Here is a 72,089-nt window from a genome sequence, read left to right on the forward strand (position 1 = left end):
AAACAAAAGAATGGACTCATAGGAATAACATAAAAGTCCCTGCCACGATCAGGCACCAACAGGTTGTTTAGGGACTCTATAAATGGTTACTGCCCGACAGAGTGTCATATAATCTGTCTATGTAATCGACTAGTCATCTCCATGACCTCATAGCCGTCAAACTTGCCATTAATCAACTTACAATCTATTCACTACGAGACATCACCTCATTAAGTAACGAGGGGCATAATACTATGTTCATCCTATTCACTTGAATAGGATTCAACGTTGTCTCAACAACCTATTCAGATAAACAAGGTATGAAAATAAAAATTTAGTTAAAACTAAATAACTGAGTTCTTTAATAAAACTCAAACAATGAATGCAATTATCATATATTTGTAAACATTAATAAAATATCTAATTATTACACATCATATAATCTAAAGGAACTCAGGTACTCGTCTCAATCCCATACAGACGACATGATCATCATGCTTAGCCTTCGATAAAGGCTTGGTTAAAGTTTCAGCAATATTATCATCTATCTCAACCCTACAAACATCTATTTCCTTTCTATCCACGTAATCTCTAGTTACATGGTATTTCCTAAGTACATGTCTGATTTATTACTAGACTTTGGCTCTTTAACTTGAAAAATAGCCCAGTGTTATCACAATATATAGTGATAGGATCTTTGGCGGTAGGAATTACTCATAGTCCTTCAAATAGTTGTCGAATCCATACAGCTTCCTTTGCAGGTTCTGACGCTGCAAGGTACTCTGCTTCTGTCGTAGAATCCACTGTGACACTCTGCTTGAAACTCTTCTGGCAGATAGCTTCTCCATTTAACATAAAGGTATAACCGGACTAAGAATTTAAATCTGTTGGGGTTGGTGTCCTTAACAGTTAGTGCAAGGACTTATAAATCTCTAAAAGGATCAAAGGGCATACTTTTTGTATCATAATCAGTTGATCCACGTTTATCAATAACGGTTGGCTTGCTAGATAAGTTTGACGTTATTGTCATACAGATGGCGGTGATCAACTGGTCCCTAAAAGTCACACCTATAGGATACGTTTGAGAGATGTGACGGTATGAATATACAGTCATGTAGATGCCAAATTTGACTAACCAGTTAGTCCGAGTTATTTGACTAGTAATTAGTCTAATATGTGATGTTGAGATATTTTATTTAATACGGATTAAATAAAATTGGCTAAGGCAAATTAAGCAATTAATTTGTAAAATTGAATATAAGCGTTTTATGTTTAATTAAATGTATATTGAATATAATTATACAATCTTTTGTTTTGTCGGACATGTATTAATAATTCAACTAACCCGTATTATTAGTTGATGCCTTAATTTCCGATAACCGATGTGATTTATAATGAAACCGCGTCATATACACTTAGCGAATTATGGACCGGACCACGAGTTTAAGTGAAGAGGAAATGAAAAGCCCATTTCTCTCCTCTCACTCGGTTTGGCCGAGGCTTACATAGACAAAAGGGGAGTTTTCTCCTCTGGTCTAACCTAACAATTCATTTGCTAAAATTTTAGGGTTTTGGGAATTGTGCCTTCCGAATTCCGGATCTCTCATCCAACACAAACTCACAAAACAATCCCCTCAATATTGCAAGGCAATTAGGGGATTCTCTCTAGCACAAGGGCATATCTCGGACAATCTTGGGTGCATCATTTAGGAGGAGGTCTATCTTGATCTCTCATTGCCTTTTGCACTAGGACCGGAGGTTATTTCTATTGCTTAATCGTTTCATTGTGTTTTTCGTTTCATGACTATAATCACATGTAAATTTTGCGTTATAATCCTATATTTTAAGGGTATTATACGGATATTACCCCACAAGTGGTATCAGAGCAAGGCCACGTAAATTTTTATATGTGTTTTTCATCAAACGATTTTTGAATCGATGATTTTTGTTTAAAAATTGGTGCGGCTGAAATTTTTTCCCTTCGGCACAATTTTTTTTTGTCTCGGCATTTTTCATATGCTGCGTTTTTTTGTGTGTTGGAAACCGTGTCAAGTTTACACGGTGTTGATCGTCTTGTGTTCATTTTCGATCTTTGCATATTGTATTGTAATCGATATTCATTGCAATTTGTTAAAGATCGATCAAAATGATTGCATAAATTTTCGTGTGGCAAGTTTTTTTTGAAAACCGTGTGGCCTCCATTTTACTCGGCCTGTTTTCTGTTTTTTTTTGCATCGTTATGCGTGCCACACAATTTTTAGGTCATTCGATCTCTTGTTTTCATTCGTTCTTCACATGTTACAATTTTAACCGATAATTATTGCAATATGTTGAAGATTAACAATTGTAGTTTGATTTCTATACGGATTAGATTAAGATTACAATTGTGTTTTATCAAACCGTTTTGTTTTGATCCTTTGTTGCTCACGTTTTTGAGCCGTGTAAATTTTTTTGGGATTTTTGATGCTCTCGTTTTTTTTTCTGCATTTAAAAAAAAAAAAAATTTTGGGCATGCAATCTTACATTCACGTCACAGAAGATCGAGAAGAAAAAAAAAAAAAAATTTTTTTTTTTTTGGCCCTTTTAATGCATAAAACGGTTTTTATGCTCTCGCTTGTTAGTGAAACGGTTCACCCATGTAAAATAAAGTTACTTTAACATGATTTATTGTAACGGATTATCTCGGATTAAAATTAACTTGACTAAAGCGGTTTTGTCATGTAATTTTAATTATCTTTGGTGGTTTGGATAAAAATTTAACATAATTACGGAATTATGTCACGAATAAATTTAATTTTAGTTGATGCATTTTAATTTATCGTTCTTGTTTATATTTTGAATGTTTTGAATGCCTTTTAATTACGTATTTAATTATTTTGCAAACGGTTGTAACTTAGTGTGGCCTTAGTAGAACGTGTTACCGTAATGATGGAACACGGTCTTGGTTGTATTTTGAGATCTCGTATCTCCATTTTATTTCTTTTAATTACAGTTTTTATTTAGAATGTAAATAGGTTTATATTTGTAAATTTTAATTGTAATTTTTGAGAAGACTAAAGATGGAGACCGGATGCTCACTCCCGCTACATGGACAAAGATGGAACACCAAGACAAGCTTTCGGGTCCAACGTTGGATTCCAAAGTTGTATTTTGTTCTTTTTACTAGGATAGGCCACACTAGGAATTTTTATTTACGTATCGCATTCATTTATTTTTTTTATTGTAACGATAGTATGCATCATATTCCGCCTAAAAACCAAACCACCTAATAATTACATGAAAACTGACACATATAGAGGTCTCGAGTTAGTTTTCATTGACATTCTCATGTCACACGATCATGCTAAGCCATCACCTAAATTAATTCATTCACGCAGACGCTAGTTATTCGTTCACTTAAAATGAATTATAATTAAGTTGATGGGATCTTCCTCGTATAAACCAAAATTGAGAACGGTCTTTATAGGTCAAACTCCAATGAGTCCCTTCTTCGTCGGTAGGCATAATATGACCCCTTCTACGTCGGGTAAGTTGGAACCGATTGACCTATTTTATCTCAACACTATGGTCACTCGTACGATCCTGTGACTATGGTGGACTATAGATAGGATTTATGGAAATCTATCGACCAAGAGTTCTTACGAAGAATTAGCTAAACAGTTGGCTTATCAATTTACAGAAATTGAGTCTTGGGATCACTTGTATCATTCTTGAGGGAGATCAATTATGCAAGTGCATTGAGTCTACATGTTAAAATGAATTTTAAATAGACTTAAATCACCTTGATGAGTTGCTTATTTCGTTTTTGTTTTTCTTTCTTTTTCAGTGTAGATCACGTATATTTAAAGCGCAAATAACAAATGGTGGTTCTACGATAACCCAATGCCAAGTGCCACATTGGACCGTGAGTCCCGGCTTCGGATCTTCATGAATCGGATGAATCGGTCTACTCGATGAAGAATGATGGATCCAACCGGGACCGGGAGGCGGCATTACGGAATCTGCCGCTGGCGACGGAAGCTCAAATATCTATTATAGCCCCTCCCGGCAAACCCAGGTCCCACGGCTAGAGCTCTTTGAAATCACCAAGTTTAATGATTTACGTATGGAAGCGGGTGCGATTAAAAACGTACTCATTTTTGCAATGGAATCCAATTTGCGGAAACGCTTCATAGCCCATGGTGCAAACAAGATTTTCACCACGCTCACCAAGGAATTCTCGAAAGCACCGAGAATCGTGACCTATGATCATACCACTCGCTTCTTTGATGCGAGACTCGAAAAGGGCCAAACTGTTAGCCCACACATTCTCGCATGATTGAGAATGTCGAGAAGTGGAGACCTTTGATTGTAACATTAGCGAGAACATTGTTATCGACCGCATGCTTCATTCACTCCACGATGGTTTTTCGCAATTTAGAGCGAATTACTATATGAATGATTTGAAGAAAACCCCACATGAATTGCACTCCCTTCTCGCATGCACCGAGAAGGACATGAAGCTCAGTGGGAGCGTGAAACAGGATGTTCTCGTTGTGTCCAACAAAGGGAAAGGTAAGGGCAAAGCTCAGGCAAACCTAAAAGAGGTAAACCGAAGTTCAAGAAGTCGGGTTCGAGGTAAGAGTGGGCCTGGTGAGTCGAGCACCTCATCAGGCACGACAAAGAGCAAGAATGAAAACATGGAGTGCCATCATTGTCACAAGACTGGGCATTGGAGGCGTACATGTCCTGTTTATCATGAGGACTTAAAGGCGGTCGTGTTAAACTTTGTTGGTATGTCTTCTCTCTCTTCTACTTTTATTCATATGATTGAGATTAACCACGCAAGATACGGAACTTGGGTACTTGATACTGGTTGTGGTTCTCATCTGTGTAATCATGTGCGGGGGCTCCGAAACATCGAACCCCTCGTAAAGGGTGAGGTGGACTGCGTGTCGGGAATGGAGCACGAGTGGCTGCCATCTCAAAGGGGACATATGTGATCCAGCTTCCTAGCGGATTTGAGTTGTCATTATATGATTGCTATTATGTTCCTAGTCTTTCGAAAAACATTATTTCGGCCGCACTTGACAAACTTGGTTTTTCATTTGTAATAGAAAATAATGCTTGCATTTTCTCTTTACACGATATGATTTATGGCAAGGCGGTCTCCATGAACGGAATTTATGTTTTAGATCGACGACCAGAAATATTACACGTAATGAATAAAAAGTTAAAGGTTGGTGACAAAGATCAAACGTATCTATGGCACCTGCCGTATGGGACACATTAATGAGAAACGCGTAAAACGGCTCATTAAAAATGGAGCTATCTCGGCCTTTGATTTTCAATCATTTGGCACGTGTGAATCATGTCTCATCGGTAAGATGACTCGTATTTCCTTCAAAGGTGTTGGAATGCGCGCTGCTGACCTATTAGGACTCATACACACGGATGTATGTGGCCCTATGTCAATCACCGCACGAGAAGGCTATAGGTATTTCATCACTTTCACGGATGATTTAAGTAGATATGGCTATGTCTACTTAATGAAGCACAAAGTGAATCCTTTGAGAAATTCAAGGAATACCAAAATAGGTACAGAACCTATTGGGTAGAAAGATTAAAACACTGCGTTCAGATCGTGGTGGCGAGTATCTTTCTCACGAGTTTGATCAACACCTTAAAGACTGTGGGATTGCCCTACAGTTAACTCCACCTGGAACACCTCAATTGAATGGTGTGTCCGAACGGAGAAATCGAACACTACTTGATATGGTTCGATCCATGATGAGTCACACGGTTTTACATGATTCATTATGGGGTTATGCTCTTTGTCATTTGCTCTAATACTTAACCAAGTCCGTCTAAAGTCATGTTGACAAGACTCCATATGAACTATGGAAGGAACGGTCCCTAACTTGTCCTTTATACGGGTTTGGGGCTGCGAGGCTTATGTCAAGTGGAGACACGAGGATAAGCTCGGCCCGCGATCGGTCAAGACATACTTTATAGGTTATCCTAAAGGAACACTTGGTCATTACTTCTATTCGCCAACCGAACAACGTGTTTTTGTTGCGGCTAGTGCGACATTCTTAAAGAAGGAATTTCTCGAGAATGCAAAGAGTGATAGAACCTTCGACCTGTCGGAGATTCCAGAACCAAATACCGAGCAACTATTGGAGGAACCTATTCCTTCAATCCCAGCTGCGGTTAACATTCCAGAGGAACCTAGGAGGTCGGGAAGAGTCTCTATTCCTTCAGACAGATACATTGGTCCGATCGAGGAACATGACATAGATGACATTCTACTCTTAACGAGTAGTGAACCCGCAACCTATAAAGGTGCCATGACCGATTCGACTCAAAGCTATGGCTTGAGGCCATGCAATCCGAGATGGACTCCATGTATGAGAACAACGTGTGGGATCTTGTTGACTTACCGGCTAAGGTTCGTCCCCTTCAATGCAAATGGCTTTACAAGATAAAGCATTCTGTGGAAGGTCAACAAGATATCTACAAAGCACGACTAGTTGCTAAAGGTTTCACCCAAGTGCCAGGTTTGCACTACGATGAGATTTTTGCACCCGTGGTCATGCTGCGTTCCATTCGGATTATCTTAGCGATTGCCGCTTTTCATGACTATGAAATTTGGCAAATGGATGTGAAAACCGCCTTCTTAAACGGTTTTTGGAGGAAGAGTTGTACATGGTACAACCCGAAGGTTTCATCGATCCAGCACATCCTAAGAAAGTGTGCAAGCTTAAGCGTTCCATTTATGGACTTAAGCAAGCATCAAGGAGTTGGAATCATCGCTTCGACCAAGTGATAAAAGAGAATGGATTTACTCGATCGGTCGAGGAACCATGTCTATATATCAAGTCGAGTGGGAGCAAGATTGTCTTTCTAATATTGTATGTTGACGACATACTCCTGATTGGGAATGACATACCTCTCTTAACTTCGGTGAAAGTATGGTTGAAAAACCATTTCCAGATGAAAGATCTGGGAGAGGCACAAAGAATTCGGGGCATCCGTATCTATCGAGATAGATCACGACGGTTGCTATCTCTCGTCAGAGTCTTACATAGACAAAGTCCTAGAGAGATTCAAAGCATGACTAACTCCAAGAAGGGATTCCTTCCTATGTCTCCAGGGGTGCATTTGAGCAAGTCTCAGGCACCAGAGACACCGGAAGAGAAAGAGCGCATGGCACGGATTCCTTATGCTTTGGCTATAGGATCAATCATGTATGCCATGATATGCACACGTCCGGACGTGGCATATGCATTGAGTATGACAAGTCGATTCCAACAAAGATCCAGGTGAATCACATTGGCTGGTGTCAAGAACATTCTTAAGTACCTACGGAGGACTAAAGATTGGGCATTGACTTATGGAGGCCCTCAAAAGCTATGCGCAAGAACGGATTCTGTGAGATGCTAGCTTCCAAACGGATCGAGATGACTCGAAATCTCGGTCTGGATTCGTTTTTACTCTTAATGGCGCTGCAGATCAGTGGAAGAGTTCGAAACAAAAAGCTACAGCAGATTCTACGATCGAGTCCGAGTCTATGCCGCGTCCGAAGCTACAAAGGAAGCGATATGGATGCGTCAATTCTTACATGGGCTATCCGTAGTGCCTAGTTCGAATGACCCGATCACCATCTATTGCGATAATAATGGTGCCATCTTCCAAGCTAAGGAGCCTAAGTCTAGCAACAAGTCTAGACATGTACAACGGAAAGCTCATCTAATCCGAGATTACGTGGAGCAAAAGGAAGTAGTGATAGACAAGATTGCTACCGATGATAACATAGCAGATCCTCTCACTAAAGCATTACGACAAGATAAGCATGAAGGGCATGTTAATTCCATGGGAATTAAACGTGTTCCTAAGTTGTAGTACTCTTTTATGGATTAGATTCATTCGCTTTTGTACTCTATACAACATCATCGTTTTGATATTTTATATATATTTTGTTTTTTATGTGGATTTGTACGACAAATTTTGAACACCACAAAGTGAATTGAACGAACATTATATTTTTCAGTCCTTAATTGCCCACTGAGTGATAACTCGGCAATTATTTTGTGACGTTGGTTGATGGTGGGTTCAACGAGCCATAAGTCAACCGGTTGTGACCAATCACGAGGCGATTTATACGGATATTTCGTAGGACACCATTGTGACATCAACGTGGAGTCCTAAATGTTTTATAACATTCGCTGCCCGGTCGTGGATAGGACCCATGGTGATCCTAAGAGTCGATTCTTTTGACTATCGACTGTCTCTTGAGACTAAGGCAGAATTTGGGTGACTTTGGTTTCTTTCTCACGGTCATCCGTAATAGGGGGCCAAGTAGATTTTTTTCTGGGTCATTTCATCTTTGTGCTTAGATCGGAAGGAGTCGAGTTGAAGGAAATATTCAGCCTTTATCGGTACTAGATATTTCTCGGGGCCACTCGAGGAGTCAGAATCGAAATGCATGGCCATGCTCGGATACGGATTCGTTTTATCGGTTAAGTTACTCTCTAGTCGAGGAAACCACTCTAGATACAGATCGATTGTAAAATACGACCTTTGTGGATCCAGATCTGCAAATTGTTTTACATTGAGTGGGAGAAATTTTAAATGAATATGAGAATCGGTTATCGCACATACACTTGTACGGACAAGTGGGAGTTTGTTGGAGCTTGTGTCCTCCAGTTAGTGCGGATAACGTCATTGCACATACACTTGTACGGACAAGTGGGAGCTTGTTGGGGTTGGTGTCCTTAACAGTTAGTGCAAGGACTTATAAATCTCTAAAAGGATCAAAGGGCATACTTTTTGTATCATAATCAGTTGATCCACGTTTATCAATAACGGTTGGCTTGCTAGATAAGTTTGACGTTATTGTCATACAGATGGCGGTGATCAACTGGTCCCTAAAAGTCACACCTATAGGATACGTTTGAGAGATGTGACGGTATGAATATACAGTCATGTAGATGCCAAATTTGACTAACCAGTTAGTCCGAGTTATTTGACTAGTAATTAGTCTAATATGTGATGTTGAGATATTTTATTTAATACGGATTAAATAAAATTGGCTAAGGCAAATTAAGCAATTAATTTGTAAAATTGAATATAAGAGTTTTATGTTTAATTAAATGTATATTGAATATAATTATACAATACTGTTTTGTCGGACATGTATTAATAATTCAACTAACCCGTATTATTAGTTGATGCCTTAATTTCCGATAACCGATAATGATTTATAATGAAACGCGTCATATACACTTAGCGAATTATGGACCGGACCACGAGTTTAAGTGAAGAGGAAATGAAAAGCCCATTTCTCTCCTCTCACTCGGTTTGGCCGAGGCTTACATAGACAAAAGGGGAGTTTTCTCCTCTGGTCTAACCTAACAATTCATTTGCTAAAATTTTAGGGTTTTGGGAATTGTGCCTCCCGAATTCCGGATCTCTCATCCAACACAAACTCACAAAACAATCCCCTCAATATTGCAAGGCAATTAGGGGATTCTCTCTAGCACAAGGGCATATCTCGGACAATCTTGGGTGCATCATTTAGGAGGAGGTCTATCTTGATCTCTCATTGCCTTTTGCACTAGGACCGGAGGTTATTTCTATTGCTTAATCGTTTCATTGTGTTTTTCGTTTCATGACTATAATCACATGTAAATTTTGCGTTATAATCCTATATTTTAAGGGTATTATACGGATATTACCCCACAAAATCATCCCTATCGGTCTGGAAACTAGCGTCCGTGTAACCCTTTACACGCAACTCAGTATCACCTCTAAACACTAAGAACGAATGTTTAGTCCTTCTCAAGTACTTAAGGATGTTCTTCACGGCTATCCAGTGACTCTCACCTGGTTTCGCTTGGTAACGACTCGTCATGCTGAAAGCATACGCGACGTCGGGGCGAGTACATATCATAGCATACATAATTGATCTAACAGCGGAAGCGTAAGGGATAAACTTCATACATTCAATCTCCTCGGGCTTAGTGTGTCAAAGTGATCTCAAGACCAAAAAGAAGAAAGCCGCTCTTAGAGTCTTTCATATTGAACCGATCAAGAATCTTATCAATATAACATTCTTGAGTGAATGCTAATATCCTCTTGGATCTATCCCTATAGATCCGGATACCTAAGATGCGTTGTGCCTCTCCCAAGTCTTTCACCTGAAAATGATTCCCTAGACACTTCTTCACAAAAGTGAGCATCGGTATATCATTACCAATGAGCAATATGTCATCCACATATAAGACTAGGAAAGCAACCTTTCTCCCACTAAAATTCATGTATAAACATGGTTCCTCGACACTTCGAGTAAAACCGTTTGTTTAATAACATGATCGAAACGATGGTTTAAACTCCTAGATGCTTGCTTGATACCAAAGATGGATCTCTTAAGCTTGTACACCTTCTTAGGGCTAGATTGATCCATAAAACCGTCAGGTTGTGTCATATACACTTCCTCTTCCATAATCCCATTCAGGATGACGGTTTTAACATACATTTGCTAAATCTCATAATCATGAAATGCGGCAACCGCTAAGATAATCCTAATGGAACGAAGCATAGCAACTGGTGCAAAGATTTTGTCATAGTGGAGACCATGAACTTGAGTAAAAACCTTTGCCACCAATCTAGCTTTGTAAACATCTTTATGTCCATCCATTCCGACTTTGATCTTAAAGATCCATTTACACTGAAAAGGTCTATTCTCAGGTAAATCCACTAGGTCTCATACCTGGTTGTCGTACATAGAATCTATTTCGGATCGAATGGCCTCAAGCCAATGAATGTTGTCGGGACAATAAATGGCCGCTTAGTAGGTAGCAGGTTCATCACTTTCCAAAAGTAGCATATCATAGTCACCATCTTCCTTGATAATACCAAGGTATCTATCAGGTTGATTACTAATTCTACCTGACCTCCTAGGTACTGAAGGAAGAATCACCGTGTCAGACGAAGAGGGAACATTTTTCTCTACCTTATACTCGGTTTGTGTCTCTTTGAACTTCATAAAGTTCAAGTTTTCTCCCACTCTATCTTCTAGAAATAAACTACTTTTTTTCTAGAAAGATAGTACCACGAGCCAAAAACACTTTGTTCTCGTGACTATTGTAGAAGTAATAACCACGTGTTTCCTTCGGATATCCTACAAAGAGACATTTGTCAAATATGGGTGCTAGTTTATCGTCATACTTGTTCTTGACATAAGCTTCGCATAAATGATAAATGAGGGACCTTCCCTGTCTATATCTCATATGGAGTCTTGTCGGCCGCTTTAGGCGGGATTCGATTTAGTGAGAATATTGCAAACAATATAGTAAAACCCCAAAATGAACTAGGAAGCTCAGTTAGACTCATCATAGACCGAAACATATCTAATAAGGTTCGGTTTCTTCTTTCGGCCACACCATTTAATTGTAGTGTGATAAGAGGAGTCCATTGTGATACTATACCACAATCCTTCAGGTGTGAATCAAATTCATTGTTTAGGTATTCACCACCATGATCAGATCGGAGGTTTTGATCTTTTTATCTAATTTGTTCTCTACTTCATGTTGAAACTCTTTGAAATTTTCAAAGGCTTCACTCTTATGCTTTATTAAGAAGACATACCCAATTCTACTTAAATCGCCGGTGAAAGTAATGAAGTAGTTGTAATCACTTCTATCTGTGGGAGTCATTGGACCGCACACATCCATATATATAAGGCCCAATACTTCACTTGTTCGTGTCCCTTTCCCGTAAAAGGAGCACGAGTTATTTTGCCTAAAAGACAAGACTTGCATATTCCATAAGATTCGTAATCAAATGGTTCGAGAACTTTAGATGAAGTAAGTCTCTTTATGCGTCTTTTTTTTATGTGACCTAAACGACAATGCCAAAGGTAGGATAAATCGGAATCATGTGTTATGAGTTTCTTATTCTCTACATAATAGACTTCGTTAGCAACATCTAGAACATAAATACCTCCAGTAGAAATGGCTTCACCATAAACCAATTCATTTAAAGAAAAAGTACAATGATTGTTCTTAATCAAAAAGGAAAAACCTTCCATGTCTCACACGAAAATGGAGATAATATTCTTGGTAAGAGTCGTTACATAATAACAATTATTTAAATACAACTCTTAACCATTTGCCAAAACAAGTACGTATTTTCCCACGGAAACGGCCGCTACTCTAGCTCCGTTTCTCATTCGTAGGTCCACGTCACCTTTAGCTAATGCTCGCGCGTCCCTCAGCCCATATAAATGATTAAAAAGGTGAGAGCTATATCCAGTATCAAATAACCAAGTAGATGTACTACCAAAGTTAATGTCTATCATATAGAAATTTGAGGAGATAATACCTGTAGGCGTCACATGCTCGGCTTTCTTGTCCGCAAGTTATTTGGGATAATTTCTCTTTCAATGACCTTTGCCATTACAATAAAAGCATTGTGCATCGGAATGTTTGCCAACTTTTGGCTTTGCTTTGCTATTCGGAATAGCCTTGCCCTTGCCCTTGCCCATGTCTTGCAAATTGCCCTTCTTCTTTCCCTTCCCCTTCCCTTTATTCACCCCCAAATTGTCCTTCAATATCATTGAAAGGACATCTTTCTTGTCTGTAATACCCCTTATTTTATTACCTCGGTCAAAGGCTAGTCAACGGTAAATGACAAAATATATTTTATAAAACTATATTTTATTCAACGAGTTATGTTATAAGAGGGAATAATAAAAATAATAATGATAATAATAATAATAATAATAATAATAACAATAATAATAATAATAATAATAATAATAATAATAATAATAATAATAATAATAATAATAATAATAATAATAATAATAATAATAATAATAATAATAATACATGGCATTGTATTCTACACATGTATATATATACTCCCACCTGCCATCCTATCTATATATACATCCCACTAACCTCTTTTCCACCCACCTTATCTCATCATATCACAACTCCACCACACATTTAAAAGAGAGAAAAAGAGAGAGATTAGAAGCGTGAAGGGAGCTTTATAAATCTGTCGCAAGATCTTGAGATAAGACCGTCTTATACTAGCTTATATCCTTTTTTAATTTATACCGTTGACAAGCCTCGACCTTGACCCACATTGGGACCGTCGTTGACCACTCTTTGACCATCAAAAAATTGAGTTTGACTGTGACATATATTGGGTATTATTGTTGTAATTTAGACCGTCTTTGAGTTGAGTTTTAACCCTTAAACTGTGATTGGCCTAGGGTGGTTTTGGGTGGCTCATGTCGTGGCTGGAGAGGAGAGTTGAGTGGTGGTCATGGGTTGTGAAATGGGTGGCGGTAAGGCTGCATTAAATGGATTCAAAGGAGAAAAGTTCAGGCGGTTTTGGTGTTGTTGTTAGCTGTGTTGTTGAGTCGTGTATTGGTGTTGTTGGGTCATATGGTGGTCCACGGTGCCTCACGGTTGTGGTGTTTTTGGTTGTGTTTGGTGTGCATGTCGTACAAGTGTTTGTTGTTGGGCTGCCGTATGGTTGTTGTTGCTACTGTTTTGGGGATGTCCCGAGGGTGGCGTAAGGTGGCTCTAGAGGGTGGCGGTTGGCTATGGTTAGGTGGTGCACGGTGGTGTATGGTGGTGTGTTGGCCGTGGTCTTGGGTGGTCTATGGGGTTATTTTGGGGCGCGTGAAGAGGGTCGTCCACACGGGTTCACCCATGTGTGTTTGTGTGGGTGTTTGCGGGTTTTGGGTAGAGTTTTAAGATGGGTTTTAATTAGTGTATAATGGGTTATGAGTCAGGATTTGAACCAAGTAGTTGGCGGGTAGTTGAGTCAGGATTTGAGTTTAATTATATTAAATTATATATTGTATTAGTAATTAAATTAGTAGTAATTATGTGTAACTGTATTTAATTAGGTGACGATTTTTTGGAGGAGCACATTTGTATCCATTTGCTTTATTATTTGAGAGTGCGATATGTGATGCATGTGGGCCCAATTGTGTGGTTAGAGTATTTTGATTACTTGTGTTATATCGTATGACTGTTTAGTTTAAGTAGGTGTATATAAGTGTGAAAATGGTTATGTGGGACTTTGACCCCTTGAATGGTAACATGGATGTTGTCGTAGAATTGTCTCATAGTTCTCTGTGAAACATCCGTGTTAGACATTGTGACTTTGTGGTAGTATTTCTTTTAGTTGTGATGTTGTTATTGTCATAGATGATATTGTACCGTGTCTATGAGATTGTATAAATGTGATGGATGTTAATGTGGCTATGGTGTTTCGCACTACGGTGCGGTTGTTTGTGATAGTATCGCGATACCATCGCCGGGTGTAGGGAAAATGAAATGGTCGTAAGACGATCCTTGAAATATCATGTTGTATCATGTTTTGTTTTAGTTGTGTTGTAATAATGGCCATAAATCCGTGAGTTTGTTTTAATATGGTTATTTGATGGTGCACTAGTCACCTTTGGGGTTTATTTGCATTCGTGTGCTAGAATAAGTGACCTTGGAAGCGATTTTAGACCGAACCCAATTCTGCCCGTGTGACACACGACGAGTTCCCCATTCACTCGACCGAGTGACTCCTACTCGACCGAGTGGACAATTTCACACGACCGAGTGAATTGCCTTGACCCTTGTTTTGCCAATACTCGACCGAATATTTAAGGTATCCCTTAACTTGTATCTAGATGAACATGTTGGCCCTACATGGGTGATATTTTGTGAATTGTTTACGTTTGATTATATGATGTGATATTTTGCAATTAAATGGAAACCGTTAATTTGACAATGAGTGAATTGATGACAAGTACGATGTGATAATCTTCTTTGATGCGTGTTAATTGACGTGATTTTATTTTGGTTATATAAAAGCATTATGAAAACATGCAAATTATGTGTCACATAGTGGTCATTTGCATGATTGTGTATTGCTATCTTCCTTATAAGCGAATGTGTTGATGATAGATGGGAACGGATATGAAAAACACATGTGTGATCATGTGGTGGATTTGGCATGGTAAATGCATGGCATGGTGTGAATGGACATGGAAGTGTTGTTCATGGTTGAGTCACATTACAAGTAATTTTGGCAATGTTTGATTGTTTTATGGAATCCTCGTATTTTGTGATTTGACGTTATATATGTATATATATATACATATATGTATATATATACATATATAGAGAGAGAGGGGGGGGTTCTCATGAGTCCCTCATATCATATGAGTCCCTAAATCCATATAAGAGCCTTTGGATGAAGGGAATGGATGGATGAGATTGCGTCTCAATGGATGGCCATAAATCTCCCTCCCTAATCTTGTACAACTTCTTCTAATCCTGTATAACTCCTTCACCATTCTAATCTCCCTTCTCACTTCCTCATAATTCACTCTCTCACTTCTCTCTCAGTCACTCATTCTCTCTTATTTTCCTCCCATCCTCTCTAAAAAAAAACCAATTCAAAACAAACTAAAAAAAAAAAAAAAAAAAAACCCAAAACAAAACAGATCCACACACCACCACCCCACCGACAGCCACCATTTCCCAAACCCGACAACCACCACCCCACCGACAGCCACCATTTCCGACCTCCAAACCGCCGCCTTCATCACCACAGATACCCACACCAGATTTGCCCGTGCCACCCTCCCTCAACCTCCCCGCACACAAGCATTACCTCACCACCACACCGAACCCACCAGAACCCGCAACCGCCACTACCCTCGGTTGACCACCCTCCCTCAACCACCCCGCACACACACATCACCGCACCACCACACCGAACCCACCATAACCCGCGCCACCACTGACCGCATCACCACACCGCACCTCCACTGCCTCGCACCGCCACACCAGATTTCCGCCGCCGCCATTCACGCGTCACTTCCGTCTCAGATCTTGATATTTTGTTACCTCGGTTGTTGATGGTGAAGTCGTGGTTGTTATTTTCTTTTCATTTTTTTTTTTGCTTTATTTTTTTATATTTGTTGGTTGTTGATGGTGAAGTCGTCGTTGTTAATTTTTTTTTTTTTTTTTTTTTTTTTTTTAGTGTTTTTGTCATATTTATTTTATTTTGTTATTGTTATTTGGTTTTTTTATATTTTTATATTTACTTAATTTTTGTTATTGTTATTTGTTTTTTTTTTATATTTTCAGATTTACTTAATAATTATGGGTCTTTGTTTTGTGTTTGTTGTCCATTTTTTTTTCAGATTTACTTTGGTTATTTATTTAATTTTTTCAGATTTAATATTTGTTGATTAATTACGATTTTTCATATTTATTTGGTTTTTATAAAAGTATACTATTTACGACTAAACTTATACACTTAAAACATTAAAGTTATACTATTTACGACTAAAGTTATACCCTTAAAATATTAAAGTTACACTATTTACGACTAAAGTTATACCCTTCAAACATTAAAGTTATACTATTTACGACAAAAGTTATATTCTTCAAAAATTAAAGTTATACAATTTATACTATTTTATTGTGTCTTGTTATTTACTTATTATGTTGTTATTTACTTTTTTTTTATTTTTTTTTCAAATATGTCTTATATTACATTTTGATATTTAGATAATGACTTTTTTTTTTTCAGATCTAGTATTGTTGGTTTAAAGTTAGTATTGGTGATTTTTAGGATTTCGGTTATATATTGGACTAAGTTATACGAGTTTGGACTAAAGTTAAAGTTATACATATGAAGGACTAAAGTTATACAAACTTGGACTAAAGTTATACAAATATGGACTAAAGTTATACAAATAAGGACTAGAGTTATACAAAAATGGGCTAAAGTTATACAAAAATTACCTAAAGTTATACAAATATGGACTAAAGTTATATAAATAAGGACTAAAGTTATACAAAAATTGACTAAAGTTACACAAATATGGACTAAAGTTATACAAATAAGGACTAAAGTTATACAAAAATTGACTAAAGTTATACAAATAAGGACTAAAGTTATACAAATATGGACTAAAAGTTATACAAATATGGACTAAATTTATACAAACAGTACTTATATAAATTAAAATTTATAGTGTTGGTTTTTATTTGTTATTTTTTGTTGTTATACTTATTTTTTTTTTTCATTTGTCAACAAAAAGAATTGAGAAAACAAAAGTTATACTTTCATTGAAATTACACACATTTCTACTGGAGTTATACATTCGTTGAGTAGAAGTTATTCATATCGTTACTAGAGTTATACATTCATTGAGTAGAAGTTCAACACATTCCTAATGTAGATATTTGTATAACTTTAGTCAATTTTTGTATAACTTTAGTCCATTTTTGTATAACTTTAGTCTTTCTTCGTATAATTTTAGTCCATATTTGTATAACTTTAGTCAATTTTTGTATAACTTTAGTCCTTATTTGTATAACTTTAGTCCATATTTGTATAACTTTAGTCCATTTTTGTATAACTTTAGTCCATTTTTGTATAACTTTAGTACATAACAGTATAACTTTTGCCCATAACTGTGTAACTTTAGTCATTTTATATCCTTTTTATATAAATATGTGAAATAACAAATTAAAATCAACAAATTATAAGAATTTTTATATAGCTAAGATTAAAACAACAAATTTTATGAAAAATATTTTAGTAGATCTTAGATGAAAAAAAAGTATCTCACCAAAATAAACGAGATTTAAAACCCGAAATCTTAAAAAAAATGTATAACAAGAAGAGATTTGAAAAGAACAAATAACAACAAAAATTAACAAATAAAATAAACCGACCCCAAACAACAAATTTAACACAAAATCTGAAAAAAAAAGTGACGTAAATAATGAGACACAAAATATGAAAAAAAAAACGAATTTATAAAAGTTACCGGCGGCAGCGGTGGTGGTGGCGGTGGCTGTGGGTGACGGTGGGGGTGTCGGGTGGGGTAGTGGTAGGTGGTGGTTGGTGGTGGTGAATGAAGAATAAATGAATGATTTATTTGGGTTTTTAAATTTTTTGGGTTTTGATTTTTTTGGGTTTTTAGAGAGAAAGAAGAAGTGAGATGTAGAAGGAGGAGAAGGAGTTGTGATAATGGGATGATGAATGACTAGTGAGGTAGGTTAATTGAATTGATGAGTTAATTAGAGAAAAAGTGGAGGGATTAATTTGTAGCCACATACTGACATCAAATCCTAGCCTTCCATTGCCTTCAACCAAGAGCCCTTAGAAGGACTTATGGGCTCAAATACATATGGTGGATTTAGTTGATCCCTTCTCTCTCTCTCTTTCTCTCTTTCTTTCTCTCTCTCTCTCTCTCTCTCTCTCTCTATATATATATATATATATATATATATATATATATATATATATATATATATATATATATATATATATATATATATATATATATATATATATATATATATATATAACCGCATCAAAGTGAGTCCATATATCTTAGGTGAGTCCGTCCCGCGATTCTCCACCATTAGATCTTAAACAAATGAATGGCTGAGATTAGTTCTAGCTCACCTATATAAACCCCAAATCATCATTTTCTACCGTCATAATTAAAGATTACTTTCTCTCTCTATAAGCACATCTCTCTAAATCTCATTATTCCTCTGTAAATTAATTCATCTCCTTCACAATTCCAGCAAAATTAATCTCAACCATTAACGCTGCAACTCTAAAGATTTTTACATTCACACGTGTTTCACAGTTCATCCACGATTTTTGCAATTTACGATTCAATAAATCAGAGTAGATTAGTTAAACTCTGATTTCGCATCCTTCGATCGCTCATATTCAATCGATTGATTTTCAGGTTAGTTATATTTGCTTTCGAAATTCTTATTCAATTACAACAAATCGATTTATTATTGAATTTCAATTTTTTAATTGATGTTCAACTTAGAATGTCTATTTTATGAATTCAAGCAATTCGTGATTCTATTAGTTTAATCAATTCAAGCAATTTATGATTCAAACAATCCATGATTGAATCGGTTCAATAATTTGAACAATTTAATCAATCTCCGATTTCATATCCTTTAATTAAAATCGCATATTTAGATCGCATACATTCACCTGATTTTTATGTTTTTTTTTTCTAGATCTACACCTTTGTAGTTGCTTTTAAATTTTTATTCAATTACAGCAACTCGATTTGGTTATTGAATTTTTAATTTTCGTAATTGATGTTCAACTTATAATTTTTACGATACGTTTTTTTTTCATCAGATTTTATGTTTATTAGTTGTATGGATCGTAAGAATATGTGTACAGATAATTTTGTTACTCCTTTGCATCTGAGTTTTTTTTTTGTTTGGCGATTTTCTTTTTATTTCATCAATGTCATACGATGTTGATATTTTATTATCACATTGTTACAGTAATACTAGGTCTCCATAACAGTAAAACATAATTTGTTTTTCAATATTTACAGTAACAATAACATTGTTACTGTAATACGAGTCTTTCATAATAATAGCAATATAGTTTTATATTAATCGTTGTCAATGTTTTTCATGCTCAGAGGTGAATCAATTTACCAAGGATTGACTGCTATATCATATTTTATCTTGAAGAAGGGACGTAATATTAGTGAATTCGATGAGGCTCATAATCATCGGTCATCCCTCGTTAATGATCAAGACCTCCGAACACTTTCGAGTGATCTTTCCTTCTTTTCATAAGCAGATTTTTGCAGACCATTCAAAAGTTTACATCGACGCTACAAAGAGGTTCAACATAATGGAGTTTACGAGCTTTTAATGTTTTGTTTGTAATACAATAACGACTTTCATTCATGTATTTATTTTTCATAAGCAAGCCTGATTATTATTATAGTAACATTTTTGTTGTTGCATAACTTATTTATCAAGGTAACATTGGACAATATTAAGAGAAATATTATTTAGTTCGGTACATTAACACTTATACAACTAATCCTCATCCTGCTACTTTAAAGTGATAATGTTTTGTAACATCTTTTAATTTACTTCATCAAAGGGAGATCAATGTTACAAGAAACACGATTCTTCGTAAGAAATCATTACAAAGAACACGAGAACAACGATAGAGTAATAATTATCTTGTTCATTTAGTATATAACAGAGTGTATAAATTAATTTAAAAATGTGAAGGTAGAGATTAGTCTTTAATTATTATTGTATTAGTATTCTTTGTAACATCATTACGGTGACGCTACTACAATATTTTCATTATTGTAACATAATTGATTCATGAAAGTATCTTTGTAACAATATTTAAGTTTCAACTTGAATTCATTTCAATGACAAAAGGCAAGGTTAACCTGTTACATAATACAACAAAACACCAATGTTAAAGTTTACATCATAATCCCACGCCAAAATCTCACAACAACGTTAAAAGTCTATACTAGCATTTCAACTTCAATAACGTTGTCATCTTCACGTATATCTTCATGTCGGTGTCTTACTCTTTGTTTGTATGTACCATCTTTTTGCGCAACTCGACTTTTTGTGTTGCTTAATCAAACTTTCTTCTTCGAATTTCCTGAAATTTAAAACATTTGACCATTATTAGTGTTCAACATCACTCTTTTGAGTTTATAACAATGCTATACCATTAAATTTAATTGGACAAAAGCACACAATATTATTTTATGATGTTACAACATCCAATATATAATGTTATAATAATATTGCAAGTTCGATTAAAAAAATATTGACCTTTGCTCAATAATAACTGCATTATCTTGTGTAGTAATAATGTTACACTATCAATGTTACAGTAACAATATTACAGTACCAATGTTACTATAACAATGTTACTGTAACAATGATACTGTAACATGCGTCAAATATCTTATGAAAATTTAATCCCCAAATTTACCCCAATTTTCTTGAAATCAAGTCCAGTTATATATTTCACAATGTCATAATAACCCTGGCCTTGTTACGAACACTATGAACACATAGAATCGACGTAAAATCGCACATTAATACAGAAATCGATCGCAATTTCAGAAAGCATAAAATAAGGCGAACATTATTACTAAATTTCACCAGGTCTAACCCTAACTTTTTCGCACAAATAGTAAGATCACATTAAATCGACATTAATAGTATGAACAATCAATAAAAACACAAAATGAACACATACAAATCGGACATAATTTTTTGACGAAAATTCAATTATTCAGTTTAATCAAAACATTAACCCTAATTTTTTATTGAGAACGAAAACCTAAATTAATTAGAAATCAATTAACAATTTCTTCATATGAGTCATGATAAAACAAGAACAACTACAATAAGAATAACAACAACAACAAGCGATAACATCTATCACAACAAAAAAATATTTTAAAAAAAAAAATAGCGAAAAAGGGAGATCGATTCATACCTCTTCATTATTCGAGAATCAGATGTAATAAAATCTTGATTACATTTTTTTGAAGATATTCGTTTGAATTTAGTGAAAATTTTTGTTGATTTTGAAAGTTGAGAAAAGTTTGAATATTCACTGCGACGGATTTGATGCTTCTGTTTTTCTTGTTGAATAATTAATGATTGGATTTATTATAGAGAGAGAGAAAGATAAAGTTTTTAGAGAGAGAAAATTTAACACAATAATGAAACATGCAAGGCAGCGTGTAGTTTTTATAACCTTGACAGACTTTTGGGATTGACGTGGATTAATGAGGACTGTTAGATCTTGTTAATCTAATGGTCCTTATTCACCCCCATTTATTCAGGAGCTTTTAACTAGACATTCCCAAACAAATAGGACTATTACCATCTCGGTTTACCGAGGTAGTGAATAACAAAGTACAAAAATACCAAAGTAGTTTAAATTAAAACTTTAATGAATACATGTTTATTATAAATTAACCAACTAAACTTAATATAAAATAAGATACAACTTGCAGCGGAAAAAAATAAAGTGATATAATTATTCTATGTGATTTAGACATCAACTAGGGTCCAAGTCAAGCTCTCATCCCAATGCTCCCAAGTCAGCTAACCTTTAGTACCTGTCAAATCTACTCCCCATAAAATGGTTCACCGCAGGTGTTCACGAATAAACAGTCAACCGCGAGGTTGAGTAGGAATAAATACTAACAACAGAAACATACGATAAACAATCCAATTTCCTTCTTTTCATTGCACAACCCCCTGACAACGTACTCCTTCCTTTTACTTAGCACACTAATCATCCCGCCAATCCCTGGCCGGGACAGCCTCAACCCGAAGGTGAGTAAACACACACTACATTACCATAAGGAAATGTCTGCCTCAACATATAGTTGATTAATATCCACCAGATGGCCTGCAGACCAATCTGGGGCCTGCCTCGAGTAAACACGATAAATATCGTCTACCAGAATAAATATGTTCAACCACTCCACATTACTATAAGTAATGTCTACCACAATAAATCTATTAATACTACAACAATACTCCACCACAACAATGTAATTCTCCCTTCCAACAGTTACGCTATATCAACCAACATATTTCACATACGATCAATTCACTTTACTACAAACCATCCAACAAACATTATTTAGTAAAAGTTGAGTAGGATTTATCCCTACCTTGCAAGCGATTCCAAATAAGCAGCTCAAGCAATCCAAATAAATAAAGCAATCCGATCCAATTATAATTCTTCACAACCGTCACCTAATCAAAATATTATAATTCAATTACTTATTTGTTTATTCCCTTTTACTATATAAATTATTCAAATTAATTATTTATAATTATTAAAGGTTTATGATATTAAAAATCCGAGTCACCCGACTTAACCAATTAAAATCCGTCACAAATTACCCAATTAATAAAGCTCGTCTTAACCTAAAACCCCAACACCAATTATATAAAAAAAACAAGTCTTAAACCCACACCCACACAAACCCGTGAAACACCACCAATCCTACACAAATCCCGTGTCCAACACCTTCCCCAAACACCCACGTAAACACACCCACGCACGGCCACCAAGACTGCCACCCTCGCCTACCTCGTGCCTCCACTGCCACGACCCCCGATGACCTGCAAACACCAGCCCAACCGTCCCCTATAACTCGCAAACTCCCGCCCTACCAACCACTAACAAAACCAATTACCGAAAACCCGACAAACACCAACTCCACGTTAAAACCTCTATCTATGACCACCACCACCACCACTACTGGTTACCACCATCCCCCACCGTACCCAGAACCGCCATCAACCTTATACCACCAGCCAAACCACCATCAGCTACCCACAACCCTTTACGCTATAACCATCTTTTCCAAACCCGACACCAACAACCAAAACGCCACCCCGACAGCCAGTGGCCACCACCGTGGTCTCCCTTGACCCACGGTGATCCCACCACTAACCATGACCTCTCACTACACCCCACGACCACCCAGAAACGACGCACACCCTATATACTACACAAACACCCAAAACCACCACCTACTCGAAAGCCACCGCACCAACCACCACTACTCACCACCCCAGAACCACCACTAGGACCTCCTAACGCCGACCTAACCAAACATTCCAAACCCAGGTCACGTCGTCAACTACACAAGCCACAAACCTCGTCTAACGGTTCACGGCACCACACCTTTAAGACTCCAAAACCGCCACCTACAGTGGTCAACGATGGTCACAAACAGTCTTAATAGCATCACAGTGGTCAATGGTAACTACTAAGGTCAAGGGCGTGTATCACGGTGGTCTATACGGTGTATAAACGTTAACATAAATTATTAAGACAATATAAACATTAGTTCAGACGATCTTACCTTTTATCGATTTATTCGCTCTTTCCGTCTCTTAAAACTCCTTCTTCTATTTTTATGAATTATGTTTCAGCTATCATGGTATTTATAGCCTAGAATTAGAGGGTATATGATGCCAATTAGAAAACTATTGCCTTATTCCGATTATTATTAGGAATTACCATATTATTATTATACTTATTATTTTATTATTAAATCCCGCTTTAAATCCCGACCATTACTCATAATAGGCCTAATATAATCAGCCCATAACTATTTCACATGGTCCAAGGCTCATCTGGCTTTAAGTTCAATTCCTGACTCACTTACTTGCTTTATTATTTAATTAATGTCTTATTTGTATTTATTATTAATAATGCCATTAATTAACTTTTAAATTACATAAATTATTCTCATAAATTATATCTAAATTATGGAGTATTACAGTTTCCCCCCCTTAAAATGAACTTCGTCCCGAAGTTCGCCCACAACTACCACAACAACTTTTATAAACATCAACATAACTGAACCTTATTCCAACTTATGATCATTGCAACAATATCAATTTACTTAATTTTTTCAAACCATATCGTACTTATCAAAATATGTCTCCATAAAAATTTCAAAACATTTGTAGTATCACATTCCTTCTCCCTAAAAATAAACTTCGTCCTCGAAGTTCGAAATAACAAATATTAGGAACCACCAAATCATTGTTGTAATGTCGCAAAATAAAGAACACACACTGTAAAACTATTATTTCAAACACAACTCCAAGTAATAATAACAAAATATTTAATTTTCTCCAACTAGCAAACCACATCATATAGGATATTCGAACTAATATTTACTTAAACTTAAACTTCTTACTTTAGCTGTCGACGAATACAGTGCCAGACTAAATAATAAGCTATAACAAAATACGCATAATTGTTTAGTATAATGGTCACTTAAGACAATGAGGTACTATCCACCCTTCCTTCATAATTGATTTAAATTTATTTTTCGTTCATTTTAATCTTTACCTAACGTCATCTAACTTAGGCATGGATGCAATATCATGAATATATATATGGCTTAGGGTAACACATTCCGCATATCACTAGACATGTTATTCTACTTCACATAATTGACAACATCAAATATAATGTTCAAGAGATAAAAAACAAAACTTCTAACAATCTTCAAGGCTAAGAAAACATGTTATAATTCCTAACAATCATTAATATATAATAACATAACTACTTATTGAGAACATATACTTTTTAGAAAAATACAGAAAGTTAGTAAGCCATGAGAAAAAAATCAAGTCAAAAACTCACAGGATCGATTTATAATGCATTTTACAAACTACTTGGTCGAAACAGAAACTTTACAGCAACTTGTCATAAACTTAGGTCAACTTGTAAAAATTACCATAAATTGTCAAAATATTTCCATACAATGTGGCATACCAATTTAGAAACATACATGAGTCTATTAAATATTGGAGTTAGAATTTTACTAAATTATTAAGTAGTTTTTAAATGGCAAATTTTACAAAAACATGGCACGGAAGCAACACTGTACAGGAACATTTCGACTATTGTCCGCTAAAATATTTATTTCTCCTAAACTGTATGTTATTTGAATACGAGACCAGTGGCATATGAAAGATAACTATCAAGGGTATCATATATAAAAATCTCGGACAAGAATTTTAGACCGACAGTAAATGGAAGCCAAAACAATCAAGGGTAAAAATTTTGTGAAATCAACCAAAATCACATTCTTCACAATTCCACACAACAATTAATACTTTACATGCTTAACCATATTTACTCCTTCCACATACATGCCCACATACATCCTCATATCAACATTCTTAAAACAATGCTTAAAAGAAATCATCCGCAATCATTAACGAAAACAGTCATTTAGACAAGACAAACAAATTCCTAAGGGAAATATACTATATTCATTTTAAATTACCCCACACTGAAATATCTCTCAAGGTACCCGGTTCAAAACTCGAAGGGCCAAGGTACGAATTAAGGCTAGCTTCTTAACCGCACTAAGAGGGGCTCCTAATAGTTTCTACCCGGGGTTCATTTTATTAGACACATCCTAAGTTCATTATTATTCATTGGTAGGCCTGAGGATCGTTTTGCTCTGATACCACTTTGTAACACCCCCATTTATTCAGGAGCCTTTGCTAGACATTCCCAAACAAATAGGACTGTTACCATCTTGGTTTCCCGAGGGAGTGAATAACAAAGTACAACAATACCAAAGTACTTTAAATTAAAACTTTAATGAATACATGTTTATTACAAATTAACCAACTAAACTTAATATAAAATAAGATACAACTTGCAGCGGAAATAAATAAAGTGATATAATTATTCTATGTGATCTAGACTTCAACTATGGTCCAAGTCAAGCTCTCATCCCAATGCTCCCAAGTCAGCTAACCTTTAGTACATGTCAAATCTGCTCCCCATAAAACGGTTCACCGCAGGTGTTCACGAATACACAGTCAACCGCGAGGTTGAGTAGGAATAAATACTAACAACAAAAACATACGATGAACAATCCAATTTCCTTTTTTTCATTGCACAACCCCCTGACAACGTGCTCCTTCCTTTTACTTAGCACACTAATCATCCCGCCAATCCCTGGCCGGGACAGCCTCAACCCGAAGGTGAGTAAACACACACTACATTACCATAAGGAAATGTCTGCCTCCACATATAATTGATTAATATCCACGGATGGCTGCGTGAGACCAACTGGGCCGCCTCGAGTAAACACGATAAATATAAATCGCGCGAATAAATCTGTTCAACCACTCCACATTACTATAAGTAATGTCTGCCAGAATAAATCTGTTAATACTACAACAAACTCCACCACAATAACCACCATATACAATGTAATTCTCCCTTCCAACAGTTACGCTATATCAACCAACACAATTCACATACGATCAATTCACTTTACTACAAACCATCCAACAAACATTATTGAGTAAAAGTTGAGTAGGATTTATCCCTACCTGGCAAGCGATTCCAAATAAGCAGCTCAAGCAATCCAAATAAATAAAGCAATCCGATCTGATTATAATTCTTCACAACTGTCACCTAATCAAAATATTATAATTCAATTACTTATTTGTTTATTACCTTTTACTATATTAATTATTCAAATTAATTATTTATAATTATTAAAGGTTTATGATATTAAAAATCCGAGTCACCCGATTTAACCAATTAAAATCCGTCACAAATTACCCAATTAATAAATCTCGTCTTAACCTAAAACCCCAACACCAATTATATATAAAAAAAAAACAAGTCATAAACCCACACCCACACAAACCCGTGAAACACCACCAAACCTACACAAATCCCGTGTCCAACACCTTCTCCAAACACCCACTTAAACACACCCACGCACGGTCACCAAGACTGCCACCCTCGCCTACCTCGTGCCTCCACTACCACGACCCCCAATGACCTACAAATACCTGCCCAACCGTCCCCTATAACTCGCAAACTCCCGCCCTACCTACCACTAACAACACTAATTAACGAAAACCTGACAAACACTAACTCCACGTTAAAACTCCTATCTACGACCACCACCACCACCACTACTGGTTACCACCATCCCCCACCGTACCCAGAACCGCCATCAACCTTATACCACCAGCCAAACCACCATCACCTACCCACAACCCTTTACGCCATAACCATCCCTTCCAAACCCGACACCAACAACCAAAACACCACCCCGACAGCCAATGGCCACCACTGTGGTCTCCCTTGACCCACGGTGGTCCCACCACTAACCACGACCTCTCACTACACCCCACGACCACCCAGAAACGACGCACACCCTATATACTACACAAACACCCAAAACAACCACCTACTCGACAGCCACTGCACCAACCACCACTACTCACCACCCCAGAACTACCAGTAGGACCTCCTAACGCCGACCTAACCAACCATCCCAACCCCAGGTCACATCGTCAACTACACAAGCCACAAACCCTGTCTAACGGTTCACAGCACCACCCCTTTAAGACTCCAAAACCGCCACCTACAATGGTCAACGATGGTCACAAACAGTCTTAATAGCATCACAGTGGTCAATGGTAACTACTAAGGTCAAGGGCATGTATCACGGTGGTCTATACGGTGTATAAACGTTAACATAAATTATTAAGACAATATAAACATTAGTTCAGACGATCTTACCTTTTATCGCTTTATTCGCTCTTTCCGTCTCTTAAAACTCCTTCTTCTATTTTTATGAATTATGTTTCAGCTATCATGGTATTTATAGCCTAGAATTAAAGGGTATATGATGCCAATTAGAAAACTATTGCCTTATTCTGATTATTATTAGGAATTACCATATTATTATACTTATTATTTTATTATTAAATCCCGACCATTACTCATAATAGGCCTAATATAATTAGCCCATAACTATTTCACACGGTCCAAGGCTCATCTGGCTTTAAGTTCAATTCCCGACTCACTTACTTGCTTTATTATTTAATTAATGTCTTGTTTGTATTTATTATTAATAATGAACTTAATTAACTTTTAAATTACATAAATTATTCTCATAAATTATTTCTAAATTACGGAGTTTTACAATATATATATATATATATATATATATATATATATATATATATATATATATATATATATATATATATATATATATATATATATATATATATATATATATATATATAAACATAAATTCCTAGTATGGCCACCTAGCTAATCAAATTAACTAGATTATTACAAATTCGGAATAAAACTCCTTGGTCCCTTGAATCTTCATTGGAACACCTTCCAAAAAGGAAACCTCCGGACTTCATCGGAATTCCTTCCGATTTGCACAGTCTTTAGGAATCCGTCGGTCTTCGAAATAATAAATTACAAATTTTACAAATGAATACCTAGCAATATCCTATTATACATTTGATCTAATAAAAATAAATCTATTATAATTACAAACCGACGATACGAAATCGCAATTCATTACAAACCAATCGATTTTCCCTTTTATTACGGGTAAAACCGATTAAATAAACCAGGCCATACTAGGTACAAAATACTTTCTATAAATAAATGAATCACATTCATAATTATATGAAAATTATCTAATAATTGAAATGCAATAAAAATCATGCCCAATCGCCCCACTAAACAATAATGCTTATCTAGCTCAGTTTTATGGAAATCATCGATTTTTAACCATTAAAAATCAATAATCAACACTTAAATCATATTTAAGCTCAAGATAATTATCTAAACTGATTTAGAACTCAAAGATTAGTCCCCACTAAATTGTTTAAAATTAATTAGCTTGATTTAAGTATATGTGCTATTTTTAAAACATTTACGAATTAAATCCAAATTAAATATAACCATTATAAAAATTTGAAGTAAAATTTTTGTACATTATGGAACATTTCCAAGAACACAAAAATGTTAAAAACCACCCAAAAATTACGATCAAAATTTTGGTCATAAAATCACTATTTATCGGTTTTTATCATATAAAAACCAATAAACAAATAAACATCCAAAATGTGTATATATATATGTATATATATGTGTGTGTGTGTGTATATATATATATATATATATATATATATATATATATATATATGTATATATGTATATATATGTACATATATATATATATGTATATATGTATATATATGTATATATATGTATATATGTATATATGTATATATGTATATATATGTATATATGTATATATGCGAATTTATATAAATTTCTCACGTCCCAAAAATTTCGGTTTTATATTTAACCAATGGAAACACCCTTTTATCGATTTTTATCATATAAAAATCAATAAACACGCAATACCACTAAAATTTTTTTTTTAGATTTTACATATACTAAGTAAAATTTTCATGTGGGAATATATCAAAATTTCATTACTAGATTTAACATGCAACTATTTTTAGTTAACATTTAACCAAAATACGGCATTTTGACTCGGTTTTTAATCGAAATATGATAAAAAATAGCAATTAAGTTCCAAATCTCACCAAATTTAACCACAAACATTTTGAGGTCAGTATTTATACATAAAATAAAAGTTACATGCAAAAAACATTTCTAACATAAATTTTCGATTTTTACAAGTTATCATATAACTCGATAAAAATGCCTAAAATCAATATGCATGCTACAAGTTATAGCTCTGATACCACATTAGAGTCATATAACCCTAATTAGACTTCTCTAATTACATTAATTTAGTGATTAAAGGATCTATGTGACATGCATGCAAATATAAAAACATAAATAAAAAACTAGAAATTTTCTTACTGTGCCTATTGGAAAAATTAGTACAATAACACTTGTTGTCTTATGGAATATCTATTAGCTTTGGATAATCCTCCAAGCACCCCAAGACACCAAAGTAGGAGTCCTTCTTAAAGATGCACCCAATAGATCACCCCAAAATTCCTAATAATATTAACTAGATATTACTAGGAACTCACCCTTGATTAATACTAATAATATTACTACTCTAGTAATATTTGATGTGTATTATTGTGTTTGAGTTATTTTGAGGTTTGCATGTGAGTATACAATTGTCCTCTTCATCTCAGCAAAAAAACGGTATATATTACTTTTATGGACAATCTTTGTGCTCAAAATCCATCATTATCTTTATGACAACAAGGAATATGTCATAATGTAGAGTGTAGTAATGGGTAAGAATCTTCATGAATAAGTGAACAAATGGCAAACAAAACATGACCCTTATTATCATGCTTCAACCATCCAACATGGCTCACGTGGGTCCATTTTTAACTTTTAATATTTGTCCCACAAATACTTATAAGTCACATGCTTATTTATCTTTTATATAATTAAGTGTTAATTTGATTATTTAGCATTTAAATAATACAAATAACAATATAATATAATATACACTTAACTTTTAAGTGATATTTAATCATTATATCAATATATAATGGGTTCCATAATACCCATGGGTATTAATTTACAACTCCTTATATATATAATTAACTAATTACCTCTATCTCAAAATATATGCAAAACCTCAACTAATTTAGTAAATTAATATTTAATTACTAAATTAGATCTTATCTAATCATATTAAAATAAGATATAAAATTTATTAGTCAATTATCTTATAATTGAATAATTAACTTAATTGACTTGAGTTCCAAACTCAATATCAAATAATAAACTCACATGACTAACTTTAGTCAATAATAATACAAGAGAGTAATTAAAAATATATCATATACGAATAATTAGTTTTTCAGTTGGGGTTCCTTCCTGTAGGTGTGACCTCAAGGGACTAATTAAATTGTATAAAATACCATTAATTAGTTTTCTATTGGGGTTTTATCCTTTAGGTGTGACCGAAAGGAATTAGCTGAACACCGCCGTCATACGACAGTAACGTCATACCCTAGTCGGCCAACCGTTACCGATATGCGTTGATCGGCTGACTAGTATTGCTAATAAATATCCCGGATATATTCCTTTAATGAGACTTATTATGTAGTCGCGCTATTGTGGAGGATACCTACTCCAACACAGACTGTAGCTAGAAGCTACAACAAAAATGTGAACATCAGAGTCTTCATGAAAGGGGACTTAGTCCTACGAAAGGTCTTTCCCAATACAAAAGACAAAGCAGCATGCAAATTAACCCAGTATGGGAAGGACCCTACTTGATTGACTCAATCGTTGGTCAAGGAGCTTACATGCTACAAACCCTAAAAGGAAATATGATACCACGATCATGGAATATCACCCAGCTAAAACTATTACGTGTATAAAGTCAACCATTTTTATGTTATGTCTTTTTATTCTGAACAATCCCAGGTACAACTATCAGCCTAGAAATATGTGAGTACTGCTATTTGCCTCACATTCTTCTGTTTGATTGTAATTTACATTCCATGAATAAAAACGTCACGTGCTTGATTCCATGTAATTGCCTGCTACTTGTTACCATTTATATTGTCTAGTCTTTTAAAAACCAACTCTTTTCTTTCCTGAACTACTTCATATCACTTGAATCCTGAAAACTTGTTTATGTTTTTTGTAATTATTTTTTCATACATTATTACCTTCCTAAACAAATATTCAGGATTGAAAGCCACTTCACTAGCCTGAACAACATTTCAGGCGATGCTACATATAATCTGACATAAAAAAGATCACTTGATCTCACTGTTTTGTCGCATCCAATGAACTACCAAAAAATTGAGCTCAGTACTAAAAATGAAGAAGATGGTGAAAGATCTGGTCTACTCATTACAAGCCCTCCAGACAGGCATACACTAAGCTCTCCAGTCAGGCTGAGGGCCATAAGCTCCAGTCGGGCAAGTACCCTCCCACAAAAGTTATCCACAAAATTAACTCATCCAAATAAAAATAAAAAGGACTTTTTACTTAAATTACCTGGGGCAGCACCACCACTTCAAGTGAAACATCCAACAAAATAAAACCAAATGTTATACCATGGACATCCTCCCTAGCAAGGCCAAAATGAAACCAATAAAAATCCAATGTCTGTCAAGGGACATCCCCCCTAGATAAGTCAAACAAAAAAACAAAATTATCCTCATCCTCTTCGGACTCTTTAGAAACACCCTTGCCTTTATCCAAAGAAGGGGGAGAATCCATTGCCTTTGTCCAATGAAGGGGGAGAATCAACTTCTTCATTTTCACGTTCATTAAGCCGATGCAGTTCAGGTATGTGGCAATTAAATACTGCAATTCCTTTTTAGGGTCCCAAATTGACCTGACCTCAACAGGCTCTTTCATAGCATCAATCCTACCTTTACCAAAAAAGTATAGGACGACATCGTTGAACCTACCATGAACCTCATCCCTCTTAGCAGCTAACTCCTCATTTTTACGCATGATTTCCTTAACAACCTATTTATCTGCCTACAACTCAGCTTTGGCAGTGACCAATTTAGCCTTACAATGGACAATTCTGCATGGCTAGCCTTGACAACATTTTGAACAGACCTCAACTTAGATTTGACAACCACTTGATCAGCTTTGCAGGTTTCAAACTCCTTCTTCATATTTTGCATCTCCAAGTCTAGGATGTTGATCTTGGCATTAGCGGATTTCACTTGACACGCACTTAAAAGCCCGACATTGATATTCTAAAAGCAACAACATAAAGTATCAGAAACCGAGGGCAAAAAGGATAAAACAACAGAAGACCCATGCAAGAACGCTTACCTGGCCTCCTGCATTAAGCTAAGTAAACCAGCAATAACATCCCTGGTATGAAGCAAGGACGCTACAGCCTAAGCAGACGTCTCATCAGAATTAGAATAGACTACCTGATCATCTACCTAGAATGAATATGCTTAGATCTGCTCCTTAGCAGCTTTGATATCCCAATTTATAGCCCTGACTTCCCTACCCTCTCTTACTTCCACAGTAGCAGCAACTATTATCACCTCAGGAACATCCTCTTGCCTTTTTCTCTTACTTAACAGGCCTGCTTCAGATCGGGATACGATGAGTTGAGGATTAAAGATGACGACATTCCTAAAAAAGCTTTTCGGTCGCGATATGGCACTACGCCAATTAACTACTTTAACAACGGGTAAATATGGTCAATATCGTTTTAAATAAAAAAACGGACCCGTAATGAAACCTACCGTTGTTAAATATTGACAACCGTTTTTAAAACACGAAACCGTTGTCAAATTTTGACGGTTGAAACAACCGTAGTAAATATGCAATACAACGGTTAAAATCCGTTGTCAATTATTACGCTAACAACGGATTTACAGTAAGAAAACCGTTGTTAAAATTTAACAACGGTTCCATAGCCGTTTCCTAACTTGATATTGGAAACGGTTCTAGTGTAGCAAAACCGTTGTTAATTTTCATAGTTAACAACGGTTTTTATTCGTTATCTTCCTACATATGAGAGAAAGTTTAACAACGGATCGCAACCGTTGTTAAATAACTAATTTGACAACGGTTCACTTTCATTATCGTACTTAAATAGAGGGAAAAATCAGACAACGATTTTTGTACTACAAAACCGTTGTAAAGTCAGTACATCTGACAACGGTTCTGTTTCGTTTTCTTTTTTTTTTTTTAGCGGCAAATAGCATTGGAGGGAAATATTGTCAACGATTTGGTATTTAGAAAAACCGTTGTCAGTGTACATTAATAATAACAACGATTTGATCTGAACCATTATCGTTTTGTTGTATATATTTTTTTAAAAAAAAAATTGATTTTAGCAGGTGCCAGCAGCTGCTAAATATGCTATTTTTCCAGTAGCATTTCAACAGCTATGCACTGTACTACAAAATTTAATCCAGCATCAAAATAATACACAGAATGATCAATTCAATCGAGCATCAAAATAATACACAAAATGATTAATTCAACCCACCATTAAAAAAATACGACATGGGTGATCAAAACTCAATAACTCTGGTTCTATATATATACACATACATACATAATGAGCGAGCTAAGGATCAGGCTGCGGAAGAAGTAAAAGAAAATACATTGCCCACTGATCTCTAACATAGTTGATGTCTTTGGTCGTGTAGTTCGGCACGAGTTGACCGACTTTTAGTGGAAACTACTATAAATCAAGATATATAGAATAAATGGAAATATACAGAATTAAACCCAAGTAAGTTATGTAATGTTGTAATATTTATTAAAACACACTAACCTTAGCATTAAAGGTGTAATAATTACCGCGGACAATCTCTAACATGGACCGACAAACGAAAAATGAGCATTGTTTATCGTCTGACTGTAAAGAAGAGTGTTATATATAAACAACACACAAATAATCTAAATTATATCACCCTGTCGCATATACATAAACTATTAAATGATACGAGTAATCATTAAAAAGATACGTAGTTTTACCACAACAATGTTTGGAGGGGTGTTGCTGTCAAATTGCTCAAGTGGAGACATGCTTCTTTTTTCATCAAAAACACTAATTCATACACGAAATTATAATTAATATATACTCCGTATATGGGTCAATAATATTGAGGTGACATTAAAATTATACTAGAATTCAAAGGTCATACAATAACAAATGACATTATTAAAGGTTGTAATTAAACTTGTGCAGTTATCATCGACACAAACTTATCAGACGGTTCACCACCGCAAGAGTCAATCCAGTAGACTGTTTTTGTTGTCATGTTGATTGCCACTAGCACCCAATGCTTCCTATGAAGTTTTGAAAATTGAGTTGTTAGTTCGTATACATAAAATCGCGTTAATAAATTAATGGAATCGTGGTTCATTATAATAACGTACTATACATACACATTCTCATTGTAAGGGCAAGCAAGAGTTTTTTGGTCGTTAACAACCGACGAGTGACATACTGGATCTGCTCTTGCTGTGTAGTAAAAGGCGCCATCAAAGAGAACATGTAAGGACACACGAATCTGTAGCTGGCAGGTCCATACATGTTGCTTTCGTTATTGATGTTGTTATTTAGGTACCTACATTACGTCACATGGAACAAATGTTAATTTCATTTATAGCTTAAATAAACTTCGTTATTCGTAAAACCAAATGACTAGATTTATTAATAATCATACTTCATCCAACCTAAAATGTGAGACGCATCTAACTGGTCAAGGTCGATAAATTCAAACAGAGCCTTCGCCTCATGTACAGCGATATCAGCACACAATTTAACCTGGATTATGTCCACGGTTTTTTCTTTGCTTACCGCCAGGTCATGCAGACTTTTCAGCCAAGACGACGTAATTTTGGCATTATAATCCAAAGAATCATATCTCATCATAAGCATGAGGATTATTAGGTGCAACATAAAAACCATCTAGCTTATAATTGAAGTCGGTTGATTTTATCTGGGGCTACAAGTTGAGAAAAAAAAAAAAGAATTACACGAGACGTCATATATAATTGAACAAAAAAAAATCGATTATTCCAAATTACTATTACCACTTTGGGTGTTGACATAGAAGTCCTAGCATTCATTCTTTTGTGCAAATCCTGCAAATGCAACAATTAAAGCGCTTACTATAGTTTAATATTCGTACCCTAATAAATATAAAGGCGTTCATTATAACAAATTTGTCAGCTTTAGCATATCTACCTCATCAATGACAACATGAATGTTTTCTTCAGGTCATTGCACAAGCGAGCGTACGGCTTGTCCCAGAGTAGTGACCTCGTCATTAGGAAATGGAACTCGTACTTTAGCAAACTTGTTGTTGTATAAGTTCAACACTTCCAGTTTCTTACATTTGTCACGGAGGGCTATGCCATGAACCTTAACCTGTTCAAACTGGTCGTAATGTAACACGTATCCCTTGGCAACTTTAACTTTAAGAACTTGCCCATCCTTTTTGAGATAGAGGGAACGTATACAAGACTGCTGCTTGCTAGTAACGCCCTTCTCCTACATACATTTTTTTAATTAATTAGAAGTAGAATATACAACGGGTAGTGTATAATTTGAATAAATATAAAGTAGTAGCTACCTCACCTCGCCAAAAGCGGGAATTATCATTACCGGCGATGAAAAGAATGTGGTGTCATCAACTAACTCCGTCTTCTTTGTCTTCTTTGACCTGGCCTCCTCCTCCAATGTCAGCTCCTTTGGCGTGACCTGAACTACTTCCTCCTTAACTACCTGATCTTCCTCCTCAAATACATGATCCTGATCCTTTACCATGTCCTTCTCGACTTCCTTCTCGACATATAAGACCTCATCATCATCACTTATCATGTCCTCGTTTACCTTCTCCTCTGCTTTCTTTATGACTTCACAAACCATAACCAACTCTTCTTCATATGGCTGCTCCTCCTTTTATACCATTCTTATTATCGACCTCGCCATTTTCTCAAGCTGCATGCCTACGTAGTACGTAGAAGTTACAGTGATTTACGTAATCTAAATTAATAACGATGTCAGTTTTAAATTATGTTGAATAAAATACAGTATATATATATGAATGGGATCATGTGAGTATGACTCATATATTTGAGGACTGAGGATTAATACCTTCATAGGTATTTAGGGTGGAACAAATAAGGGCAAATTAGTCATTTTATGAGCCACTATATAAACTCCTTTTTTACAGCCAAAACCGTTATTTGCTCAGAAATCTGCTTCTCCCTCTAACTTCTCTCTACTGTAACATGTGTTTTCCATTGTTGAGGCCGGGAACTCTAGAATTTAGGCGTGATCTCAGTTTTTCTTCTCATTCTTATCAATTATTATACTATTTCAATCATATTCGTATGTCAGGTACGTTATTGTTGTTAATTTCATCTTTTATGTTCTCTTTAATGTGTAATTTCAGCTTTAAATCACATATTTTTCCTTTATTTGTATCTATGTTTTGAATTAGTAGTCATCATACTGCGTTTCTTCTACTTTTGTTTCTATACTTTCAATTTCATCTTGCTTTATTTGTTATTTTCAGTTTAATTTTTTTTCCCCTAAATTCGCTACGTTTTTATTGGACTTATAGGTTTTCTGCTCTAATCTCCGCATATTCAATCATCATCCCGATGTCTGGTACGTTATTGTTCTTAATTTTAGCTTTATTTTCTCTTTATTTTGTACTTTCAGCTTCCAATCACATGTTCTTTTATTTTTTGCCAAATATTCCCAATTTTTAGTCATCTTTACTGCTGTTCTTATAATTATTGTACCTAAAAATATTTTATGTGCATTTTAATTCTTATTTCATGTTTTACGTTATGTTTGCCCTAAGATTAAGTTGTAATATTGATATTCTTACAAAATATGATTGTTGTGATATAAATTGTCTAATTTAGTAAAAGCTGATGGGTGTGATATGCATGTAGTCTCATTTCATGCCTTACAGCAAGTGTGTTTTTGTTTTCCAAAATATGTGATATTGTTTTCCAGAATACTTGATATTGTTTATGGGGATATGTAACATTGTTCAGTCACCAGTGTGATATTGTTTTCCTTACACCATGTGCGATATTGTTTTACAGAATATGTGATATTGTTTTCCTGAATTTGTGATATTGTTTAGTGGGATATGTAACATTGTTCACACACCTGTGTGATATTGATTTCCTTCATATCTCTTAAATTTTTCTTGTTTGTTTACATTGTACTTTTGTTGCTATTTCTTGCCAGATCCTACGAGTATTGTAACCTCTTCTTCCCCTAACGATATTTATGATTCTGCAATTATCTCTAACCATAGTAACGATATTCTTGAGTCTTCAATTACTTCTACTGTACATATTGAACCACCTGATGGACCTAGCTCTACTCCACATATTGAACAACATTCTGTTCCTTCTCGTGTGCATCAACTTCTTTTGGACTCCACACCTGGTGGTAGTGAATTGTGGATAAGGAAAGTTGCACTTGAGTTTAAACCTCATATTGGACAGTTTTTTGGGACCTTGGAAGAAGCTATTAGTTTTTATGGTGTGTATGCAGAAGCATGTGGTTTTGAACCTAGGAAGTCTTCCCAAAAAAGGTCTGTTTTTGGTGATGTGCAGTATAAATTTGTTGTTTGTAACCGTGAAGGTTTTAGAGATCATAAGAGGAAGGCTATTGTTTTACATAGTGGAGAGGAGCAGGACACTCCAAAGCCATTTGATATTAGAAACACTAAACTAACTAGGATTGGTTGTACTGCTATGATTGAGTTTCGTTATAATGGGAATGGGGATGTTGTTTTCCAATTTCGTGAGTGGCATAATCACCGTCTTTGTTCACTTAGAATTCAACAATTTAAAAAAAAACACAGGCACCTCCATCTTTACCATAAAAGACAATTATTGATCATTCAAGGGTTAATCAAGGCCCAACAACGACATTTAGAAATGTCAAGGAATATGTAGATGGCTATGAGAATGTTGGAGCTCAACTGGTTGATTTTAAGAATTTTGGAAGGAATATCAAATGTTTCATAGGATATCGGGATGCTCAACTATTGTTAACCATTTCGAGGATAAACGTGATACCAATGAAGGTTTTTACTTTGCTTATGAGGTGGATTCTGGGAAATGTTTGGTTCGTGCATTTTGGTGTGATGCAGAGTCTCGTAGAAACTACGCTTTGTTTGGAGATTACATCACTTATGATCCAACTTATAGTACGAATAGTTATTATATGGTTTTTACTCCTTTTACTGGTGTAGACCACCACAAAAGGCCAGTTACTTTTGCTGCTGCATTGTTATTTCATGAGGATGAAGACTCATTCAAGTGGGTCTTCGAAAAGTTCCTAGATGCTATGGGTTAGCGAGAGCCACACTGTATAATAACTGATCAATGTGCTGGAATAAAGAAGGGTTTGCGTGCTGTTTTCAAACATGCTAGGCGTAGATATTGCATGTGGCATATCATGCAAAAGCTCAGTGATAAGGTTGGGCCTGCAATATCGAAAGAGACTGATTTTGTCAGTCGTTTGAATGCTATTGTTTGGGATGCTGAGTTAAAACCTCTGGAATTTGAAGAAAAGTGGTCTCAGTTGGTTAATGACCATAATCTTGAAGGTAATTCCTGGTTGTCAACCATGTTTTGAAAAAGGAGAAAATGGATTCCAGCTTATTTTCATGATATTCCTATGGGTTTTCTATTAAGAACAACTCAACGATCTGAGAGCCAGAATAATTTTTTTAAGCGTTTTGAAAATGCACATGGTACACTTGTTGAATTCTGGATGCGGTTTCAAAGCGCCATTGATGTACAGCGCCATACTCAAAAGCAACTTGATAGAGATGATGATTGTACTCTTCCAAAATTATCAACTTCTCTTAAGTTGGAAGCTCATGCTTCCAAGCTTTATACACATTCTGCTTTCGCATATTTTCAACTAGAAGCTACTGCTTCTATTTTTTCCCTTAGTGTTGGTGGTTTCACACCACCTGCCAATGGTATAGAGGTAATTGGTATAGCTGATTCTAGAACGCAGAAGACCTATCGAGTCGTCTACAATTCTATAACCAATGATGCTGAATGTTCTTGCAATTTGTTCAACAGAAAGGTTATTATTTGGAGACACATTATCTGGGTTTACTCTGGGACACAAGTACACACTTTGCCTAATAAGTACATCCTTATGCGATGGATCAATAATGCACATAAGATCCCTCTTTATGGTTTACATGGCGAGTTAATGGAAGACTTTGATGCCACAAATTTAAGAAAGCTGGAGATGTGCAAGTTATGGTCAGAGTTCTATGCAACTATCAGCGTGCTGAAGAATGTGCCTACCAATGACATCACTAATCTTGTTGACACACTGAAGCAATTTAGGGTCAAACTCAATCCGCAATCAGAGTCAATGACCAAAGAGCAGGAGTTGGAGATGCTTCTTGGATGCAGTTCCCCAACTGAGGTGAGGATTTGACCACCTCGTCAGACTAAGAACATGGGTAGTGGGAAGAGAATGATCTCCAAAAAGCAACAATGCATAGCCAAAGTGGAGAAGCCTAAAAGGCTTTGCCGTAATTGCAAACAAATGGCTCACCATGATAAGCGTAACTATCCTAATGCTTTTGTACCTGATGCCGACAATATGGTATGATCACCATGACAAGTCTGTGTATGAAACTTTATATATAGTCACGAGTCAAAAACAATATTACACGTTATTATTTATAATATCACATCTTATACTAAACAGTATCACTATTTCAGGATAACAAAATGTGATATTGTTTGTAATGGTCACGAGACAGAAATAATATCACACGTTATCATAAATAATATCACTGCTTATATAAAACAATATCACTATTTTCACCTTATTTTTATATTTTCCTGGGGAGTTTTAGAAACAATACCACACATTATTAGAAATAATATCACACCTTATACTAAGCAGTATCACTATTTCAGTATAACAAAATGTGATATTGTTTATTATGGCAGCGAGCCACAAACAATATCATACGTTATTATGAATAATATCACTCCTTATATAAAACAATATCACTGTTTCACCTTATTTTTGTACTTTTCAGGGGAGTTCAGATGAGGATGATGCTGATGATGGTTGATCGGTCGAAGGATTTTTTGTTGATGGCGCTCATTAATTATAGCAGCGTCAAATAGACGACATACTTTATCATTAGTATATTATATACACCACAAACTTCATTATTAGAGTATAGATTATACGTTCTTTTATATAGAATATACTCGGGTATAATATTGGATCATTTTATTCGTCTCAGTTGTCTTATTTTTTGTATTTTTTGTGATACTGAGAAACAATATCACACGTTATATTTAAAAATTTCACATCTTACTCTAAACAGTATCATTACTTCAGAAGTACTTTACATGCTTCTAGTTTTAAAAACTTCACATCTTATTTTTTGTGTGTTGTCAAAATACATCACACCCAGTGTATAAAAATATCACAAACATCAAATTAAAATATCGCAGTTCATAATAAACAATATCACAATTTTTAAAACCATCATTATTGTTATTTGTGTTTATTATGCTTCTGCTGTTTTTGTAAAACAATATTAACCTCTGTACATAACAATATCACAACATTCTAAAAACAATATCAAAGTAAGATTTAAAAATCCATATCCCCTGTTTTTGAGATTCAATACCACATAGAAGTATGATATTTGTTAGTAAAATGTGTGATATTATTTAGTAAACTATGTGATATTGTTTAGCAAACTGTGTGATATTGTTTTGCTGCATCTGTTTGTATTATTGAGAAGCAATATCACAACAATTATAGGACAATATCACACGACACTTGAAAGAATATCACACTTTACCAAGAGTTACATCAAATCCAAAAGAGCCATCACTACTTCTTCACCATTATAAAAAGTTTACCATTAGATTCCTTGTCCTACTAACATTACATCCATTTAGTTTTAATTACAACTTTGTGCTAACAAATCTAGTAGTCTTAATTCCTTCCTCTATCTCTACTTCGGTTCTTAGGATTTGCAACGGTCTTTACCCTACCTCGTTTGTATGTTATTGTGGGCTCCTTTGTACCATCTTCACCATCTCTTCTGGAATAAGCTCCTCTGTAAAGCAAATACATAACAACGGTCAGTTATTATTTCTGGACACCTTTTTTTTGTACAACAATAATTATAGCCAGTCCTAATTTCTTTCTATCTTTTTGCATAAAAAACTGTAAATGCTTTGGTTTTTACCTTTTCCTAGGAGATTGCCGAAGAATTGGCAATTCTGTGTTAATAATCGGTATCATAGTACAATCCTTCTTTGCTGTTTCCGGAACATCTTATTCATTTGCCTCTTGGTCAACAACATCAGCCTTCTCTTTTGTCTGAACTTCTACCTTTGGTACTTCCTCCTTCTCAACAGTTTTCTCCTTTCCCTTCACATTTTCGTTGTTCTTCCTCTTTTGCTTTGATGTCTTCCAAAGTTCCTCCTTTCCAACTGAAAATTATTTTACCTTTCGATCAAAGGTGTCCTCTTCTCATTTATGTCAGCTAAAAGCAATGCTGCTGCCATTTCTTACCAGTAGTATCGCCTATACACTTTCTGGTTTAAGTCGGCTTCAAACATCTCTCCCTCATACCGAATCATGTGCATCATTAAGAAGTTTCGAGACTCAGTATTGTTCATCTCTGTCTTTTGCCAAGGGAAGTTGATGTTGACAGTATCAAACATTATTATATCATCCGCTCTTTCAACATTCTTCTTTGCTAGGTAGTCACTCATGTGCTCAGCCTACAATATTTAGCTTAACCATTACTGATAATTTCACAAACACTCAAATCCATTATTTCAATGTTAATATACACCAATAATTTAAAGAAATATCAATAAATCTTACCACAAAATCTGCAACTTTGTATATTTGTGTTTGCTCCCAGTTGACGTACTCTGTGTTGTCCAGCACTTCCACTATCTCGATTTTGAAATTTATACAAACACAGAAATAATGTTCTATCCATACCATTGGAATAAAAACCATATCTGCTTCCAGGTTACAGGGAACTGTGTTTCTTCTAATGAATTCGTCCCATTCTATGAACATATTTTCTTTAATCAATTCCATGTCTCCAGTTCCTTCGGTTTTTATTTCCTGTTGTGTATATATATATGTTAAAAGTCCTATTTTGTTTTAAAGAGTTATTACATTTAATCAAACTAAATCGACAGCTTACCATGTGTCAAATCCCAAACAACATTAAACTTGTTTCACATTTTTCTGTGTGCTCAATGTGGTTCAGAATTAGCGACCAACATTCAATCACATTTCTACTGACATGCACATTTGGAAGCAACGACAATATATCGTTTCTGACAAGATATTGATCATTACTGAAGCTGGCAACCACCTCACTGCTCCAAACATTTAACACAAAACAAGTTAAAATAGTGCAAACAATATCCCACTACTCTAAAAAAAATATCACACCATTAAAGAAACAGTATCACAAAAAATAGCAGTACTGATATATTCATAGATTTTAAAAACCATACTCTAATGGGAAAATGGGGTCGTCCAATAGGCAGTAGTCAAGCACTTCTTCCCTCATGGTCAACATCTTTGCACACAGTGATTTGTTAGCCTTTATAAACCTTGAGACGACCTCCAACTTAGCATCTGCCACACCACAGTTGTACGTGCTTCCAAGGCCATCTGATTTCCCCCTCCTACCGCATCCTAGTTCCCACGACACTGGCAGAACCATCTTCTACCGTAGCTAGTAAAATATATATTCTTGTTATTGAATACATAATGAGTATATATAATGAAAATAAGTCAGTGCTAAAGAAAATAACCTTTTATTTTTGATACAGGAGTCTGAACATTCTTTTTCCCACGTTTTCCTCTCTTGTTTTTGTTTGCTGTTTTCCTTTTCGTCAGCAATTTAGGTGACAGTGTTCCTTTGATGGCATTAAGGTTTGTAACCTTCCTCAGGACCTCACTCCTACTTTTATTTAAATCACTCAAGACGAGTGTCGCTGCAACCTCCCCTTATATAACTGTGTCTTCTTTTCATTGTTCAGTTCACTTTTAAAATCCAGGTTCAACTCTTTCGTTTGCCAATCAAAGGCCACATTTGTCAACACGTAGTCCTGTACTTTTAGCCTACTTTCATTGCCTTTAGTGTTGAGGTAGTGCCCATAAATAATCCATGTATATGTGTATAATAAATAACTATCAAATTTCAATCTTAGCTACCAAAAGCATTATGTCCTTAGTTCTTATTTTAAATATAGTACTTACAGTTAGATGAGCCAGGCGTACATGCTCCTCATCTTCGAAATTATCATAGTCTCGGTTGTCCAAGTAGAACATTTTCTCCCTCTTGAAGTCAATACAGACGCAAATATAGTGATCTTGATATAGCAAAGGCATGAACACCTACAGAAATATTATAAAGAAAATAACAAGTGTTATTCACAGAATATATAATACAATATCAGAAGTAACGAGTAATAATATCACAGAATATATAATACAATACCACAACTAAAATATTTATCTGATTTAAGGAACAATATCAATACTTACTTATGACAATATCACATAATATACTTAACAATATCACAACTAAAAGTATTTTAAAATTCATTCCATATCTGAATTCAAATTTAGTGGCTGTTTATACTGAGTTGACCACATATCCCATGTTCTACATACGTCTTCCTTAAGTCTTGTCAATTCATCAACATCTTCTTCATCTACAAGTAAGATTTTCTCCATAGCACCCTGTTGTTCATAAGAGAACTAATTAGTCTTATTGACACACATTTTTACACTACGTAATTTAAAACACGAGGAACACATGAAGTTTTTATGTTTTCCATACCGAGTGGGAAAGGCCGTAGAAAATCCTTGTCGGTCTGTTGCTGTCCTTTTGTGCCATTTGGAACTGATTGAGCAATATTGCCCATGCCTCAATAACCACTGCTTCTATTTTAGTGTTAGGCAACAAAGACTCAATATCGATTTTTGGTATGGCATGGTAAATACCAAAGTTGCAGACAACCTCTATGTACCATTTTCCAAAAAAATTAGCATATTAGTTTTAATTAATATTATGGAGTAGATTAATTCATGTCTTACATTAAAAAAATAAACTTACGACTTCTTAATTGTATGATTTGTAAGGAAGCAATAATCCATTTCATCCTTCCGATGCTTCAAGAAAATCTCAAATCAATGGTCTTGTCTGAAAATTGAATCTGAGACAAGTTGAGCATCCTTGTCTGGCAAACCATAGTCTAAAGTACACCCCAAATTATGAGGTACCATATCTGATGAGTCAGGTATTTTCTTCATGTTGTCTGTGTGCAATAAATAGTCATTGATACTCCTCGTTCCCGTTGTTTCCAACTGAATACTTGGAACAACCTCCTTCATATGAATCTCCACACTTTTATCATTATTCTTCTCCCCAGCCTCTTTCCCACTGCCTTCTGTGTGGTTTCTTAGTATCCAAGTCCTCATCATTTGGTACATTGTCAACATTTTTTCCAATTTGCTCCTCAACATTTGGTTCGTTGTCAACATTTGTTGTATCGTCAACATCTTTTCTAATTCGCTCCTCAACATTTGGTACTAGCTAGGTCAACATTTGTTGTATCCTCATCCCTGTTTCTAGCCTGCTCATTCATTTCCTAAACCTCTTTTTCAATGCCCTCATTTGGTGTATCAGTGTTAACCTTCTCAATAGTCTTGGTTCCTCCTAAACCAACATTGAATACACCTTCCTCAAGCTGGGTCAACACATCTGTCTCCTCATTTATTTTTTCATTCTCTTTTTCAATGCCTTTTTCATTAAGTGTATCACGATTCAGCTCTTCATTGAATTCCTCCGCAACAACACTTCTTATTCCTACACCAATATTGGATATTACATCGTTCAAATTTGAATTCATGTCATTATCCAACCCATCATCTTGGTCTTTATTATCACCACTGTCCATGTTACTAACATCATTAATATCATCATCTTGCTGTTTGTCATTGCATCCCAACTCATCATCACTGTTCTGAAGATCTTTATCCGTACATCCACCATATTTTTTATGCAATTCTTTGTATTGCACTTTCAACATTTCAGTCCAAACATTAACTGATGGTAGCCCTTGTTTTGTTTTCTCCATTTCATATGACCTCACTATTAACATGTCCATTAAGTTATGATATCCAAGGTCTTTCATGAAAGGCAGCGTTTGAGTCTCTATTGTACTGTTTTCAGGGGTCTCAACCTCTTCTTCTTCAGCAGCAGCATGTTCTTTAGGATCAACATCTTCACCACCATCTACCTTGACACCAGATTGTGTAGATGTAGTTGATTCATCCATTGAATTTTTCGCTTTCATAGTGATAAGCTTTCCCATGTTATATACGTACCTACCAATGAACAATTCATTGTCCCTCTTCATACGTAGATAAATTTTATGAGCACTCTGCAAAATTAAAAAATAAATATATTAAACACTAAGATAGACTCTTTGATATGTGAGAATAAGGACATGTAAAACAATAATTAGGTTATTCAATATCAATATCATAACAATATCACAGCATACTGAAAACAATATAACACAAGTGCAGAAACAATATCACAACAATCTTTTAATCAATATCACAACAACCTTTTATTCAATATCATTGCTTTTATAAACTATATCACAATTATCAAATAACAATATCACATAATATATTAAACAATATCATAGCTAAAATAATTATCAGATAGCAAATGATTTTATTAGTGCTTACATCCATTGCCCTTGCTCTAATCTGTTTATCAGTTTCGACACCACTAGGCAACTTCACCATCATATACCCCTCTTTTGTTTCCAATTCAGCGTTAGCGTCAACATTATGATCAAACGCCTGCAAAAGTATTATCTCTGGCCCTTCTGAAGAATATGGGGTTTTTTAGGGATTTGTTTTTGCTGGAAGATGGGGTACTGAATCTTTGATATTGGAGCATTCCCCAAAGATCCAGTTTTTTTCTCATCATCCCTCTTTTTGACAATTTTTTATCGTCCCAATGTTGGATGAGTGGTAAAGTGTGTGCCAAAATATCGCCCTTAAAATCAAACCTATGCATATATGCTAGCATAGGAACTATTATGCATCCGCTAACAGCCGACTTTGCCCCTTCTTTGAACACCTTAATACTCTTAACCATTTCGTCATACACGTATTAACACCAATCAAATTGCCTTATTCTTGTCACATGCTCAACAACCTTTACTAGTTTCAAGTCCAGCGATGTATTTGAAGACAGTGCTAGGAAATTAGCCATGCTGTAAATTACGAACATTCTTTGAAATTCATCTCCAGCATCATTACATTCCATCAATCTGTCATGCCCATCCTTGACCATAATTGGAGCGGAAGTACTCTTCAAATTAAACTTTGTCCTCCATGCATTTTTCAGCTTAGTGTCTGTCACAGCAATGGTGTTTCCCATGTGAGCAACGTCCACTTTACCACCTTCTCGAGGAAGTTAAAATATGTCATGCACATCGTCTTTTGTCAACAGAAAATCAAACTATTTTGTTTTGAACATGTTGCAAGTTTAGTTAAATGCCTTCAGAAGCAACTTTAGAATTCCACGTGGAATTTTTGTTAGTTTCAACTCTAACAATCCACCAAACCCAATATCAAAAACAACCTTTTTTTGTTCTTCATTTAAGTTGTTAATCAACTCAACCAACTTTAGTGGCCTACACTTAGTATGAAATAGTTGTCCCTTCTTTTTTTTTGACCTCAGGCTGCTCTACCACTGCATTTTGTATCACCATTTTGTCTTTTTTGCTTTTATTTTATTAGCAGACTTTAATTTCCTTGTTGATGATTGCCCCCCCCCCCCCCCTTTTTTGAGGACAGGCTGCTATACAACGTCATCTTGTGTCACCATTTCGTCGTCTTTACTTTTATTTTTATCAACACCCTTTGACCTCTTGTTTGGTGGTTGTTCAACCTCATCATTTGTTGATGGCCTCTTTCTGCCGAATGTTTTCTCAGGTTTTTCGGAAGCTGTCAATTTCATTCTGCTGAATCAATATCACACTTTATTAGAAATAATTTCACACCTTATTCAAAACAACATCATTATTGTATGTCACTGGTTATAAGTATTTTCAAAGGAGTATACAATTTTGTATTTCTGTTAAACACTATCAATATTACAACTACTGAAAATCCATGAAGATTGAGTACCACTAATATTTAGATTCACTATCAGAGCATACAAATAACAGTATTACAAGTTTTTCTTTATCATAGCCAAGACATATATCAACATTACTCATTGTACTGAACAGAAACCATCAGTTCATGGACCTGATTGTCAAACAAATTCAATTAAGTAATATGAAACTGTAATTGTGCACATTTAACAAAACGTTTAACCCTAATTTTCGCGATTCAAACAATTTGAAATCGTAATTTTCACAGGTACACAATTTTGAACTTTCAATTTCACAATCGAATAGTGTTGAAACGAACAATTAAACAGTTTACTAGATTAAACAGTTTTTAACCAGGTTTAACTCTAAATTTTCACAAATAAACAATGTTGAACTTTCAATATCACAATCGAACAGTGTTGATTCCTAAATTTCGCAATTGAATAGGTTAAAACCTATTCTAGTGGATTAAAACAATACGAAATCCTAATTTTCAAGTTCGAACAATGTCGAACCCTAAATTTCACAATCGAACAATTATGAACCCTAATTTAGGAGATTTAAACAGAAAAAATATGTAATTAACAACTGCAACAGAATAACATGCAATTAACAACTACGAATTTTTATAATTATATGAAAATTATTGGAAATTAACAAAGTTAAGCAATAATTATCATACTTAAACTAACAACTGCATAAATACTCGATTTTAACAATTATTTCACTAAAATTCAAGTATTCGAGAGAATTAAGACAGAAACTGTACCTGATTTCTACTCAAAACGAGATTGTATTGAACAATGATTAGTATTTCTTCGTAAATTGTTAGTGATTCGCCAAAATAATCGAGAGTTTCTGTGTTTTTTTCCAGTTTTTAGAGAGAGAACGTGAATAGTCAAAACAACTGTCGGGCATTTATGAATTTTGAACAAGCGTGCGTCTTGTTTTTTTTACCTTATTTTGGAAGTGATATTGTTTAGTATAGTACGCGATATTGTATTCGTTACTCAATCCTCAAATATTTAGTAGTTCTCACCGGATTCCGATTCTCTCTCTCTCTCTCTCTCTCTCTCTCTATATATATATATATATATATATATATATATATATATATATATATATATATATATGGGTAATTTGATAACTTATACCTTGAATAAGTCACTTTTTTAAATCTTATACCTAAGATAATTTTCTTTAAAATCTTATACCTAAACTAACATTTTCTTCCAAATTTGATACCAAATCTGAAAAAAAGCCTTGAATTGGCAATCTTACCCTTACTAATTAAACATTGTCATCTTTTGCCTCACCTATTAACACACACATCCACGATTGCCACCACTAAAATCCATCAAATTACTAAGGGTAAAATCGTTAATTTAGGGATTTTTTTAAGATTTGGTATCAAGTTTAGAAGAAAATGTTATTTTAGGTATAACATTTTAAAGAAAATTATCTTAGGTATAAGATTTGAAAAAGTGAGTTATTCAAGGTATAAGTTATCAAATTACCATATATATATATATATATATATATATATATATATATATATATATATATATATATATATATATATATATATATATATATATATATATATATATATATATATATATAATTACCTTCTCGAAATCATGACCATCCACCTTTTTCGTTTGAGTGTTCCCAAAATATTTGGTGATTCCAACGTATGTCGATACCCCTCTAACACGACCTGGATGCTCTGATCCCAAAATATTTACGCACTAGTATGAACATATATGTAACATTATAATAAAACAGCTAATATAATAATTAAGTACTTACAAGTTTTTGATTAGTCAATCTATAACCACCTCGAGAGCCATAAAAGACGGTTTTTTTCTTTGAAATGTTCTCCTTACTCATAGCCTTCAAATGAATTTTATCGAGCAATGTAAGCATGATCAAACACTAAATTAAGTTTATTTCTTTAAATATAAGTGGAATTACTAATTAATAAAGTGATCCCAATGTGCATGTCATTACCTTAAACTTGGCGTCTGCCTATACGCGATATCCCACTGTTTTTGTGTGACATACGCATACTTCTTTGGTGGTTCCTTGTTAGTCTCCCCCAGTCACCTTGTTGATCATGTGCTTTCGAGCAACCTTTGCCTTCCATGATCTGAAGGAGCCCCTTGCTTTTTTCGTGGCATACTTCTCATTCTCTTCGGGGGCAACATAAGCTAACTACATGAGTATATTTGGTTAGTTTCAGCTAATAGCACTTGTACTATATTTAGTTTATTTCATAGCCAGCATTTATTATTATATATACATACCCTTATTCTTCTCATTAAACCTTTACTCCTCGCTTCACTCAACCTATCGAAACACTTGAAATGTAGAGGCACCCACTGTCTTACAACGCAACCAATTCAACTGCAAAAAAGCCAGCATATTGACCACATGGCAGCCCCGTTTTGCAATCCCATTGAAGAGCATTAGGTTTTTTTCTATCTATTGTCTCTAGGGAAACCTTATGACGTTGTTGCCCCTTAATGGTATCCAAATTATCCAAATCCTCATATGATTCTTTGCTAGACTCGTGTCCTTCATTTATTTTCCAATTTTCACCCATATCTAAAGCCACATACCAAATATTAAATAAACAGAGGACAAACCAACATTATAGTATTATTACCAACAACGCCATCTCGAATTATCAGAATAACAACACTGCATCAAATTATCAACAACATCGTCTCAAATTATCAAAATAAAGTCAAATTATCACAAAAATAACAACAAGCTTTAAGCATGAAGTCGACATAGCAACAACACCGTCTTAAAAATAACAAAAAGTTTTAAGCTTTAAGCATTATCATAACTAATTAACAAAGTAGAATTTTAGGTGTCGTTTAGATCACAACTAACATAAAATAGGGTTTACAACTAAAAAAGGAAACAAAGACAATAATATGAGAAGACTAAGGAGTAGGGTTTACTTGCTTCTTTATTAAAGACGAGAAGTCGAGGAGTCGAGAATTTTAGAGGAAAACACGGCAGTGGTGGCGAAGGTTATTGCGACGTCGATGGATATGAGGATGTGAATGGCAACGACGATGGCGATGACGGAGGTTTGTGGGTGAGGGGAAGCTCAGTGTTTGAGGGTTTTATGTGGTTGAGTTTATGTGTCTCAAATAATGGACTTGCATGTGTTTGTTGGTTAGAAGATTATATAAAAAAATATTAAACACGGGTTCAAACAAACCATCGGTTTAATATTTTAAATTAAAAACGGATAACTAAAAACCATTTCCAAAAGTATTTAACAACGGATGGAACCGTTTTCATTTTACAACACGAACAACGGTTCCTCTATAACAGTTGTCTTTTCAAAATTCATTTTCTTGAATAAATATACAAATATCAGTGTTTCTTTCCCGTCAGCTGAAAAGTATACAACAACAAATCACATTTCTAGCAACACAAACCAAATTATTATAATCTATTGCATAAACCCAGGCCAATTTGGTAAGTGTATTTAAAAAGAAAAATAAAATAATTACAAGATAAAGTAAATTATATACCCCAATCCAAAATAGGCAATAAAAATTCAATGTCACTGCTGCCGGGAACATTTTTTGGATTTGCCAGTCTCTTCATTAATCCAAATACCTTCATCAAGATCATTTCGTGTATACCTGGTTGGCATGTTAACATTTTCAACCTCCCTATCAATTTGGGATATAACACTGTGATCAAATCCTTTAAATTCGACATCTTCATCATTTGGAATTCGGCGACGGCAAGATAGAACAACTGACCATTTCTTATCCATCGGATCCGTAACATAAACACTTGTTTTGCTCGTGAAGCTAATATGAAAGGATCCTCCTTGTTGCCAACCTTATCAAAATTTACTAATGTGAAGCCTAAATCATCCTTTTTAACACCACTATTGTTGTCAATCCACTTGCACCGAAATAAAGGTATCTCAAAATCCATGTAATCTAAAACAAATATTTTAAGAATAACTCCATAATATTGAATTGTACCCAAAATAGGATTTTTATCCTTTGAACTAGCAAAGTACATTGCCTCAGATTCTAAGAAAACTTCGCTGTTTTGCGTTGTGCTAAACTCATCTTGATCGCGGGTGTAGAAAGTGTACCCATTGATCGCATACCCGCTATAAAAGGTTGCACGAGCATTAGGACCGAAAGCAAGATGTAGTAATCTGGGTGAGTAATCATAATATTGGTTCTAATCATCGTAATAATATCTTTTAACCACTCTTGAAAATGCTTGTTATGCTCATTTGTATACCGCATTTCACTCTTATGTGGCTGTTTTTCCTTAAGGTAACGCTGGTGTTCCATAATGAATGGCTGGACCTCATCGTCGTTTAAAAGAACGTATGTATGAGCTCTCTGCCGCATGTCAAGTAACATCTCTTTATAAACACGACCCCGAACACCTTTTCCTTTCATCTTGTCACAATGATGATTCTTAGGAGCTCCAATTAACTCGTCCAAGGAGAGGTGCGCGTAACAGTATGAAAGAGATCCATCGATAATAGCACGCTCAGCAATACATCCTTCTGGACGATACCTATTAGATGGGTAATCCTTGTAAATTTTCATCAATCTCTCAAATGGATACTGGTATCTCAAATACACTGGGCCGAGATACAAAATCTCTCGGACTAGGTGGACAGTCAAATGAACCATGATAGTAAAAAATGATGGAGGAAAACACATTTCAAACTGACAAAGACTGGTGACGACGAGGTCCTGCAAAGAATTCGCTTCATCATGATCAATGAATTTACTACTTATTGATTGGAAGAAGATGCAAAATCTAGTTATTGGATATCGAACCTTTTTAGTAAGAATAGAACGAATGGCCACGTCTAATATTTGTCGCATAAGTGTATGGCAGTCAAGTGACTTAAATCCAGTAAGTTTTAGGTCTTGCAATGATACAAGGCTTCTAATATTAGACGAATAGCCCTCTGGCACTTTAATTCCATGCAAGTATTCACAAAACTCTATTTTCTCCTTCCTTGAAAGAGTATGAGCTGCTGGTAGCAAAAAAGTCCGATTTCCTTTTTTTTGAGCTGCCAGCTCGGGCCTAATACCCATCTCTATCACATCATCCCTTGTTGCCTTGTTGTCTTTTGTCCTACTCGGAACATTCAAAAGATTATTGATTATATTATCACAAACGTTCTTCTCTATGTGGATAAAATCTAGACAATGTCTTACTGGGAGGTCAAGCAAGTACGGAAATTTGTTAAAAACTACGGATTTTTTCTTATAACCCCGAGAATACAACTTAGATCTTTTCTTCCCATACATTATCTCATTATCTTTTACTTTATCATACACTTCATGCCCATTCAAAATCTTAGGACTCGCACGATGCTCAGCGGACCCATTAAACGCCTTGTGAAGGTTACGATAAGGGTGATCACGGTGTAACCCCCTCCGATTTCCCATGTACACATGCTTGCGAGACTGCTTCAAGTATTCTGATACAATATCCTCTCCACACAATGGGCAAGCCTCTTTCCCATGTACAGTATGTCCAGAAAGATCGCCGTATGCCGGAAAGTCAGTTATTGTACACAACAACATTGCTCTCAGATTGAAAGTTTCCTTTTTATAACAATCAAAGACTTGTATCCCTCTATCCCACAAAATTCTCAAATCATCTAGAAGTGGTTCCAAATACACATCTATGTCATTCCTAGGTTGTCGAGGGCCAGAAATCAACAAGGACAACATCATATACTTCCGTTTCATGAAAACCCATGGGGGTAAATTATAAATGGCCAACACTACTGGCCAAGTACTATGTTGGGTACTCATGTTTCCATGAGGATTCATTCCATCTGTTGAAAGTGCTAGACGCAAGTTCCTTGCTTCATTAGGAAAATCAGGATACTTAGCGTCAAAGTCTTTCCATTGTTGACCATCCGCTGGGTGTCTTAACTTACCATCTCGAATTCTTCCACTAGTATACCGAGTCATCATTCTTGCATATTCTACATTCGAATAAATCCTTATGATTCTTGGTATTATCGGAAAATACAACAACACCTTAGCTGGGATCCCTTCCTTAGTCTTATAACGCCATACAAAGCAGAGCGGACAATTTGATAATTTCTCATAATCTTTGTACTACAATATGCAGTCATTGAGACAAGCATGTATTTTCTAATATTCCATGCCCAATTCTTTTATTATCTTTTTAACCTCATATGTACGACACAGAAGAACGTTACCATCAGGAAGCATGTCACATAACAAAGCTAGAAGATCGGTAAAACTCTTATCACTCCAACCATATCACCCCTTCAAATTATATAACTTCACCACATCGGACAATTTTGTATACTTCATACAACCATTAAATGAACGCATTTCAGATTGACTCAACTTCTCAAATAAGTCATCAGCATTTATATCCCCATCACTGGTAGCTTCAAAAACATCGGATCCATCATTTTCAAGAAACATAAAAACCAAGTAATCTCCATTATCTAAACCAATTTCAGATGAATAATGGTTGTTTACTTCTTTTGCATTAGATTCCCCATTGCCTATATCTAAACTAACTTCTACATCAGATTCATTCTCTGATTCTCCATGAAAAATCTAACGACAATAATCTCGATTGAAACTATTCTTTTCTAAGTGCAGTTTCACTCTGGGAGAGGAAAAAACCTAATATTACCACATTTATTACAAGGGCACGGGATTGGTGAGGAGCCTTTACAATTTTGACGAACAAAATTGTAAAATTCAACTATTCCATCATCATAAACTGGATCACCTTTTTTTACCATCAATCATCCAAGTTCGCGCCATATATAAACTAATTCAAATGAAAGCCAGACTATGAAAATGAGATCACCTTTTATAAGCTATGAGAAATAACGATGGCGACGGCGATGACGACGGCAGCGGCGGTGACAAGAATAATGAGAACTTGATGCTTTTGTTATGATACACTTTATGAGTAAATGTATATAAGTGATTCTAATGGAACGCCCTATTTAACTAAAGAAATCTAAAACAGTTGTAAAAAACCGTTGTTAATTGTACTTATTCAACAACAGTCCAGGATAAACCGTTTGACATTTATTTTTAATATTTATTTTTTGGCAAAACAATCAATTTTTTTAATATTGTTTATGATAATAATATCAGATTAGTTATTTTAAAATGTTTATAAATCTATCTATCTATCTATATATCTATATCTATATATCTATATTCTATATAAAAGTATAATAGAGGAACCACTATGCACGTGTCAATACCACGTTCACTAAATAATTTAGTTTTCCCGCCCAACTTCACAAATTGTAAATCCAATATTTTTTTTTCATTATTTCTGGAAATTATTTATATATATTATTTATATATACCCGTGCAACTTTGCACGGGTTCTAAAAAGCTAGTTCTCTAATAATTAGTTAAATGTTTACATTAAATTTATTTATTTTTAATGCAAATTATATCTTTATTATTGTTTCATACTTAATTGGCGTGTTAATTATTTAATTTAAATATTAAGCCTTTGCATATGTATAATAAGAACTACTCCTTATTTAAAAGTGTATATCGCACGCACTAATTTAAACAAGCAATAAGAGATCATGCATTTTTATTATTGAAACATTAAAAACATAACATAAAATAAGAAAAAAAATGCAATAAATATTACAAAACAAAAGAAAATAAAAAACCAATATAAAAAAAATGCCCAAGAAGAAACGACATGCATGCAAGTTACTTAAAATCCCTAACAGGAATTTCACTCGGGGGTGGGTAATCAGGGTAAACCTGATCATAAATCAACTTTACTATATCAACATCACAACGGTGATCAAAATGAGGCACCTCTTCGTTCTCCCAGGATTCCGGTACAGTAGTAAAATTGTGCGGGTAATCCTTTCTCAGCATATGACAGTCCTCAGCAACAACAATCCATAAGTATGGCCCACGATAAACATAACGATCAGGATCATCGTTATAGTACTCATGTTTCCCCGATTGATGATCTTGATACCTGTCTATGTGAGTATCAAAAATAATATTTATAAAACCAAACTACTACTAGCAAGCGGTAGTAAGGGTCGATCCGCAGGGAGGTAGGGAGATAATAGTTGCTTTCAATTTTAGTCTAATGGACACTGTGTGTGTGTGGGGGGGGTTGATATGAATTAATTCTAAAACTAATGACATAAACAAATAAAAGTAATAAGGGATGTAAACGATAATAAAAGAAATGCTAAGACGGTCGGTTTACTATAGCTGCGATGGCACATAATCCTAGGTAACTTCGAAATACGGTCGCGAATGATGGGTAAAACAAGTCCTCTCGGTCCAAGTTAACTAGTAGCTACCTCTCGGCCTATGCTACTAATCCCTAAGTCTCATTAATACTAACTCTCGTTCTTGATTAATGATTCCTAATGCAAACTAAATCACGTTATCTCTCGATCTTAGCAATTTAGTCGTTTTAATTCGTTAATTATTGTCCATTCCTATCTCTCGATCTATGGGATGGTTAAGTTTGAGCATCTATCAAGTCTCCTCTCGGTCTCCTTGAATGATAAAGCACTTAACGAAACAAACAAAGCAAAACCAGACGCGTAACCAGTCGATCGACCAGGGGTACTAGTCGATCGACCATACCGTGAATCGAAATCGCCTATAATTTATGCCATCTACGCTATAGCTCCCCTGCATCTTAGCAAAGGGTATTTAGCTAGACATAATGGAATTAATAACGAAAACTAATTTGATAATAAGCATAGAGAATTGCATAATTGAAATATTGAATGAATAAACTCGTAGAAAAACTATAACTAGGGCTTTGGGATTCTATCTAGCAAGAATTAATATTACGAAACGATTAAAACAATACTGAAATTAAAGATTAGAATTACCGATGCAATGGAACAAGATGAATCCGAAAGCAAATAAGGTACGAACGTTAATTGAGGATTCTAAACTACGAATAATGAATGTATGATAGGAACTGAATTAAACTACGCTAATCAATGATGAATAATGAATAGGAAAGGAGTTACGTTATATAGGAATGTCACGTAAAACCCTTATTCCTAAACCTAATTACAATGGGCTTTCTCGTCTTTTAATTTGCGCGTCAGCTCGTGGGATGGTCGATCGACCACTGAGGCCAGTCGATCGACTGAATCTTGCTGAACAGTAGCTTCTGTTAGTCGTGCTCTGGTCGATCGACCATGTAGGTCAGTCGATCGACCAAGGGTGCCGTACAGTAATGCATTCTGACGAATTCTGCAGCGCGCAATGATCTTAAAAGAGCTGTCATTTCTTCGTTACTTGGTCAAATCAGGCGTTCTACGCGGCTTCGGAAAGCTAAGGGGATAGGTTTTCTCCTCCAATTGGAATCACTCGATTATTGGCTCTAGAACCTGAGATATTGCCATCTGAAGCAGGCTTCAATATCGTGCAGTGCTTCTTTGCTTGTTAAACTCGTACGCACCCATGCTTTTGCTATCTTTAGGCCTTGAAACGCGCACCAAGCTCATTCCTCGAGTCACTACTTCATGTCAGGTCCTATGATAAATACTCGGGGACGGATTCGGCTCATTTCCCGCTGGATTCTTCACATTTCTGCAATTCTTTACAAAAACACGAAAGTAGACGGAAATAGGGAAAATAGTTGCATAAACTACATAATTGAGCTCTGAAATGCGTGTAAAATAGGGTGTAAAATATCATATAAATGACACGCATCAAACTTCCCCAAACCAAACCCTTGCTTGTCCCCAAGCAAGAACTAGACTCGATCCTAAAACCTAATGGAACGAGTTCAATCTCAGAGCGAAATGCAAACCGAATAGCCTAAACCAATTTAATGCAACAACTAGCAATCAATTAGCAATATGAATCATGCAAACGAGTTATGTAGTCATCAAAAACTGCTGAACCGTCAACTATATAGAATTATCATTTTGGACTCTCACGGGTCGCTCATATCACTCAATGAATACGGGTGAGTATATGTAAAAGATAGAAAGAAGTAAACGTAAAGACTCTCACCTAACTACGACCTATAAGAACATGCCTGCAATCTAATATGAAAATGATCTCTACAACCATACATATGCATTCCAACAAAACAAATGACCATGACACATGCCGAGGTAAATATGGATATGTGAGGCTATGGGTAAGAAGGGCAAAGATAAATTCGGATATGAGGAGTTAAAGCCAAGCTAGTAACAACTAAACCAAATTATAACAACATCCACTTCCTTACTCAAAATTAAATCGATGAAACGGTGCTATAACTAGCACAAATCTCACAACCTCCAATAATGACTCAACTTCCCAATAATTAGAAATAATACATGGGAGTACAAAATCACCAACTCATAACAATTGCAACATGTGATTTTTTCGAAATTTCTTTTTCTTTGCAGTACTCAGTCGATCGACCAATGTAGTCGGTCGATAGACTGAATTTTTTTCGCTTTTCGTATTCTGGCTTTTTCTTTTCTTTTCTTTTCAAACCTTTTTCTTTCCTTCCCTTTCACCATTTCACCAACATCTCAATAAAGAGTAAAATAACCAAACCGCAATAAACACATTCCCAAAAACTAAGTCTACTAGCTTGACAAAGGCAGGCTAAATATAGGATGTAGTTAAGGGACAAAAGGCTAAATTTGGCTATGAGGGGTTTATGGGTAAGAATGGAATAAAGGGGACCTCTACCACATGTGTCAACAAACCACAGACCGAATGCACACAGGTATTAAGCAGATTAAGTTCATATTTACACAAATTGATATAGCACGTCTCATAAGGAGTGACTACTCACATTCCTAGATAAACCGGTCATAGATGACACCAGTTATAAGCTCTAAACCTCAGAAATATAAGTAATTTGCCATAAATCCAAGTCAAGTCTAAAGTTCAGCGAATAATTTAACAAAAACTCGTAGATATGCATATATGATTCTACTAATAACAAGTCAATTAGCAAGGCTTAGGCATAACCAGATGCAAATGCAATGTCATCATTGAAATACTACTGTTCCGACTCGACCTATATGCTAAAATAAACATGCAATTTTTTTGAATTTTTCAATTTTTTTTTTGAATTTTGTATATATATAGAAAATTAAATAAACAATGCACACTGAAATAAACGTGAAACAGAAATGCAATAAAACATGTGAATGCAATGCAAAACTCTTCCCCAAACCAAATAACACAATGTCCCCATTGTGCAAAATCATGTAGTGAAATAAAAGGACGGGAATTTGCGTTATTATAACTAAATAAGACATGAAATTAAACTCGGAAACTCACAAGACTTTAAGCGCAGCAAAAGGAAACCTCCCCAAACCAGCGTGAGCTAGGAGGTTTTAGTAGCCAGCAGTGCTACCGTAAAGTACCTGAAAAGACAGAAAATACCGCGCATTATCCGAGAAAACAAAATTAAAACGGTAATTATGTGCAAAGAATTAATTACAAGAACGAGGTATAGCAGCTACAGTGGTCGATCGACCACTCTATCCAGTTGATCGACCAAGTTACCTGGAACAGTAGCCTCTGTGCTGCGAAGGTCAGTCGATCGACCACTCTACCCAGTCGATCGACCAAAATACCTGACGTGAACAGTTTCTGTTCACGAATTAACTCAATAAATTGAGTTAATAAGGTCTTAATACCTGCGAGTGCACATAATAACGCGCCCAAATTGCGCTGAACCCAAAGGTAATAGTCTATAGTCTATGAAATCCTAAGCAAACCGATTAAAATGCGAAGTCTCGCGCACACTAAAAATGATAAATAGTCTAAAAGCAATAAAATAGTCTTTAAAAGGTCTAAGAAACGCATAGATCAACGGAAACTGCGGAAAATCTCCGAGCAAGGTTTCTGTCTACATGATGTAGCTTCCGCAGTGCTCATCTCAGAAGCTGGACTCCACTCTACTCCGACTGGGATACTCAATTGATCATCTCTAGCATCTTCCCAAGCATGACCATCATCTTCTAGCTCGTCACTCTCAAGATCTGACTCCGAAATTTTGACTGGCTCCTTCTTCTTGGGCTCCTCATCTGGCTCCTCGTCAGTTGCATAGCTCAGACATCCCAAACCGCCTCTCTGAATAATGGGCTCCTTCACTGCTGGAGCGATCAGCGGTTCTTTCTTCCCCAAACCGGTTCCTGCAACATCTAAAACAAGATAATCGTCCTCCATATTGCTCCCAATCTGGGGCGGAGGTGTCATAACAGGAATAGGTACAGGTAAGGAAGTAGGAATCTCAACATAAGATTTCTTTTCAGAAATCACATTGCAAGTAACGGGGCACATAAGATCTCTCTTTTTATGAGACTGGACAAACAATATGGAGTGCTTTCCTACCTTAAATCTCAAAGTTCTTTCCCCTACATCAATTATTGCACCAGCAGTGTGCAGAAACGGTCTTCCCAAAATAATTAGGGTGTTGACATCTTCAGGAATATTCAAAACAACAAAGTCAACAGGAAAAAAGAACTTTTCAATTTGAACAGGCACATTCTCTAAGACCCCTACTGGCTGAACTGCAGAACGGTCAGCCATTTGTACAGTCATGTCAGTAATGGCAAATCTAGTCAAACCCAATTTCATAGCTAGACTCAAAGGCATAACACTCACACTTGCCCCTAAATCACATAATGCCTTCTCAATTGAGAAGGTACCAATACTACAGGGGACAGAGAAACTACCTGGGTCAGACAGTTTACGATCAGCAGTGTGAGTTAAATATGAACTAGACTCCTTAGTTAAATGGACAGACTTGACAACATTCAAGGACCTTTTCTTAGCTAGCAACTGTCTCACAAACTTCATATATGCAGGTATTTGATTAACTAGCTCTAAGAAAGGTACTTGCACATTAAGACTACGCACTAAATCTTTGAATTTATCGAATGTTACCTCATCTTTGGTTGGCACTAGTCTCTCTGGATAAGGGGCTGTCAGTAGTAGCTTTGCCCTCTCTTCTAGGTCTCTCATACCGGCATCAGTGGACTTAGGCTGAAAATCCACTACTTTGTCCTTGTTGTAGCTCGAACCTTCTTGGACCGTCTCTTAAATGAACCATTAACCGTCGTGGGGTCATACCTTGGAACCGGAATGGACCCATCAGCATCCGGATCTTGCCTCGATAATTTCAGAACCGTCGTACCCCGAAACAAGAAGTCTCTCAAGTTATCTGGCATTGGAGGACGGATTGGTTCGACATCAGGTGCTTCCTCAGTCGATCGACCAGTGTGGTCGGTCGATCGACTACTCTTTTTTTTCCAGAATGGTCAGAGGGATCAGAAAGTGTCGCTGAAAAATTAAGGGTGGTCGATCGACTGGGTGATGCGGTCGATCGACCGTGATTACTGCTGATCGTCTTTTTCTCACTTTTTTTCTTCTTCCCTTTTTCAGCAGCTTTCTCGGTTCCATCAAGAGTAGCCCCGCTCCTCAGCGTCATTGTTTGTACGGTCTCAATTCGCTGATTCAGAGAGTGAAATTGACTCGGTATCTCAGCTACACTCTTATCTAATGTAGCAAATTGAGATTTCAGCTCCGTGATTGAGACCTCATTTGTCGCATTACTTTTCTGTACCTCCACCATAAGCAGCTGCGCTAGACTTGTCAACTCTGCAACGTCATTATTCGACTCTTGCTGTGACGGAGTAAATGGTGGTGGGGCTACATAAGGAGGCACATATGGTTGATGCGGTGAAGTAGGAGCGTAATTAAACGTATTGTCGAGCTTAAATTGATGAAAAGCAAACATCTTCACCCTAGGGCTCCTGCATGTATCAGCTATGTGTCCCATTCCGCCGCATCTCGCACAAAAATCCACCTGATTCTTCTGAGAATGGAACATGGGTGGACTCTTCTGAAGTACTGTAGATAGGACTTGTAGGACCTAACAACACAACACTAGAGAAGATGGTAAGAACTGCCTCAAGGTACTCAGTCTTCCCTTGAGGCGAAACACAGACTAAAAAAAAAAACAACTAAAACTAGCGCTGCCTCCCCGGCAACGACGCCAAAATTTGATACCTTTCGATGTGAGTATGAAAAATAATATTTATAAAACCAAACTACTACTAGCAAGCGGTAGTAAGGGTCGATCCGCAGGAAGGTAGAGAGATAATAGTTGCTTTCAATTTTAGTCTAATGGTCACTGTGGGGGGGGGGGGGGGGGGGGGGGGGAGGGGTTTGATATGAATTAATTCTAAAACTAAAGACATAAACAAATAAAAGTAATAAGGGATGTAAACGATAATAAAAGAAATTCTAAGACGGTCGGTTTACTATAGCTGCAATGGCGCATAATCCTAGGTAACTTCGAAATACGGTCGCGAAGGATGGGTAAAACAAGTCCTCTCGGTCCAAGTTAACTAGTATCTACCTCTCGGCCTATGCTACTAATCCCTAAGTCTTATTAATACTAACTCTCGTTCTTGATTAATGATTCCTAATGCAAACTAAATCACGTTATCTCTCGATCTTAGCAATTTAGTCGTTTTAATTCGTTAATTATTGTCCATTCCTATCTCTCGATCTACGGGATGGTTAATTTTGAGCATCTATCAAGTCTCCTCTCGGTCTCATTGAAAGATAAAGCACTTAACGAAACAAACAAAGCAAAACCAGACGGGTAACTAGTCGATCGACCAGGGGTAATAGTCGATCGACCATACCGTGAATCGAAATCGCCTATAATTTATGCCATCTACGCTATAGCTCCCCTACATCTTAGCAAAGGGTATTTAGCTAGACATAATGGAAATAATAACGAAAACTAATTTGATAATAAGCATAGAGAATTGCATAATTGAAATATTGAATGAATAAACTCGCAGAAAAACTATAACTAGTGCTTTGGGATTCTATCTAGCAAGAATTAATATTACGAAACGATTAAAACAGTACTGAAATTAAAGATTAGAATTACCGATGCAATGGAACAAGATCAATCCGAAAGAAAATAAGGTACGAACGTTAATGAGGATTCTAAACTACGAATAATGAATGTATGATAGGAACTGAATTAAACTACGCTAATCAATGATGAATAATGAATAGGAAAGGAGTTACGTTATATAGGAATGTGACGTAAAACCCTTATTCCTAAACTTAATTACAATGGGCTTCCTCGTCTTTTAATTTACGCGTCAGCTCGTGGGATGGTCGATCGACCACTGAGGCTAGTCGATCGACTGACTCTTGATGAACAGTAGCTTCTGTTAGTCGTGCTCTGGTCGATCGACCAAGGGTGCTGTAGAGTAATGCATTCTGACGAATTCTGCAGCGCGCAACGATTTTAAAAGATCTGCCATTTCTTCGTTACTTGGTCAAATCAGGCGTTCTACGCGGCGTTGGAAATTTAAGAGGATAGGCTTTCACCTCCAGTTGGAATCACTCGATTATCGGCTATAGAACTCGAGATATTGCCATCTAAACCAGGCTGCAATATAGTGAAGTGCTTCTTTGCTTGTTAAACTCATACGCACCCATGCTTTTGCTATCTTTAGGCCTTGAAACGCGCATCAAGCTCATTCCTCGAGTCACTACTTCATGTCAGGTCCTATGATAAATACTCGGGGACGGATTCGGCTCATTTCCCGCTGGATTCTTCACATTTCGGCAATTCTATACAAAAACACGAAAGTAGACGGAAATAGGGAAAATAGTAGCATAAACTACATAATTGAGCTCTGAAATGCGTTTAAAATAGGGTGTAAAACATCATATAAATGACACGCATCAGATCTCGTGACGCATACCTTGCAGCAAGTTTTTTCGTTTGTCAAAATCGTCTTGACCACACCCTGGAAACTCGATAAGGGCATACCCATGAAAACCACCATCTTTTGTCCATGCTGGGTTGACTTTTTTGACATTTGTATAGCTATTATTACGGAGCGTGTCCCTTAACTAAGTAAGACTCTTATAAAACGGTTTACCCATGTCATCATATTTGACGGGAAGATTATGTATTATGCAAGTAATTGGATTGATATAACGGGTAACCGAGAATTGAGTAGTGGACGACGACATAATTATTTCTTATGTGAAGTATGTTGTATGCTATTTGTGGTAAATATAGAACAATGGATAGATGTTTTAATTAAATAGTCCATATATGTTAGGCTATTTATGGAGTAGTATATAAGGATATACTCCGTAATTAATTAAGTGCAATTTCTTCCATAAGTTACATTCAAACAACAAATAAATGCAACGTTGAATACACTGCATGGCGTGCAGTAATTATGCAGCGTTGAAAACGTAAAAACGTTCAAACGACCAATAAGTGAAATGTTGATTCAAACCAAAACATAATGAACGGTCCATAGGCATGTATAAAGTTGTCAAATCATACATAAGTGAAAAAATAAGACAACGGTTTCTCAAAAACTGTTCTCCTTTGCTAAAACTTTCGTAGCTGAAACCGTTATCAAATATTTTAAATATAATTTTAAATTCATATTAAGATAACAAACGGGTTATTTCAGAACATGCAATTGTCAAATCATGAATAATGAAAACTCAATACATAGGAAATAGTGAATAATAATGACAACGGTTGCTAAAAAAACCGTTGTTTTATGTGATAATTGACCATGGTTTTCCATGAACCGTTGTTATATATGTATTTTAAGGCAACGGTTTGATAACCCGTTGTTAATAATATAATGAAACGATTTCTAAAAAAACGTTCTTTTATGTGATAATTGACCACAGTTTTCAAAGAACTTTTGTTATATATGTATTTTAAGACAACGGTTTCATAACCCGTTGTCATTTTATCTTGATCACAACAATCCTTAATAAGCATGCATTGGTCAAATCATGAATTGAACGGTCCAATGTTCAAAATCTGTTGAGAGGAAGAGCAATCTTGATTACCTATGAAGTTCAATAAATTAATCAAATCAAGCAAGAAAAAGTTCTATAAACTTATCATTTATTTCATTAGAAATAACCAAAATACATTAATATTATATTCATCAGACATCAAAAGATTTAAAATAATCCGGAACAATCTCGGTTAAGAGTAAAAAGTTCTTCTCACACTGCCACCAACCATGCCACTCTGGTATATCGGCAATTTCCGGGTCATTAGCTTCGTATTTTGCAAAAACAGATTCGATGTATGCAAGAACATGTCTTTCATGTGGAGATAAGGTAGGAAGAGTAGAACTCAACATATCTCTCGCAACAGTCAAGTTGCGAGTATCAGGCCGACGAGGGTATGAAGACTGACACGGCTGTCGCAACTCTATTAAAAATAAAACCAACCGGCTCTAACTAATATAGAAGAGGCAAGTCGGGTATCGTATCCACAGGGAGGCAATCACTATCTACTCGTTATTCACTTTGTCTATGGTCACAAAATGGGGGGTTTGAGTTGTTTTGACTAAACTAAAGAGCAATAAAAGAAAAACAATTAAAAAGGCAAGAGTGAATAGGATTGAGAGAATATAAAAAGAGAGATGCCAGGATATCGGTTCACCATGATATTACACAAATCAGCTAAAGGTAGGTCAGTCGGTCTGATTTGAGAAGAGTAAAGGAAAGGTCTTTCCAGTCCGCTATCCGCCCTAAAATACTACTAACTTAGCTTCCGCCCTCATTAGAGTAGTCTATTATTCATAACAGGTCTGTAATACCCCCATACACAAAGGTGCCTTACCAAGACCACCTAATGCATGAAAGTGCTACCATCTCAGTCACCCGAGGCAATGTATATTAAAACGACCATAAAAGAACGTACTTTAATAGATAAGTTTAAAGTGATATATAACCAAAAGCCAAAACTGTCAAAAGAAATACAACCGTTCCAAAATCCAAAACCAACTAAACAAATGTAAAGTCTGGTAACACATCAGAAGACTTCTAAATGATTCGTGATGACTCAAGCCCAGCTATCCCTCGTGCATCCATATCATACCCGCTCAATAACTGCTCACCAACCCCGAATGGATCACCACAGTTTTTAAAACAATTAAACGGGGTCAGTTACTGATTTCACAATATAAGATAAGCAATATAACAATACATACAATCACCCAAGTCCGTCACATCTCCACATGCCTGACTACACAGTAAAGTGTGTAGCTCTGCCAGAATATCCATCGCAATAGATATTCCACACCGCCAGTGGGGGACCGCAGTCGTTCCCACCAAATCCCCGCTCATCAACTTCGAGCGAAAACCCAAGTTCCTTAATGTGCACATCCCCTCTTGTGGAGGGTTCCACAAGGGGTGAATCAAGGGCGTGAAGCCACTCCCGCAAGTGACTCCACTCAGCCGAGGACGCGCCTCGCGAACCACAGACAAACACATCCAACCAACTATACAACAACAATTGCCAATTACAAAACCAATATGATAAAGATCAACAACATCACAACCATCACCAATCAACTATCAAACATCATGTAATCAATAACCGAGTAGGGAAACCCTATTTGGAAAGGCAAATCACCAAGATCGTCACAAATCAGCTATTCAAAACTGCTCCTCTACGAAACCACCTCCTATAATCACATAATCATGACATTAGTATCTAAAAATCACCAAACTCCCAAAATCCCCCAAATTACCCAATTAGGGTTTCAACCAAAAACAATAAAACGATATAAAAATCATAATACAATCTTACCCACGATGCGACGCTCTCAATGGCGTAAAGAACACAACGATCCGACGACTCTAGCCTCTAGGATTCGATAAAAATGCGAAGAAGAAAGCAACGTATCTTGTTTAACTCTTGTGAAGTTTAAGAAAAAGGTAAAAGTGAAAAAGAAACTGACGAAAGGCGTTTATATATCTTTATCGCATTGCTAACAAAACCCGGCAGAACAACCCGTAAAACCGACTTACTCGATCGAGTACGTCACTTACTCGATCGAGTGCCCCTTACACGATCGAGTAACCCACTTACTCGATCGAGTGCCCATTAGCAGTACACTATTTCGAAAACACAACTCACTTACTCAACAGAGTAAGCCTTACTCGATAGAGTACCCAATAACACAGAAAACCGTAGTATTACAGTTTTCCCTCCTTAAAAACGAACTTCGTCCCCGAAGTTCAAATCCAACCTATAAAACATGAACTCCTAACACTAACTCCACCAACTATGCCTACCTCCCCAACATGGCTCCCGATATCGTATCAACTACATTATAGCCACCCGACAATAACTCCATACACTACCGAATACCATCCACAAACGCCACACAAGGCTCCGTTTCACTAACATATTACTTACTAGCAAATCAATTATCAAGACAATCCACCTAGCGATATCAACCACCAAACGGAATGTTACAAGGTCTATTAATTCCAAGCTTCCGATCTAGGTCTGAATTTAACCAGTTTAATTACTTCAGTTACATGCATTCAACCTAATAATTACATTAATTTTGCTATAAAACAATTCTCACATGTAGACCTCCTAACCTAATTATCGCATCATCGTTTACTACCATGGTTCCCCTAATCCTAGCATTAGAGAAATTACCTATGCAGAACGATAAATAAAGCGATTAATAAAGCAATACTAAACATGGTAAAGAGATTTGAAAAAGAGAAATAATACTTAAATAAAAGAGAGAAAGGAAATTACAAAAGTTGAGATCCGGAAAATAGACGTCGAATAAGAGTAAAAGATGAATAATACATTATGAAGAATGTCTTTAACCTGATTAAGTCTCTCCTATTTATAGGAGAGAGATTTATTTAACCTAAGCACGATAATTAAAGATATTAAAATCTACGTTCAATAGCAAAGTGCTCGATCGAGCATACTGGAATCACTCGATCGAGTCAATCCTCCAGCAAACGCTCTCAATCGAGTACATCAGTACTCGATCGAGGAACACCATTTGAGCACCTCTCGATCGAACAAAGTAGTGGTTTGATCGAGTACTATTCACCATCCAAAGGCTTTTGATCGAGCATATAGGCAAGCAAAACCTCTCGATCGATGACTCCACCACTGAAGTCAGCTATGACTCGTTGATTTAGCTTCCAAGACACTTTTACACATCCTAAGGCAGCAGTATTTCCACTCCAATTCCTTCCATCTCCTGAATGCAGGCTAAAGGGACAGTAGAAGGCTTAATTCTGCTTCTTTCAGGTCCATTCTTCTAATTAAAGCCAAACGAACCAAAGTAGACAATTCGGGGCATTTCGTAGCCTAAAACTATATGGGAATTGCATAGAAATACGTGCATAAGAGGCTCAAAGAGACTATATAAAATGCACGTATCAAATCTCCCCAAACTAAGCCTTTTCTTGTCCCCAAGCAAACTATATGCAAAACTAATGGAACGGAATAAAAACTCTGAGCCAGCTACAAATGCCCACTTAAACCAATTTGATGTAAGCAAATTAACACTCATAGCAAAAACTGTCAAATGCAAATGAGTTATAAGATGTCTATAATAATGCTGAACCGTCGACCTTGCAAGACCTTAGATAATGGACTCTCACGGGTCACTCTTCTCTCATGAAGCAAAGGGTAAGCAAATAATTATAAGAGAGAAAGAAAAAAATAGACGCTCACCTAAACTACGACCCACATAAACATGAATGCAATATAGTATGATAGACAATTCTAGCTACTGTACACATACATTCAAACCAAACAAGGTCCCGTCACAACCAAGGGCTTACAAAAATATGGAAAAGTGAGGTAATGGGTAAGAAAGGAAAAACATTTTTGGGAATGTGAGGGTAATAGCCAAGCTAGCATCCTAAACAGAACCAAATTAAAGCATCCTCTTCTAATCCATCAAAAATAAGCACAATGCCCTAAATTCGGCATACAAACTCACCAAACCGAATAAAATCAACCCCTAATAAGATATAGAAATAAGAATATAGGAGCAAAAACCGTTAACAATCGAATTTTTTCATGTTTTTTTTTCCATTTTTTTTTCTCGGTTTTTTTTTCTGTTTATTCTTTTTTTTTTTTTTCATTCCATCATCCTTCTGATATTACCGACTGCCGACTGTCAATACAAACCAAATTCGGCTCAATAGACAATATACCGCAAAAACAATCTAAACAAGCTTGACAAGGCAGGCTAAATTTGGAATGTAGTTAAGAGTCAAAAGTCAAATTTGGCTAAATGTGGAGTTAATGGGTAAAAATGGAAGAAAAGGGAATGTAAGCACCTCCCTGCATGTGACACCAACCACTAACCCGGATTTATGCAGGCAATAAGCAATTGAATTTTATACTTGTGCAAATTAATGATACATGTGTTGGAGTTAGTGTCCTCCACAATAGTGCGTTTACATAATAAATCTCATTAATGGAATATCATCAGATATTTAATTATTTGATCCTCGTCAGTTGATTAACGTAAATAGATAACGGTTGGCTGACTAGAGTTTGACGTTATTGTCGTGAGACGGCGGTGATCAACTGACTCCTTTCGGTCACACCTAAAGGAACGAACCCCAATTGACAACTAATTAATTGTATGCGATACAATTTATTTAGTCCCTTTATTTATAGACTAAGAGGTTAGTCGATTATTTTAGAGAAATTTCGAGTTGCGAACTCGAGGCACGGCAGTTATTATTTAATTATGCGATAATTGAATAATAAATTTTTGGGAGACGGGTTTTAGTTAATTAATTATTAATTCACTAAAATTGTACTAATTGATTAATGTGATTAATATTAGTACGTAAATAATATGTGTAGTGGTACACGTATATTTACGGAGTGATTTGGACGAATTAATTATGGAAGTATTTAAACATGAAACGATGTTTAAAATAAAATTACACGTATTTGTGCGACAAATATAAGAACCTATATGGACCCGTAAATGGGCAAGTGGACCGTGTAAAATAGAGTAGTGGATGATTAGGAACATAATCATTTCACCTTACTTTAGATACTACCATAATTCATCTTATATAGATTTTGCATGTGATGTAAGATTAAAAAATATAAGACAATTTGTCCACTATAACACTCCACCCACCCACCACTTTCCCTTCCTATTTTTACTCCATGCTTTGTTCATTTCTACACTACATCATTTTGTATGTTTTGCATGTGAACATTAATTAATCATCTCTCTAAAATTATTATTCATTATTACTAAGAAGTTAGTAATACTTTTTATTACTAAGAAATGTTAGTAATATTACAAATAATATGAAGGGTATAATTTTAACAAGTTTCTAGTTAAATACTTGTTATTATTTTTGGGTAAGTTCTTGGGTGCATCTTGAAGGAGATCTTCTTTTTGAAGATTTGTAAGGAGGATCATCCATTTTTTATAATCTCAAGAACAAACTAGTAAGGTGAACTAGTTTGTGCTCTTTTTACCATAAAATCAATGTAAGGAAATTGTTTTTCCTTAAACTTTCATTTTTATGCTTTTATATTTGCATGCATGTTACATAGATCACCTAAATGATAAATTAGGAGATAATTTATTTTTTATTAGAGAGTCTAATATGGATCTATGATCTTTCAAGTGGTATCAGAGTTTAGGCTTGTAATTTGCATGTTGATTTTAAGCATTTTAATGAATTATGAGATAATTTATAAAAACTCAAAAATTGTGTTAGAAGAGGTTTTAGCACGAAATTTTTGGGACATGCATACCTACTGATCTTAAAAGGTTTGTGGTTAAGTTTGGTGATTTATGAAGTTATTTTGTTATTTTTAATGTTTTTTGGTAGAAAACCGAGTCAAAATGTCGTATTTTAGTTAAAAATTGACTAAAAATAGTTATAAGTTGATTCGGTACATGGATTGTTTATGGTATTTCATGCATGTTTTCTACTGATTGTATGCAAAAGGTTGAAGGTTGGTTCGAATTTTTTGCATGTTTATTGATTTTATGAGATAAAAGTCGATAAAAGTGAATTAAATAATCATAATTTTGAAACATTTGATTCTGCCCTTGATAAATTTATGTACATTTAAAAATATTATTTAAATATTAAAAGTGAATTTTAAAATGTGTTTTCACTTTGTTTTGATGTTTATTGGTTTTAGTGGTTAAAAACCGATAAATATCGATCTTTTTCTTCATAAAATTTATCCGGAATTTTTGGGCAATTTTTCTGACTTTTTGGTGTTCTTGGGAGTGTTCCAGAATACTAAATTTTTTTTTTTCAATTTTTTGGGTAATGTTTCAATTATTTTGGGTTTTTACTTAAATATTATGATTTTACCGATTAATTTAGCAAAATATCACCAAATCAAACTAATTATTTATCATAAAATTAGTGAGGACTAATTTTGAGGTTCAAAATAGTTTGGACAATTAGTTTGGACTTAAATGAGATTTAAGAATTGATTATTGATTTTTACATGTTAAAAATCGATTAAATCCACAAAAACCGAGATGGATACCAACGATTGATAGATAGAGCGATTTTGGCATCATTTTATAGCATTTTAAGCATATTTATTTAAGTTGAATGAATGATTGTCATTTATTTAAAGTATTTATCTTGTTGTACCTAGTATGGCCTAGTTTAATTTTAATCGTTATTACCCGAAATGAATGGGAATATCGATTTGTTTGTAATTAAATACGATCTCGTATCGTCGGTTTGTAATTAATTAATAGTTTTATTTATTTTATTAATTAATGTATAATAGGAATAGCTATGTAATTCAATTGTAATAGTTATTTTTACCGGCGTTTCCAAAAGACGGATTACATCGAGACGGAGTCTATTTTTGGAAGGTGTTCCAAATCCCACAAAGAAGGAACCACTTTTGGAATGAAGAGGCAAGGGACCAAGGAGTTGATTTCCGAAATGTAATAGACTAGTTTTTATTAACTAGGTGGCCATACTAGGATTTATTCATATGCTTAATTGTTTGCTTGTTTTATTTTCGCGCATGCCAAAATCGCCATTCACATGCATTTTATCTTCACGATTGTCAATTCACGTCATTTACATTCACCGAATTAGTTCACTTATAGGGAATTTATGACTAAATTGACAAGATCTCTCACATAACTAAAATTGAGATTAGCCTTATGTAATACCCGCCCTTTTAGGGATCCCTTTGACCAGCGTTGACTGTCCTTGGGGGCG

At 35.5% G+C, this 72,089-nt stretch overlaps 2 protein-coding genes across 2 annotated transcripts; both read left to right on the forward strand.

Moving 5' to 3' along the window:
* The first annotated feature begins 37,062 nt into the window (after window positions 1-37,062).
* LOC141630937 (protein FAR1-RELATED SEQUENCE 5-like) lies at window positions 37,063-39,061 on the forward strand. Its single transcript, XM_074443672.1, has 3 exons — window positions 37,063-37,069; window positions 37,940-38,503; window positions 38,700-39,061. Exons 1-3 carry the CDS (start codon window positions 37,063-37,065, stop codon window positions 39,059-39,061), a joined length of 933 nt encoding a protein of 310 aa, XP_074299773.1.
* Window positions 39,062-39,163: 102 nt separating this feature from the next.
* Window positions 39,164-40,171, forward strand: LOC141630938 (protein FAR1-RELATED SEQUENCE 9-like). Its single transcript, XM_074443673.1, has 2 exons — window positions 39,164-39,314; window positions 39,366-40,171. Exons 1-2 carry the CDS (start codon window positions 39,164-39,166, stop codon window positions 40,169-40,171), a joined length of 957 nt encoding a protein of 318 aa, XP_074299774.1.
* Window positions 40,172-72,089: the final 31,918 nt, after the last annotated feature.

This window comes from Silene latifolia, chromosome Y (genome assembly GCF_048544455.1).
Source record: "Silene latifolia isolate original U9 population chromosome Y, ASM4854445v1, whole genome shotgun sequence".
NCBI classification, from domain to species: domain Eukaryota; kingdom Viridiplantae; phylum Streptophyta; class Magnoliopsida; order Caryophyllales; family Caryophyllaceae; genus Silene; species Silene latifolia.

What these genes read in the sequence shown, in the direction of transcription:
- LOC141630938 (XM_074443673.1), top strand. Translation starts at nt 39,164, where the DNA reads ATGCAAAAGCTCAGTGATAAGGTTGGGCCTGCAATATCGAAAGAGACT. An exon ending in TAATGACCATAATCTTGAAG is followed by an intron (nt 39,315 to 39,365) that starts GTAATTCCTGGT and finishes AATGGATTCCAG; the next exon opens with CTTATTTTCATGATATTCCT.
- LOC141630937 (XM_074443672.1), top strand. An exon ending in GGATGTTGTTTTCCAATTTC is followed by an intron (nt 38,504 to 38,699) that starts GTGAGTGGCATA and finishes GTTGATTTTAAG; the next exon opens with AATTTTGGAAGGAATATCAA.